The sequence below is a fragment of the Salvia splendens genome, chromosome 2 (assembly GCF_004379255.2).
Source record: "Salvia splendens isolate huo1 chromosome 2, SspV2, whole genome shotgun sequence".
Lineage (NCBI taxonomy): Eukaryota > Viridiplantae > Streptophyta > Magnoliopsida > Lamiales > Lamiaceae > Salvia > Salvia splendens.
This window is the reverse complement of record NC_056033.1, coordinates 23959202-24031290: the sequence shown is the minus strand read 5'-3', so window position 1 is coordinate 24031290 and position 72089 is coordinate 23959202. Positions and strand designations below refer to the sequence as shown.

The 72089-nt window shown below is 40.7% G+C and overlaps 3 protein-coding genes and 1 pseudogene across 6 annotated transcripts; all 4 read left to right on the top strand.

The window, feature by feature from the left end:
• Window positions 1-21372: 21372 nt before the first annotated feature.
• On the top strand, window positions 21373-23419 carry LOC121776793. Its single transcript, XM_042173959.1, has 2 exons — window positions 21373-21855; window positions 23408-23419. Exons 1-2 carry the CDS (start codon window positions 21373-21375, stop codon window positions 23417-23419), a joined length of 495 nt encoding a protein of 164 aa, XP_042029893.1.
• Window positions 23420-37429: 14010 nt separating this feature from the next.
• Window positions 37430-39153, top strand: LOC121780609. Its single transcript, XM_042178222.1, has 2 exons — window positions 37430-37723; window positions 38916-39153. The coding sequence occupies exons 1-2, from the start codon at window positions 37522-37524 to the stop codon at window positions 39107-39109; spliced, it is 396 nt and encodes a 131-aa protein (XP_042034156.1). The 5' UTR covers window positions 37430-37521; the 3' UTR covers window positions 39110-39153.
• A 7416-nt stretch (window positions 39154-46569) lies between these two features.
• LOC121791966 (pentatricopeptide repeat-containing protein At4g20740-like) lies at window positions 46570-51817 on the top strand. 4 transcript variants are annotated; one of them, XR_006048789.1, is made up of 3 exons: window positions 46570-47462; window positions 48515-50640; window positions 51034-51817. XR_006048789.1 is itself a non-coding variant. In XM_042189776.1 (3 exons), exons 2-3 carry the CDS (start codon window positions 47036-47038, stop codon window positions 50251-50253), a joined length of 2166 nt encoding a protein of 721 aa, XP_042045710.1. In that variant the 5' UTR covers window positions 46570-46884; window positions 47021-47035; the 3' UTR covers window positions 50254-50840. The 4 variants fall into 4 exon arrangements, 3 of the variants coding, with proteins under 3 accessions (XP_042045710.1, XP_042045704.1, XP_042045699.1); XM_042189776.1 differs by lacking the exon at window positions 51034-51817 and having other exon boundaries at window positions 46570-46884; window positions 47021-47462; window positions 48515-50840; XM_042189770.1 differs by lacking the exon at window positions 51034-51817 and having other exon boundaries at window positions 46570-46884; window positions 47018-47462; window positions 48515-50840.
• An 860-nt stretch (window positions 51818-52677) lies between these two features.
• On the top strand, window positions 52678-53324 carry LOC121776781 (annotated as a pseudogene).
• The last annotated feature ends 18765 nt before the right edge of the window (window positions 53325-72089 follow it).

Sequence of the window (72089 nt, the reverse complement as noted above, 5' to 3'; positions counted from 1 at the left end):
CTTCTTTCTTCTCTCTCTCTTTTTTTTCGTTCTCCATCTGCCCATGCCAACTTCATCTCTGTGTAAATTTTCAATAGCCCTCTACTCCCTCCGATCAGCCACCGTGACAGCTCCGATCACTCCATCGTGTAACATGTAACACACTTCATCAATTCAAGCTATCAATTCCCCCTTTTTCCTCTCAATTTTAGAGCTTAGGTTGCAAACCCACATCCACTTATCTTTGGAAAATAGTTGAAATTAGAGGTTAGATTCCTCCATAACCTCTTCAATCATGTTTCTAAGTATAGTAGTGATGTTAATTTGATGTGATTCTTTTTGGCTGGTCGAAAATTAGGGTTCATAGAATTGAGGATTTTGTTGTTTTGATGCTTTGGTGTAATTTGGCTATTGAATTATGCAATTGGAAGTATGATATGTGAAACGAGGATTTTTTTAACACGTGTGCACAGAAATAGATCACTGCAAGCGCTTGGTCAAGACACCACGCTCCTTAAATCCACTAGAGCACAAGGTCTAGGAACTTAAGAGAACATAAAGTGCTTGGTCGTTGGACACACATCGACTCCCCTTCAAAAAAATATAAATCCCTCAACCCGAATACTATGAATTAGTATAGGGAAGTGGGGTCGATCCCACAGAGATGGACTCGCAAAGTAGTGCTCAGAGACTTTGGATAGACAAATGGCTGCTGCCACGCAACAAAAGGGTTGAGAATTTTAAACTAACTCTAGACCTAGGCAGAAAATGTAAATGCTAGACCTAGGACATGTTAAACTTGTAAATTCAGACTTCGACAACAAGAAACATAACCACTTCCTAGACAGTGTAAACAACTACCTAATCTAGCTAAACAGAATATGACTGAAAGTGGGGACCATAATTCCAAAAATGGCAAGTACGGAAAGAACTGCAGATTAACAAACTCTGACGCTAGCTCGCAGCAAAATGCATCCTCTCAACCGAATTAAACTTGCAGATGAACAAAACAGAGCAAAAAGCGAGATTCGACAGAATATAGAGATTTGGTCGTCGTTATCTTGCTGCAACTCGGAAAAACATCAGATCTGCGTACACTAGACGGAATGAAAGTAAAACACGTAAACTAAGCATGAAAATCAGATCGAAACTACTCAGATTCACGTCAGAATACTTGATCCACTCCGGATCCAAGACATCCGAACCCAACAACCAACAAATCCAGCAAATCCAACCAAAATTCTTCCACAATCCAACTCCAATCTCCCGGATCTGACCATTAACCTACAATAACTCAGTAAACAGCTGCGAAACGCATCCAACTCAGACAATTTAAAACTCCAAAATCTCAATAAGCGAAACGATCAAACCAGAAATCAACACAATCGCCATAACGGAAAATCAAACTTGCATTTAAACCAGAAACTATTCGGTGAAAACAGCGAACCGAGCTTCGAACAACGAAGCTCGGCAGAGTAAGTAAAATGCGGAAAGCGGAAAATAAATTGTTTCTTCGCTCCTAACAAGAGCGGTGTTACACCATATCGGAAGCTAAGATGAAACCCGAACGTGCGAACTGAGATCTCCTCAAAACTAGTATCAAGTGTGTGTGTGGGAAAGTGAACTAAGCAACAGGCTGTGGTGAGGTCTCCCCCGAGAAGATCCCTCCAGCTTGCATGCTTCTGCCTTTTATAGATGCGGACATAGCCCTTGAGTCTTCGTAGAAATCCCTATTCTACCCTTCAACTCTGGAGCTTCCTCCGTCGAGCAATTCTCTTCATAATCGTTCACTAAATCGCCAGTTCCTCGACCTTGTGATTTTTTGGTCTTCTTTCCTGGACCTGGCGAATTCCTTCACACACCTGGCTTAAAACGTGCGTTAGTCCTAGTAAAATCACGAATTAAATCCCTAGACCCATGCATGAAATTAGCCTTATCAAACTGCTCACACTTAAACCATGCTTGTCCTCAAGTATGAAAGACAAGAAAAAGAAATAAGGCGAATTTCAATGCACGGCCCCCCCAAGTACTATTCTACAAACAAAACAGACTCCTAGACCTAGACAACTACAACACGAAACACATAAAAATCACAAAAGAAAAGAAAACACATAAGCGCATAAACTGGTATTTTCCTAGCAGCCATCCCCACAAGTTTAAGGTCAATCCAAGCGTTTACAGCCTCAGATTCCTCCCCCTCCCTTCTTCTGTCTAGTCAAGTTGTCAGTTCGTCAAGATAGCCTTCTGACTTCCCAATTGTTAGATTCACTCGATCACTCATTCCTCACCAGGGATGTTAGGATCGGATCGCTCTTAAGTTAAAGTTACTCCACTGATGCATCGGGTTATGAGAGTTTCTCCTTCCTACCGTCTCCTTTTTATTCCTGGGTCTGGTTACTACTGCTTCCTGCCCTTAAATTTTTTTTTTTTTTTTTCCTGGACTTCGTCCAGCTTATACCTCCGGTTTTATTATTTTAACTCCTCCCCTGGACTTCGTCCAGCTTATACCTCCGGTTCCTGGACTTCGTCCAGCTTATACCTCCTTTTCCTGGACTTCGTCCAGCTTATACCTCCTTTTCCTGGACTTCGTCCAGCTTATACCTCCTTTATTCTCTACTCCCTAAGCATCAAGTGGTAGCCCATTCTTTTTACAAGTTAGCTCAAAGTGTATAGGCTTATAACTCGCTCTTATAGTAGGGCTGCACAACTGGGTTATCTAAGGCATCCTCTATCGTTCTTACTTCATCCAACTGACTTTGATTTATTAAGAGAAAAGGATTCACAATTTAGCATGTATTTTCTCTTCAATTACTCTCCCTAAGGGGCTTTTTGCTATTTATTTTACCAGTTATGCAAACACGAAACCTAAAAAAAACTTCTACAAACTCCTAGACCTAACAGAATATGTACAAGACACTAACTGCACTAACTGCGTCCCCCCTCCCACTTCATTTATGCTTGTCCCCAAGCAATCCGTATGAAGTGGAAAGCAGGCCAGTTAGTGGCGACATGAAACGAACTCAACAAAACACAAACTTCTCACACTTAGACCAAGCATTGGGCTAAGTGGGAGAAGGAACAACATACAACACAAAACATGTTATGACATATAACCCCTTCTCACACTTAGACCAATGCTTGGTCTAAGTGGAAGGGTTCAACACATATATACAGAACCTAGCATGCTGGCAGGTAAAACAGAAATAAAACGAAAGAACTGTTAAATAAAAGAAAGAAAAAGTTACTTGGGTTTGAGGGGAAATTCAATTCGGTGTCTGGCCCCCGTGGGAGCCAAACTTTGGTGGCACCGTCGGCTGGGTCACCTTTGCTTTCTTCTTGGCCGGCATCTTCGGCTTCTCTGGTCTGTCATCAGTAGGTCGGGGTATGGCTGTCCTCAGGATCACGGGTCTAGCGGAAGAGGGGGTGATGTGAGGCCTCGGGCCTTGTGATGGCTTCTGCGCGGATACACTTCCTGGACTTAGCGTTGTAATGTTGCCGCTAGACCCAGGAATAGTTTCTGATGCATCCGGGAACTTTTTGTGCAGCCATTTCAGCATGGTCGTCATCAAAGCAACACCCTCCGCCATCCTGTTGGTTTGCTCACTTGACGAAGCCACCCAATCGGTGATACGTCCCCTCAGGACTGCGGCCTCTTCCCTGCTTTTTCCGAATTCCCTTCGGATCTCAGTCATTTCCTTGCGTACCCCGTCGATTCCTTTCCTTACCTCCTCAACTTCTTTCTGAACTCCCTGAACCATCAGCCTGACTTCGTCCTCAGTGGCTTGATCCTTTACCTCCACACCATCGGGTTCCTGCTTGACTTGTGCCTCTGACTTACCGACCTCATAAAAACACACCTCCTTCCCTCGGGCGATCAGCAACCCCTTGTTGAAAAAAAAGTCGAAATTGAAGACTTCCGGGGCTGAGCACATCTTTACTACACGGCAGGCCTTGCTGATTTTAATTACAATGTTGCGCTGCAAATAGGCCCCGAGAAGATGGCACGTGTACAGATGCCTGGACGGGTTGGAGGTGACTTGATGGCAGGCTTGGGCTAACCAATAACCCAAATGAACTCGTACTCCTGTGGCCATGCACCACGTAAAGTATAGGTCGGCGGTCGTCAGGGCGTTGTTGGCAGTGCCCATCAAGTTGTAGCTAACAAAAGTTTGGGCGAATCGCAGGACCCGATTTTCTATATGGTGTGCCTTCGAAAAACTTGTTTTAAATTGACCCACTCTTAAGTGAGTCAAGAACTCCCACGCACCTTGTGCCTGAAATCCTGGCGTCAACTTCGGCGGACCAACCATTCTGTCGTTCCACAGGCCCTCATCATCTTCTGTTCTCGTTAGCAAGCCCATCCGCAGCGTCCACTCCCGGATACTCATCCTATGTTCTTCATTAAAAAGCCTGAAAGCTATGGAATCCGTATCCAAATCGGCGGTGGATTTGAACCGGAAGGTGGAAAAGAATTCACGGGCCGCGTCGACTGGAACTTCGAAAGTGCTGTGCTTTAGTAACCAATCAAAACCGATTGCATCTATATACCCCCTGAACTCATCGTTAGAGCTAATATGTTTGAGTTCCGCCGGGTGGTACATTTTTCCGGACTTCGCCACCTTTCCCTCAGCACTCTTTTCCTTGTATATGGCCACACGTTTTGGATCGTCAAATCTTCTCATATCGTCTAGCAGCTCTTTTGTAATCCAAATCTCCGTCGGCTCAAAGTTCAGTACATCCTCGTCTTGCTCCTCCTCTGAATCACTGGACCTGGCAGGATTCTCGGGCTCTGTGGCGTATGGTACCTTGGCGGGTGGAGGAAGTGGGGATTCAGTAGATTTCCCCCTCTCCTTCTCGGTCGAGGAGGAAGCAATTTGTTTCCCTTTCCTCTTCTTAGCCCTCGCGCGGCGCCCCTCTTCGTCACTCTCCCTTCCACTCGGCCTGGGGGAGTCTTCCTGCGCAGACACGGCTGTCGCTAGGTCCAGCGTATCCTTTTCCTTTTGTTGGGCAGATACGTCAATGTCATCAAGAATACTCCGACGTGTCCGTCTCCTTGTTTCCCTTAGATTAAGCTGCGAATCGGCCTCCTCAGAGACCTCAGTTAAATCCACTATCATGTTGAGTCCTGCATCGACAGTTTCTTGAGCACCCTCAGAATCGAGTGCTCCACTTTCCTCTGCTAACAATGGGGTTGCCCCCGTGATATAAACAGGGGTTTCTAACCCCGTAAGATTTCCTTCAGGTTGGGCTTCAGTGCCCATAGATTTGTCGGGAGTCCTTCCCGCATCAACATCTTCCTCAGTAAATTGGGCTTCATCGCCCCCAACTACGTCTAGGGTTTCCTTTTCTACATCCTTCTCAGAATTTAGGGCTTCTCCGCCCACTTGAACATCATCATCATCAACAACGGCATCCCTCTCAACAGACGCCTCCAGAACAGGGGTTTCCCCCTCAACCCTACTAACAGTAATAGCGGTGTCCTCAACTACCGCAACAAGAGCATCTACCCCCCCAACAACACTCTCCACCAAATTCACAGCAGAAATATCAAGGTTTACTCCCTCTGAAACACCATCACCTCCAAACTTTAAAACAGGGGTTTCCTTCTGAGAATCAGAACCTAACCTGGGTTCACTTACGGCCAATAACGTCAGTCCCGCGGCCAGATCTGTCTCTACTTCGCGAATCTCCGCAATGGGTGATCCTGGAACGGCGGGCACTGCATCGTCCTCCGGCCTGGTGGCGGTTTCTGGGACTGTGTCCTGGGCAGAGGTGGTTTCTTCTAGAATAATGGTAGCAGCCTCTGGTGCGGTTTCTTGTACAGCAGTGGGTGGTGTCTCGACAACCTCCGGTTGTGTCACGGTGGTTGTTGGAACGGCTGGCATGGGTTGTCCCATAGCAAACATCGCGAACGCTTGCATCGCTTTATCGGCCCCTCCGAACTTCTGAAATAGTTCATTCATGAACTCCGCCGCACTCTTCTCGGCGGATCCAGAAGCGCTGCTGGTTCCTTGTTGGTTATCCATGGTATTCTGCAGAAAATTTTGAAAAGAACTTGGGCGAAATTTTCAGATTAGGGTTAGAGAGAGATTGAAATTTGGGGTTTTTGATTTGGGAGAGAGAATATTTGGAGAGAGAATGAGTAATGAGAAAATAAGAAGGCCAAAACCGATCATAGTGTAGGCATTGGAGAGGACAGTTTCCTTTTGCAGGCGGGTGCAGGTGGTGACGCTAGCGACCGTACGCCTCCCCATAAAGTGCTCTTTGAAATCCGGACCGGTGCCAACTCCCTCTAAAACTCTTTTACCCCACAATTCCTTGCTCAAGTAAATTTCTTCTGCCAAAACACACTAAAAGAAAACATCAAACTAAAAAAACAAATATGAAACGCCAAACTCCCCGGGTCTAGGATATGACAGCATCAAAAACATTCCCGATGGGTCTGGTGTTTCGAAAATATTTTTGGAAGAATAAAATTTTTTATTTGTTTGGATTTTTCTTGATTTAAAGAAAGCAATTAAATATTTACAAAATTGTTGTCAAGTGTTCTCAAAATTTCCTGGATCAGGGTATGGTCAAACTTTTAATTACTAGACCCAGGAGATATTTTAAAAACACTTCCTTCCTAGACTGGTTAGGTGATATCAAAGAGTGCGCGTAGTGGCACTTCGTCCACTACACACAACTCTGAGCTATCCCTAAAGACCTTTATCCTATGTCCATTGACAAGAAAAGGTATGGAATTTGGTGCACTTCCCTGGATTTCAACTGCTCCGTTTGCTCGAAGTCCCATGATGATGTAAGGCCCAATCCATTTAGACTTTAACTTTCCAGGCATCAACTTGAGCTTGGATTGAAACAAAAGGACTTTCTGTCCTACCCTGAGTTCCTTGACCCGGAGATTTTTATCATGCCAAAGCTTAGTTTTTTCCTTATACCACATGGCAGATTCATAAGACTCAAGCCGTAACTCTTCCAGTTCCTGGAGCTGCATCTTCCTCTCTTCTTCACAAGCCTGCGGATTCATGTTGATCTCTTTGACCGCCCAGTATGCTCTGTGTTCGATTCCCACGGGTAAGTGGCACATTTTTCCGAATACCAACCTATATGGTGACATACCAATAGGTGTCTTATAAGCTGTCCTATAAGCCCATAATGCATCATCCAGTCTCTTACTCCAATCCTTCCTAGACGGGTTCACCGTTTTTTCGAGAATGGCCTTTATCTCCCTATTTGATATTTCTGCCTGGCCATTGGACTGAGGATGATAAGGTGTAGACAACCTATGGTGGACTCCGTATTTCTTCATGAGAGCCTCTATTGTACGGTTCTTAAAATGGGTTCCTTGGTCTGAGATGACAGCCCTAGGGATCCCGTACCTGTTGAAAATGTTAGACCGCAGAAATTTGGCTACTTCCACAGCTTCGCAGGAGGTCGTAGCTTTTGCCTCTATCCATTTCGAAACGTAGTCCACCGCCACAAGTATGTATGTATTCCCATATGAAGATGGAAATGGACCCATAAAGTCCATACCCCAAACATCGAAAATCTCACAAACAATCACCGGAACTTGTGGCATTTCTTCCCTTCTAGAAATTCCTCCAATCTGCTGACACCTTTCGCAATTCTGGCAGAATTCGAATGCATCCTTATGTAATGTAGGCCAGTAGAAACCACTGTCTAGAACCTTCCTTGCAGTCTTCCTAGGTCCAAAGTGACCCCCACAAGCTAAAGCATGGCAATGATTCAGCACATCCCTTTGCTCCCACTCCGGAATGCATCTCCTAATTACCTGGTCAGCTCCCATTTTCCACAAATACGGATCGTCCCAAAAGTAGTATTTGGCTTCACTTTTTAATTTCATCTTCTGGGCCCGGGAAATTTCGTCGGAACTGGGCACTTCTCTAGTGACCAAGTAATTTGCTAGATCAGCAAACCATGGCTCTGCATTCGCCTGGCATTTCCTTTTTTCAGCATCTCCTGGACCTGTTGCTGCCATTACTTCTTCCCAATTGATAGGTCTAGGAGAATCGTTAAAATAATAAAGATGTTCTTCCGGGAACGCATCAGGTATTGCTTCATCCGTCTCACCTTGGTAAATGCGACTCAGGTGATCAGCCACCTTGTTCTCCGTCCCCTTCTTGTCTCTGACTTCCCAGTTAAACTCCTGTAACAGTAACACCCATCGGATCAACCTTGGCTTAGACTCCTTCTTTGCCAGTAAGTACTTTATCGCAGCGTGATCTGTGAAGACTATCACCCTCGACCCGAGCAGATATGGTCGGAATTTTTCAAAAGAGTACACGACTGCCAACATTTCCTTCTCCGTGGTGTCGTAATTTTTCTGGGCTTGATTTAGCGTTTTTGACGCATAGAAAATCACGTAACTTTTTCCGTCAACTCTTTGACCTAGCACCGCCCCTACTGCATAGTCACTCGCATCGCACATGATTTCAAACGGCAAACCCCAATCAGGTGCTCTGATGATGGGGGCAGATACTAATCTGTCCTTCAGCAGCTGAAAAGCCTTAATGCACCCCTCATTAAAAACAAACTCAACATCGTTATGCAACAGATGAGTGAGTGGCTGAGCAATTTTGGCAAAATCCTTTATAAATCTCCTGTAGAATCCTGCGTGACCTAGGAATCCCCTCACTTCCTTTTGATTTGTCGGGTGGGGCAGTTTTGATATCACGTCCACTTTTGCTTGGTCCACCTGTATGCCCCTTTCCGATACTACATGCCCCAGGACAATTCCTTCAGGGACCATGAAGTGGCATTTCTCGAAATTCAAAACCAAGTGCTTCTCTTGACATCTTCTCAGCACTACATCCAAGCTCGCCAGACATGAATCAAATGAATCCCCGTATACAGTGAAGTCGTCCATAAAGATCTCGATGCAATCTTCCAGCAGGTCTGAGAAAATACTCATCATACATCGTTGAAAAGTGCCTGGTGCATTGCAAAGGCCAAACGGCATTCTCCGATATGCATACGTTCCGAACGGACACGTGAAAGTTGTCTTCTCCTGGTCCTCGGGGTCCACGTAAATTTGGAAATACCCACTATATCCGTCCAAGAAACAGAAATATTGCTTGCCTGCTAATCTCTCCAGCATCTGGTCAATGAACGGAAGGGGAAAATGGTCTTTCTTGGTTGCCTCATTCAATTTTCTGTAGTCAATGCACATCCTCCAACCGGTGACTAGCCTGGTCGGTACCAACTCATTCTTGTCGTTCTTGACAACCTGGATTCCCGACTTTTTGGGTACCATGTGTACTGGGCTAACCCATTCACTGTCTGGTATGAAATAAATGATTCCTAGGGATAACAACTTCAATACCTCCTTCAATACCTCTTCCCTCATATTGGGATTCAATTTGCGTTGAGGGTCTCTGCAGGGTTTCGCTCCTTCATTTAATCGAATGTGATGCATGCACAGATCAGGGCTAATCCCTACCAAGTCAGAAAGTGTCCAACCAATAGCGTTCTTGTTCCTTCGGATGACTTTCAGCAGCTCCTCTTCCTGTTCCTTGATCAAGTTGCTGTTGATAATCACCGGAAAAGTCTCATTCGCCTCAAGGTAAGCATACTTTAGGCCTGGCGGAAGTGTTTTCAACTCCTTCTTGGGAACATCTTTTTCCTGGGGCAGGGGGTTCTTTTCTGCTGCTCCAGTCGTCATCCCCTTAGTCGATCCAGGAAGATCTTCCTTGCTTGCCCCATAAAGTGTCTCCCTCGATCTGGCTAGCTCGGGCTTGGTGCAAAATTCCAGAATTGCTTCTGCTAGCTCTTCATCTGACAACTTGCTCGTATTCATTGCTTGGCACCAACTGGCCACCTCCCTATCAACAGCATGACTCATCTCTGAGTTCTCAATCTGTCCCTGCATTAATTCAGTCTCGAGGTATTCCTGGACCAAGGGGTTAATGATATCTACAGAATGCAAATTTTCAACATCAAGTGGCTTCTTCATTGCCTCATCTATGCTGAATGTATATTTATCCCCATTGTAATCGAGACAGATAGTACCATCAAAGACATCAATGATAGTCTTAGCAGTTCGCAGGAAAGGTCTCCCCAATAATACTCCGCCAGACTCTACAGACTCATTATCGCTCATCTTAATCACATGGAAGTCAGCCGGGTACAGGAAGTCGTGTACCTTGACTATTACGTTCTCGAGCACTCCTTCAGGGCAGATGCATGACCTGTCCGCCAATTGGATCACAACCTTCGTATCCACCATACCTACTCCCACTAACCTCTTGTATATGGACAGGGGTAACACATTTATGGATGCTCCCAAGTCACACATAGCATGCTCAATTTTTACATCGCCGATGGAAATAGGCAAGGTGAACATACCTGGGTCATTGCATTTCGAAGGCATCCTCCGCTTCTGAATTACCGCGGACACATTCTCGCCTATCAAGATTTTTCCACTAGGTCTAGCCTTCCCAGCTATAAACTCTTTGATGAACTTGCTGAAAACTGGCATTTTCAAAGCCTGTAAGAAGGGTAGATTTATCTCCAGTTTCCTGAAAATATCCATAAGATCCACTGGCTCATCCTTCTTTTTCTTTGCCTCTCCTCGGTTTGGGAAAGGTTTTGGTCGTTTCCCGGTTCCGGAACATTCACCTGCTGAAGATTCATCGACTCCTTTTTTCTCTACCAATTCCGGTTCTGGATCTAAGAAAAATGGTTCGATTGTCCTGGGCAGCCGTTTCTCTAAATCTCCTGCCTGAAGTTCATCTCTAACTGCAGGGTTGCTTTCAACCGAGTTTCTTGATTCAGTGGTTTTTTCCTCTGTTTCCTTATCCTTAATGGGGGTCGTGACCTCTCTGTACCTCATGACCGGCCCTTCGTACTCCTTCCCAGATCTCAGCGTGATCTGGCTAATATTGGCTTTGTCAGGTGGTCTTACCGATGCAGGAATCTTGCCCTCGTTTCCCCGCATATCACTCAAGGAAGTAGCTATTTGAGACAACTGTTTGGCCAACATATCCATTGCCGCCTTCTGTTCTTGCTGCGCATCCTGAAGCTTGTGGACCACATCATTGTTCGACTGTAAATTGTTCTGAATGTGCTGCTGGGAACTAACGAGGTCGTGAACCATCTCATCAAGGTTCCTTGGTCTAGAGCTTGGCTGACTAGGGCCTGGCCCTATATTTTGGTTTGTTCCACTTCCTTGGCCTGGGCGAATGTGCCCTTGACCTCCTGGATTGTTGTTGAAATTACTTCCTTGAGCTGGGTAAGGTGCTTGGAAATTCCTTTGATGTGGTGGTACATAAGAATTCCCTTGATAATTTTGATTCTTGTTTCCCCAGGTCGAGTGATCTCCTTGATTACGGTTGTTCCAATTTCCTTGCCCCTCATGATTTCTCCAGTTACCCTGCCTCTCGGGCTGCGGTGCGGACTGTATACTCAGTTGGGGTGCTGGCTGGCTTTGCTCGTTTTCAGACCATCTAAAGTTCGGGTGATTCCTCCAGGGTGCATCTCTTTGTCTTCCTTGGTTCCAACTTCCATCAGGATTCCAACTTCCCATCGCGTTCGCCTGGGCCTGGTAATCACCTTCCTGAGGTCCGTAATATTGCTGGAGTTGATTATCTACTGGACCTAACAACTTAGCCGTTTCCTTTGGTGCGGCTGTATTAGTTTTTTCGATAGCATTCAGCAAGGCTTTCTCCAGCCTATCAATCCTTGCTTCAACTTTGTCATCCTCCTGCTCCCTCAATGCATTCACAGAGCCTCTTCTCACAGCATTCCTCGTACTGTCATACGCCTTCTTGGCGTCGATTAATCTTCCCAAAATCTCTCTTGCCTCACTTCCTCTCTTTCTTGTAAAATTCCCCCCGCTCGAGGAGTTCATCAAATCCTTAGACTCGGGAGTTGCCCCTTCATAAAACAGAGAGTAGGTCTCTGCCTCTATCATCCGATGATTCGGGCATGCGTCCAGCAATCCCTTGAACCTTGACCAGTATTGGCTCAATGACTCATCGTAATCCTGCTTGCATTCCACTATCTCCTTCTTCAGAGCGTTCGTCTTGTTGGATGGAAAGAAGTAATCTAGGAACTCCAATTTAAAGTCCCTCCAGGTGCGGATAGAATCCGGGGGTAATCTCAACAACCATGTATTTGCCTCCCCCTTTAGAGTGAAAGGAATCGCGCGCAAGCGATAGTCCTCCTCTGTCGCATCATTAGGCCTCTTTTGAATGCCACATAACTTGCTAAACTCGTTCAAAAACTCGTACGGGCATTCACTCCTTCGCCCAGAAAATGTTGGCAAGACACCTAACACATTCGTTTTGATCTCAATAGATCTCTGACGTGGGTTCATCACTATTGCGTATGCTGGCTCTCCATCGAGATAAGCCGTTAGTGACCCTATTTCTGGATCTGGGTCCGCTACGTGTGCCATCTCAACTTCCTCTTCCTCCCCTGTTTCTGACTCTGTTTCCGATTCTGGTGGGGACTCCGGATCTGTTCGTCCTGAAGATTCCCAGGATTCGTCACTCAAAAACTCAGTCGGGAACGGATCTCCCGTCGTGAACCCTGATCTGGTAGTCACGGTGGAGGCTGTATCCTTGATCTTCCAAACGAACTGACCGTATTTCCAACCAGACGAGTTACTCCGGTGGAAGCTCCTGCTCATGTACTACAAAGAAAACGGAAAGAAAAAGTAAATTAAAATTATTCACACCAAAAACTCTAGGCACTAACACAAAGTACGCCATCCATCCCCGGCAACGGCGCCATTTGAAACGAGGTTTTTTTTTAACACGTGTGCACAGAAATAGATCACTGCAAGCGCTTGGTCAAGACACCACGCTCCTTAAATCCACTAGAGCACAAGGTCTAGGAACTTAAGAGAACATAAAGTGCTTGGTCGTTGGACACACATCGACTCCCCTTCAAAAAAATATAAATCCCTCAACCCGAATACTATGAATTAGTATAGGGAAGTGGGGTCGATCCCACAGAGATGGACTCGCAAAGTAGTGCTCAGAGACTTTGGACAGACAAATGGCTGCTGCCACGCAACAAAAGGGTTGAGAATTTTAAACTAACTCTAGACCTAGGCAGAAAATGTAAATGCTAGACCTAGGACATGTTAAACTTGTAAATTCAGACTTCGACAACAAGAAACATAACCACTTCCTAGACAGTGTAAACAACTACCTAATCTAGCTAAACAGAATATGACTGAAAGTGGGGACCATAATTCCAAAAATGGCAAGTACGGAAAGAACTGCAGATTAACAAACTCTGACGCTAGCTCGCAGCAAAATGCATCCTCTCAACCGAATTAAACTTGCAGATGAACAAAACAGAGCAAAAAGCGAGATTCGACAGAATATAGAGATTTGGTCGTCGTTATCTTGCTGCAACTCGGAAAAACATCAGATCTGCGTACACTAGACGGAATGAAAGTAAAACACGTAAACTAAGCATGAAAATCAGATCGAAACTACTCAGATTCACGTCAGAATACTTGATCCACTCCGGATCCAAGACATCCGAACCCAACAACCAACAAATCCAGCAAATCCAACCAAAATTCTTCCACAATCCAACTCCAATCTCCCGGATCTGACCATTAACCTACAATAACTCAGTAAACAGCTGCGAAACGCATCCAACTCAGACAATTTAAAACTCCAAAATCTCAATAAGCGAAACGATCAAACCAGAAATCAACACAATCGCCATAACGGAAAATCAAACTTGCATTTAAACCAGAAACTATTCGGTGAAAACAGCGAACCGAGCTTCGAACAACGAAGCTCGGCAGAGTAAGTAAAATGCGGAAAGCGGAAAATAATTTGTTTCTTCGCTCCTAACAAGAGCGGTGTTACACCATATCGGAAGCTAAGATGAAACCCGAACGTGCGAACTGAGATCTCCTCAAAACTAGTATCAAGTGTGTGTGTGGGAAAGTGAACTAAGCAACAGGCTGTGGTGAGGTCTCCCCCGAGAAGATCCCTCCAGCTTGCATGCTTCTGCCTTTTATAGATGCGGACATAGCCCTTGAGTCTTCGTAAAAATCCCTATTCTACCCTTCAACTCTGGAGCTTCCTCCGTCGAGCAATTCTCTTCATAATCGTTCACTAAATCGCCAGTTCCTCGACCTTGTGATTTTTTGGTCTTCTTTCCTGGACCTGGCGAATTCCTTCACACACCTGGCTTAAAACGTGCGTTAGTCCTAGTAAAATCACGAATTAAATCCCTAGACCCATGCATGAAATTAGCCTTATCAATATGATAGTTAAGCATGAAAGTGATAGGAAAAATCTGAGTTGTTTTGGGATTTCTTTTGTTGGAGAGATAGCTTGTTTGTAGGCTGTTCTAATGCTGATTTACTGATCCGTTTCGGCCACTTTAACATGCTATAATTTATGTTCTAAAAATTTTAATGCATACTATCAGGTGTTGGGAAGATGTCTGCAAAATGTCAGAGCATTTCATCAACGTTTGCCATTTTTAAAAATTCATGTTAAACAGTCGCCAGAATCTGTCACAAACTGGCAGGCTGTAGTAAAACGTCCATAACTCCCTAATCCCTTGGAATTTTGAGAAAAACCTTTTTTGTAATTAAAATAGACATCTAGAGGTTTATTTTGGCATAGGGCTCGACCCCTAGTTGTCTCCGAGCTAAGTCAGTTTATTATATGAAGATGATGTAATGCAGTCAATGATTTTAAAGCTTTAAAAGTTGATAATAGAGGTTTTTATGCTAAAAGGGAGATAGATATGTGATATTTTGGCTTCTATATTTGTGCTTTAAGTGTTTATTTATGAAGTGTATATGTGGCTATTTTAAACTTAGGTGAACACGGTGCAAGCACAAGCAATAAGGGAAAGGAGCACCTCCATGGTTGACTAAGCCAGTAATAGCGTTTTTTTTACGTGTACAGGTAGTGTACGCGTGTTCTAGAATTTAATTCCTTTAACTTCGATAAATATTACTATTTGTTTGTGTGATTCGTATACTTATGCCATAGAGCTTAAAATGATTGTGTGGATTTTGTATACTTCAAAGTGATGCAAATAGCTATATGTGTTGAATAATGTGAAAGTTGATGTGAAATAGTTGCGTTACGCCCCATTGCTTGAGTGAATCACAGGGTATAGTTGGCATGCCATAGGACAGCAGTACTGCACACATGTTGATTACTCGTCTTCTGGATAACCGAAGCGATGATCTATATGATATATCGATTGTTGAAAGGTACCCTATAGGGGTAATATATGACAGTTGCCTTGCATAGGCCATAAGGAAGATTACAGTGTCCGATACGGACTTACATGATAGACGCCCTCATAGGGCTACAGATAGTGTCCGTGTACCCGTGTCCATCACTAAGCATAACTTGGGGGCTGAATGTGACTTTCTATTTTTGAAATAATATGGTTGTGTTTTGAATTCTTTAAACAGTTATGTTTTCCTCAGGTAAAAGTATGTTGTATTGTGTTATATAGTTCTGATTGATATGTGATAGATGGCTATTATTGAAAGTATTACATGATTAAAATGAATATGTGTTGTACGACATTCCAGGTAATAAAGTGTTTACTTGTGATAGTGATATGGATTGAAGTTGTAGAGGTTTTATTCTGGAATGCGATTACACTACGAGCTTTTAGAAGCTCACCCCCTTTTCTTCTCCCTCTTGCAGAGTATAGAAGCGAGTGAACTCGCTAGTTGGCAGCAGCACGTGTCAAGTCACCACCTCCTTTTTTTGCTGGTACAGTCGGAGTTTACACGTGGCATGCTTAGGTTATCTTTTGTTGTAAATAGTTGGATTACAAACGTAAGGTTATAACCTTCTTTTTGGTAGTGGAGTTGTATATATCTATCTAAACAGGTTAATGTTATTTTGTTATGTATAGTTGTAATCAGTTGTGTTATCAGGTTTAATTACTTATATGATAGTGTTGTTATGATGAGTGTTTGCAAAATGATTAAAAAAAAAATAGGCAGGTTTTATTTATCGATAGTACCGAAAGGTAACATCACTTATTTGGTTAAAACTTACCGAGTAAGGGGTGTTACAGTTAGTGTTTGGATTTAGGGTTTAAGAACTAATTATATGTTGATGTGTATTTGCAACTTTCTTATTATATATCTAAATGATTTTAATCATTATAATGACTAAATATTTTTTAACATGACACGAACATGCAACGCTAATGGATTGTGACCTAATAAGAACACGATTATTTCGGGTAGGATAAGGGTTTTTTTTTCTTTTTTTCTTTTAGGTTAGGGTTTGGATTTATTAAGACGCCCCACTTTTCGAACCCTAATTTTCAAACCCTAAGCCGATTACATTTACTTTCTTTTATGGTCGAATTAATTGATGAATTGCTACGTGTTTGAATTGGTGACCTAATTTGATTTGACTGAGTCAAAATCCGTTGATTTTATGACGCGTCTTAAATTAATTGATGTGGAATGAAATATATATTGAGGTGAATTATATTTTAAGGGGGGTGAGATTTAATTAGAATCATAAATAATCACCTTGCCCTTTTATGGAGGAAATTTTCGACCACTATTGATTATTGGAGAGGAATTTTATTTCTTGGATTTAATTATTTGTTTTGGGATAATTATCCAAATTAAATCCTAAAGCCTAATTACCTTATGTCCTATGGAAAAATCGACTCCCACTATTTTCCTAAGGGAGATTTCGAAATCTTCTAATTTTTGGGAGGAGAGAATTATTCATTATTTATTTTGATCCCTTAATTATTTCTTTTCATGTTTTAATTGGAATGTCCTAGCAAATCTTTCCCTACTTTATTTCATTAAAGATTTGGAAATTATTCCGTGTGGGAGGAATATTCCACACGCCTACTACCATATTATTTGGGAGGATTTTCATTAATTTTCTGCTCCGTATTACTTTATTCTGCTCCATGAAAACACCAAATTAAATCAGAGGCTAATTAAATAGCCATGATTTTCAAAAATCCTCCTTATTTCTCCCTCAATATTCACGCCATTTCCTTCCATCAAATCTCCTCAAATCTCTCAAATCTTTATTTCAATTATTCCCCCAAATCTTGAATTAATTGGGAAATATTCTATTCCCTAAACTCTATAAATAAAAGACTCCTAACCCTAGCCACCACACTCACACACCTCCTCCCTCTCCCTCACGCCATTCTCTCTTTTTCATCTCCTCACTCACTTGTTCTTCCACTCTACTCAAGATCCTTTCGAATTTCCAAGAGATTGTTGAAGAATCGAGACTTTTATTCGTTCCTACCGATTGTTTCGTCCAAGAAAGGTAAAAATCAGACCCTATTCTTCATTCCTCTCCATCTAAACATTCTTTGACTCCCTCATGCATGTAGAGAGCGTAGGGAATTCAATCCAAGGGTTAATCGGTGGGAATTTGCTTTTGTATGTGTGATTGCGTTTTGAATGAAATTGTTTGATGATTTAATGAATCTATGGTGAATGATATGTGATGTTATGAAAGCATGAGTATAAGGACTCTTTTGAGCATGTTTGTGTGTTAAAACCATGAAAAGGTTGATTTTGAATAAATAGGGATAAACCCTAATTCGAATCTTTTTAAAGGCCTGAAAAACTGTGAGTTCGGACAGTATATTCCGACATATATTTGACCGACTAAATGAACTCCGATTTGATCGATTCTTTTTCCTGAGTGAACTTCTTGATGTTGTATGTGTTGTGTGTGAATTTCAACTCTTTTGGTTAAAATATGAAGTTTTGGTGAATTATTAAAGTTGACTGCGCAATTCTGCCATAAAATGCTTTCTCGACCAGTAGGTTACGTTGTTGATTTGACCGACCAAAAAGGGGTATTTTGACATGAAATTTAAACTGGAAGTTATTTGGTGAGTCTACTGTATCGTGGTAAAGTTTTAGCCCCAACAGAAGTCGGGTGAAGTTATAAAGATTTTTATAAAATGGTTGCGCAGTGCTGCCAGATTTCTACCTTTACAAAAACAACTATATTATTATGTTATGAATGACATACATGAATTATATATGTGATGGAGTGATGTGATATGCAAAGAGGTATGCTATGATGTGAATTCCATATGTTGATGGGGAAAAGGGAAGTTAGGGACATGCATAAATTTTAAGTCCATGTTGGTGACTGATTGGGAATACCTTATCTAAAGGTGAAAATTCGTGCGCTAAGCGTGATATCAAAGGGAAAGCAGTACTTGAGATTCTAAACGGTCGAGGTGGGCTCTCTTTTAAATAAGGGCTATGTCCTAATGTTTAATCAATGGAAATAACTATGATTATCATGCCTTGGTTTGTTTTTACGTGCCTATCTGATGTGGCTTTTGCTACTATTATATAAATCGAATTCGGGTCCTCGTAAGGCTGCAAACCCTACTTGGATTAGTGTACACCTATGGTAGACTGTGTGCTAGCGTACGGGCTGGCCGGTCTAGTGACCTGATTTGCGGCCACATTCCTTGTCATGTATTGGCAGATATGGTTGACGTCTATGGGAAAATGATTGCGCAATCGCTATTTTGAACAATGGAAAATATTTTGGGTGCCTCGGGCCTTTCTAAAGTAAAACCCCGATGGTTACTTACGTATGACATGATAACATATACTTTTATTTAAAATGTTTTCGGCATGAGCCACTGAGTATTATTTTTATAGTACTCAGCCCTGCATATGTTTTCACTATGTGCAGGTTGAGCGGCGACGAGCGGTTGGTGGTGTTGAGCAGGAATTAATAATAAACTATGGTCGTTTTGAAACTCCGAGTGTCGTTGTGTCTTCACACATGACGTCACTCTTCTCTTGGATGCTTCCGCTGTGATGTTTTCTTACATATACTTTTTATTAAATTCTAAAACTGTTTTATTTGGGATATTTGCAAACTCGTTACTCTTTTTGAATAAATGTTAAACCCTTAGTCATTTACTTGCTGAACATAAATACTTTTATCGTTTTATTTATTAAACTTAAATTTTTGGTCAAACTCTTGTTGAAAACCCTAGTCTTTTATGTCTGTCATTTAAGTCCTTTTAATCACGATCGCCCATATTTATTAACCCTAGAGGGCGGTCGTGACAGTTTGGTATCAGAGCCTCAGTTTCTTTCCGCTCTGGACCCAAGAGTCTTGTTTGAGTCAAAATCTATGCATGTGTAATTTGGTTAAATGATAAACAACGGAAGCTCAACACCACAACTCGTCCCCGCCCAACCACGAAGAATGAGGTAACAAGTATGTTGATGGATTTTTATATGAACTTGTGAAATATTGGAAATATCGATGGGAATATTACTCTGGCATGAAAGTACTTCTATGGGGATTTGAGATTTTATGTAGCATGTTGAAATTTTTTTTTGCTTAAAATACGAATTGATGAAAAGGCATGGATATGAAATTGATATTTGCGCTTATGCCGAGGTGGATGTTGTTATGAAAATGAACTCGTATGATTTACTCGAGTATGTGTTAACCCGATGGGTTGGATGAAATTATATGATGATGATTTATGCGATTACATTATACAACCATATCTATGATAGTAATCTTGAGCATGCTTCTGTACGTAGTTGTAAATTGTTCGATGAATGCAAGACTTTGCGATAATAATGAACGTAGAGATGCGAAATGCTTAGTGCAAGGCAAGTAGCCTATGGGGAAGTCGGCATACTACGACTCGACGAAATGTGAAAACGCGCGAACCAATAACCTTGAAATATTCAAAACTTTGACATGATGCGATCACATGCTTAAACCTTTCGATATATATATAGCCATCTTCATAGGCATCATGTTCTCAGCATCTCTTTTTGAACCTTAAACCCCATTGCTTCCTTCTATCCTTGGACTGATGCTGAGTTTTCTTTGTTTTTCCCTTTAGATGGTCCATCAGTATTATGCCCCGATGCGAAATCTTTACTCGAGCAATAAGGACCATCCAGTTGAGCGCTACCGAGACTACGAGTGGGATGGGAAGCTTTTCCTTATGTCCTATGTCACCGGGTTTTATGATAAGTGGATGAACGCTTACGCGTATGGGGGAGCCACCCATCACGAGGGAATCCAAAAGCTCATCCACACTTTACCACCGCCTTGGGACGAGTGGACCGCTCAGGCATCTCGGTCTTTCATATGGTATAGCCCGCCCGAATACACTGCACGGGGTGATTTGGTTGCCTTATAGAGGTGCTACTTCCGGCTATGACAACTACTTTTGACGGACCGACACGTGCTCCACCTCCACATATCTATCCGCCGATACAAGCCCGCATGCGGAGGAATCGCTGCGATAGGGAGCCACATGTCTCCCGTATTCCTAAGAGAATGAGACTCGAGATGCGTGTTTCAGCCCCTCTAAGAATTGACAGAGAGGTCGATGGGATGCTCGGGATGACCCCTCCACCCGTGGGTGCCGAGGAGGAAAGTGAGGAGGAGGATCTCGAGGAGGAGGAGGACCCAAATGAGGAAGGTATTGGAGAAACCGAAGAGAAACAGGATGAGGGTAGACAGGATTAGACACAATGGTTATAGAACTTTTATTTCGATTTCCCACGTTTTTGATACTTTACCTTTTTTCTTGACTCTAGCTTTTCCCTTTCCACGTTGTTTTACCCTTTTGTTTTCGTGATGATGGAACTAAGACCTCTTGGAGGCAACGTTTGATAATTCTATGGAAATTTTTGTCTTTTGCTATTCTATTGTGCAATAACTCGATACCAATTCTTATTATTCAACTATGCAATTACCTTTTGCTATACTACATTGTAATCGTCCTTTTCCTAATTGCACAATTATCTTTGACACACTACCTTTGCTACTCGATTGTACAATTGTTTCTTGCCATAATTTGAAACCATCCTAACCATCTCATTATACAACTGTCTTTTGTTGTCCTATTGCACAATCATATCCTACTATCGTTGTCTTTTACCATTCTCTTGAATACCTATGATTTCCACTCTATTGTACAAATTGTCTCCTATCTTTTACTATCTTGTTGAGCAATCACTCTTTTGCGACCTTGTGATGCAATTGCCTCTTGCTATACCGTTCCATGATTGCTCCCTTACTATCATTTGTGAAGTTGTATTTCGATACCTTGTCTTGCAAAAGCTCCTTGTTATTCTATGATGTAATTGTCCCTTGATTCCATTCCACCAAAACCACACAACTATTCTTGGGATTTCGAATAAATGCATAATAGTAATTCTTGTGATAAATTAGAATGTCGCCAAGACGCAACGTAAGACGTGAGAACCCGGAACCTATCCCTTAGACGGTAGAAGGAAGTGTGACACAACCCATTCCTCCACCACCACCTTCTCCACCTCCGGTTGACTGTGAGATCGTAAAGTTGTTCTTAAGTCAGAAACCTCCCGTCTTTGATGGAATGGGGGAGCCAGCCATGGCCGAATCTTGGATACGCTCATTAGAGCGCATTTTCGCAATCTTGGGGTGCAACGATAGAGAACGAATGACTTGTGTGACCTACCAGCTAACCGAGGTTGCCGACTTTTGGTGGGACACACGGATGAAGACAATGCCCCGAGAGCAAGCAGCGGGAATGACTTGGGAGGGTTTCAAGACAGAGATATACGATAAGTATGTACCCAAAAGCTATCGGAAGGCGAAGACGTCTGAATTCTACAACCTGACCCAAGGGCGCATGACTGTGACCGAGTATGATCGTGCGCTCAGCAGCATGACTCGATATGCACCTGATCAAGCCGATACCGATGAAAAGCTGGCCGAAAAGTTCCGTGGAGGACTAAGGCCTGAGATAAGAATGTCGTTGGCTAGTCGTGGGAAACTACCCTACGCGGAAGCTTTGGCCCTTGCACTAGACATTGAGGCAGCTATGCCCCAGGAGAGGGTGAAGGATAACACCGCTTTGGCACCACCTCCACCACACCACTCCCGAGAGAAGAGGAAGTGGGAGGGAAACAGAATCCCATATGACAACAAGAGGTATCAGCACACCTCGAACCAACCGCAGTATGGGAGAGGTCAAAACTCATCTAACCAGAGAGGCGACTTCTGACCCAAGCCACCCCAATGCAACGTGTGCTCCAAGTATCACTTTGGAGAGTGTAGAATCCAGAGCACTGCTAAGTGCTTTAACTGTGGGGGAAGCGGCCACTTCTCTAGAGAGTGTCCTAGTAAGAGGGTGGCAACGGAGTCGAGGCAGAACACTCAAGGACCCCGCATACAGCCAAGGGCGCCGCAAATAGAACCAAGGGGAAACCGCGACCAACCTCCGCGATAGCAGCAGCCCTACCGCCAAAGACTTCCCTCTCAGGCTAGAGCACATGCCTTGAGTCGGAACCAACCCAAGATCGAACAAGGGAATCAAGAAAATAGAAACCTGGCAGGTATGGGCAAAATTCTCGACACTCCTATCGTTGTGTTGTTTGATACGGGCGCATCGCATTCATTCATATCTGATTTGTGTGTGGATACTTTGAGCTTGCATGTTAGCAAATCTGAACATAAGATGGTAGTGTCTTCACCAGTGGGTGGGATAATAGAAATCTCACGAACATGCCCGAACGTAGAAATTGTTATGGGAGGCCTTCAGATAGTCGCTCATGATCTGCAAGTTATGGCGATCGGGGACATCGACGTAATTTTAGGAATGGATTGGTTAACCTCGAACTTTGCGACGATTCATTGTAAAGAGAGACAGATATCTCTACAAACCCTGGGAAAGGAACCCATCGTGTACTATGGAATCTCGATGAACCGGTGAATCTCTATCATCTCCGCGCTTCAAGCTAGTACGATGGTGAGGAAAGGACATCTTGCTTATCTCGTTTATCTACAAGGAGAGGAGAAAGGAGAAAGGAAAATGGAAGACGTAGCTATTGTACGTGAATTTCCGGACGTTTTTCCCGAAGCATTGCCTGGACCACCGCCAGATCGACAATTGGAGTTCACAATCGACCTAGCACCAGGGTCGGCACCTGTGTCCAAGGCACCATACAGAATGGCGCCTAAAGAGTTAGAAGAACTCAAGATACAGCTCCAAGAGCTTATGGACCTAGGTTTCATTAGACCCAGTGTTTCACCGTGGGGCGCGCCCGTGCTTTTTGTAAAGAAGAAGGACTGATCGATGAGAATGTGTATCGATTATCGGGAGCTGAACAAGATGACTCTCAAGAACAAATATCCACTGCCAAGGATAGATGACCTATTCGATCAACTTCGAGGAGCCGGTGTATTCTCGAAGATGGACTTAAGGTCCGGATATCATCAGTTGAGAGTCCGACGAGAAGATATACCAAAGACGGCCTTTCGAACGAGATATGGTCACTATGAATTTATCGTGATGCCGTTTGGATTGACGAATGCACCTGTGGTATTCATGGACTTGATGAATCGAGTGTATCATCAGTACTTGGATAAGTTCGTTTTGGTGTTCATAGATGACGTACTAGTTTACTCGAAGAATGAGAAGGAGCACGAGGAACATCTGCGAATCACCTTGGAGACTTTGAGGAGCAAGAAGTTGTACGCAAAATTCAGTAAGTGTGAGTTTTGGCTTAAGGAAGTAAATTTCCTTGGTCACATCGTGTCGACAGAAGGAATTTGAGTAGATCCCGCTAAGGTTGAGGCGGTGCAACAGTGGAAAGCACCTTCAACACCAAACGAGATTCGGAGTTTCCTAGGTTTGGCGAGATACTATCGAAGGTTTATAGAAGGGTTCTCCAAGATAGCGAGACCCATGACACAACAACTCAAGAAGGGGGTGAAAGTTAATTGGACTCCCGAGTGCGAGGCAAGTTTTTAACTCTTGAAGAAAAAGCTAACTAGTGCACCGATCTTAGCTGTGCCAGAACCTGGAGTGAACTACGTGGTATACACGGACGCTTCGAAGGTGGGACTTGAATGTGTGTTGATGCAAAACAACAAGGTGATTGCTTACGCATCCCGGCAATTGAGGCCGCACGAGTTGAACTATCCAAACCACGATTTGGAGTTAGCAGCAGTGGTACACACCTTAAAGATTTGGAGATATCATCTCTACGGAGTTCGATGTGAGATCTTTACGGACCACAAAAGCCTGAAATATTTCTTCGAGCAAAAGGAACTAAACATGCGACAACGAAGATGGCTCGAATTGGTGAAAGACTACGATTGTGGCATCAATTACCACCCCAGCAAGGCAAATGTAGTGGCAGATGCCTTGAGCCGGAAGAGCCATCCCCAACTGGCCACTTTTCTCACCAACGAAGAAAGCCTGGTCCGCGAGTTTAGTAAGATGCGTTTGGAGGTAGTGAGAGCACCTGAAACGGTGGAAGCGCGAATTGCCACTTTAGTTGTTGAACCTAACCTAAGGTCGAGAATTATAGAAGCTCAACGGATGGATGCGAAACTAGAGGAAATACGTGTAGAGGTGCGAACCGGCGAATCTGGAAACTTTAGTGAAGAAGATGACAACGCTCTTACCTTCAAAAGAAGACTATGCATGCCGGACAACGAGGAGCTCAAAAACGAAGTGATGAGCGAAGCACATGAGACTCCTTACACCGCCCACCCAGGAAGTACGAAAATGTACCAAGACTTGAAGAAGTCCTTTTGGTGGAACGGTATGAAGAGGGATATAGCGGCCTTCGTGGAGCGCTGCTTAGCCTGCCAACAGGTGAAGGCTCTCCCTCAACGACCGTACGGAAAGTTGCAACCACTAGAAATCCCCGAGTGGAAATGGGAACACATCGCCATGGACTTTGTGACAGCACTGCCAAAAACGCAAAGAGTGAATACTGCCATATGGGTAATTATAGATCGACTCACCAAGAGTGCACACTTCATACCGATACCCATAACCTATGGATCAAACAAGCTAGCTCAAGTGTATATAAAGGAAATAGTGTGACTGCATGGAGTCCCAGTGACGATCACGTCTGACCGTGACCCAAAGTTCACATCATGATTTTGGATCAGCCTACAACGTGAGCTAGGAACTCATTTGAATTTTAGCACCGCTTTTCACCCGCAGACAGATGGGCAGTCCGAAAGAACGATCCAAACCCTCGAGGACATGTTGAGAGCCGTGGTGTTGGACCGCGGAGGAAGTTGGGAGTCCGCACTACCACTGATCGAATTCGCCTACAACAACAGCTTCCAGGCAACGATAAACATGGCGCCATACGAAGCCTTGTACGGGAGGAAGTGTAGATCCCCGCTCTACTGGGACGAAGTTGGCGAGAGAAGAGTACTTGGCCCCGATGCAGTTGAAGAGTACTCGACACTCCTATCGTTGTGTTGTTTGATACGGGCGCATCGCATTCATTCATATCTGATTTGTGTGTGGATACTTTGAGCTTGCCTGTTAGCAAATCTGAACATAAGATGGTAGTGTCTTCACCAGTGGGTGGGACAATAGAAATCTCACGAACATGCCCGAACGTAGAAATTGTTATGGGAGGCCTTAAGATAGTCGCTCATGATCTGCAAGTTATGGCGATCGGGGACATCGACGTAATTTTAGGAATGGATTGGTTAACCTCGAACTTTGCGACGATTCATTGTAAGGAGACACAGATATCTCTACAAACCCCGGGAAAGGAACCCATCGTGTACTATGGAATCTCGATGAACCGGTGAATCTCTATCATCTCCGCGCTTCAAGCTAGTACGATGGTGAGGAAAGGACATCTTGCTTATCTCGTCTATCTACAAGGAGAGGAGAAAGGAGAAAGGAAAATGGAAGACGTAGCCATTGTACGTGAATTTCCGGACGTTTTTCCCGAAGCATTGCCTGGACCACCGCCAGATCGACAATTGGAGTTCACAATCGACCTAGCACCAGGGTCGGCACCTGTGTCCAAGGCACCATACAGAATGGCGCCTAAAGAGTTAGAAGAACTCAAGATACAGCTCCAAGATCTTATGGACCTAGGTTTCATTAGACCCAGTGTTTCACCGTGGGGCGCGCCCGTGCTTTTTGTAAAAAAAAAAGACTGATCGATGAGAATGTGTATCGATTATCGGGAGCTGAACAAGATGACTCTCAAGAACAAATATCCACTGCCAAGGATAGATGACCTATTCGATCAACTTCGAGGAGCCGGTGTATTCTCGAAGATGGACTTAAGGTCCGGATATCATCAGTTGAGAGTCCGACGAGAAGATATACCAAAGACGGCCTTTCGAACGAGATATGGTCACTATGAATTTATCGTGATGCCATTTGGATTGACGAATGCACCTGTGGTATTCATGGACTTGATGAATCGAGTGAATCATCAGTACTTGGATAAGTTCGTTTTGATGTTCATAGATGACGTACTAGTTTACTCGAAGAATGAGAAGGAGCACGAGGAACATCTGCGAATCACCTTGGAGACTTTGAGGAGCAAGAAGTTGTACGCCAAATTCAGTAAGTGTGAGTTTTGGCTTAAGGAAGTAAATTTCCTTGGTCACATCGTGTCGACAGAAGGAATTTGAGTAGATCCCGCTAAGGTTGAGGCGATGCAACAGTGGAAAGCACCTTCAACACCAAACGAGATTCGGAGTTTCCTAGGTTTGGCGAGATACTATCGAAGGTTTATAGAAGGGTTCTCCAAGATAGCGAGACCCATGACACAACAACTCAAGAAGGGGGTGAAAGTTAATTGGACTCCCGAGTGCGAGGCAAGTTTTCAACTCTTGAAGAAAAAGCTAACTAGTGCACCGATCTTAGCAGTGCCAGAACCTGGAGTGAACTACGTGGTATACACGGACGCTTCGAAGGTGGGACTTGAATGTGTGTTGATGCAAAACAACAAGGTGATTGCTTACGCATCCCGGCAATTGAGGCCGCACGAGTTGAACTATCCAACCCACGATTTGGAGTTAGCAGCAGTGGTACACGCCTTAAAGATTTGGAGATATCATCTCTACGGAGTTCGATGTGAGATCTTTACGAACCACAAAAGCCTGAAATATTTCTTCGAGCAAAAGGATCTAAACATGCGACAATGAAGATGGCTCGAATTGGTGAAAGACTACGATTGTGGCATCAATTACCACCCCGGCAAGGCAAATGTAGTGGCAGATGCCTTGAGCCGGAAGAGCCATCCCCAACTGGCCACTTTTCTCACCAACGAAGAAAGCCTGGTCCGCGAGTTTAGTAAGATGCGTTTGGAGGTAGTGAGAGCACCTGAAACGGTGGAAGCGCGAATTGCCACTTTAGTTGTTGAACCTAACCTAAGGTCGAGAATTATAGAAGCTCAACGGATGGATGCGAAACTAGAGGAAATACGTGTAGAGGTGCGAACCGGTGAATCTGGAAACTTTAGTGAAGAAGGTGACAACGCTCTTACCTTCAAAAGAAGACTATGCATGTCGGACAACGAGGAGCTCAAAAACGAAGTGATGAGCGAAGCACATGAGACTCCTTACACCGCCCACCCAGGAAGTACGAAAATGTACCAAGACTTGAAGAAGTCCTTTTGGTGGAACGGTATGAAGAGGGATATAGCGGCCTTCGTGGAGCGCTGCTTAGCCTGCCAACAGGTGAAGGCTCTCCCTCAACGACCGTACGGAAAGTTGCAACCACTAGAAATCCCCGAGTGGAAATGGGAACACATCGCCATGGACTTTGTGACAGCACTGCCAAAAACGCAAAGAGGGAATACTGCCATATGGGTAATTATAGATCGACTCACCAAGAGTGCACACTTTATACCGATACCCATAACCTATGGATCAAACAAGCTAGCTCAAGTGTATATAAAGGAAATAGTGCGACTGCATGGAGTCCCAGTGACGATCACGTCTGACCGTGACCCGAAGTTCACATCAAGATTTTGGATCAGCCTACAACGTGAGCTAGGAACTTGTTTCAATTTTAGCACCGCTTTTCACCCGCAGACAGATGGGCAGTCCGAAAGAACGATCCAAACCCTCGAGGACATGTTGAGAGCCGTGGTGTTGGACCGCGGAGGAAGTTGGGAGTCCGCACTACCACTGATCGAATTCGCCTACAACATCAGCTTCCAAGCAACGATAAACATGGCGCCATACGAAGCCTTGTACGGGGGGAAGTGTAGATCCCCGCTCTACTGGGACGAAGTTGGCGAGAGAAGAGTACTTGGCCCCGATGCAGTTGAAGAGATGGTTAGAATCGTCCGACAAATTCGCGAGAAGATAAAGGAAGCTCAAGACAGACAGAAGTCATACACGGATGTACGACGAACCGACTTACAATTTCAAGTTGACGATAAGGTTTTTCTCAAAGTATCCCCGTCGAAGGGAATAACAGGGAAAGTTGAAGCCGCGATTTATTGGGCCTTATGAAATCCTCGAAGGAGTGGGCCCTGTTGCATACTGTTTGGCGCTACCCCCAAGCCTTGACAACGTGCACAACGTCTTTCATGTGTCGCAATTGCGGAAATATGTGTTTGACCCGAAGCACGTGATTCACTACAAGGAAGTCGCGTTGAACCCGGACTTGAGCTACGAAGAGAGACCCCAAACGATATTAGATCGAAAGGTCCAAAATGTGAGAAATAAACTAGTTGCTTACGTGAAAGTACATTGGAGAAACCACGGGCATGAAGAAGCCACGTGGGAGCTCGAGGACAAGATGATGGAGTTATACCCAGAACTCTTCCCATGAGAGTACCAAATTTCGGGACGAAATTTCTTTTAAGGGTGGTAGGATGTGACGCCCCACTTTTCGAACCCTAAGACGATTACATTTACTTTCTTTTATGGTCGAATTAATTGATGAATTGCTACGTGTTTGAATTGGTGACCTAATTTGATTTGACCGAGTCAAAATCCGTTGATTTTATGACGTGTCTTAAATTAATTGATGTGGAATGAAATATATATTGCGGTGAATTATATTTTAAGGGGGGTGAGATTTAATTAGAATCATAAATAATTACCTTGCCCTTTTATGGAGGAAATTTTCGACCACTATTGATTATTAGAGAGGAATTTTATTTCTTGGATTTAATTATTTGTTTTGGGATAATTATCCAAATTAAATCCTAAAGCCTAATTACCTTATGTCCTATGGAAAAATCGACTCCCACTATTTTCCTAAGGGAGATTTCGAAATCTCCTAATTTTTGGGAGGAGAGAATTATTCATTATTTATTTTGATCCCTTAATTATTTCTTTCCATGTTTTAATTGGAATGTCCTAGCAAATCTTTCCCTACTTTATTTCATTAAAGATTTGGAAATTATTCCGTGTGGGAGGAATATTCCACACGCCTACTACCATATTATTTGGGAGGATTTTCATTAATTTTTTGCTCCGTATTACTTTATTCTGCTCCATGAAAACACCAAATTAAATCAGAGGCTAATTAAATAGCCATGATTTTCAAAAATCCTCCTTATTTCTCCCTCAATATTCACGCCATTTCCTTCCATCAAATCTCCTCAAATCTCTCAAATCTTTATTTCAATTATTCCCCCAAATCTTGAATTAATTGGGAAATATTCTATTCCCTAAACTCTATAAATAAAAGACTCCTAACCCTAGCCACCACACTCACACGCCTCCTCCCTCTCCCTCACGCCATTCTCTCTTTTTCATCTCCTCACTCACTTGTTCTTCCACTCTACTCAAGATCCTTTCGAATTTCCAAGAGATTGTTGAAGAATCGAGACTTTTATTCGTTCCTACCGATTGTTTCGTCCAAGAAAGGTAAAAATCAGACCCTATTCTTCATTCCTCTCCATCTAAACATTCTTTGACTCCCTCATGCATGTAGAGAGCGTAGGGAATTCAATCCAAGGGTTAATCGGTGGGAATTTGCTTTTGTATGTGTGATTGCGTTTTGAATGAAATTGTTTGATGATTTAATGAATCTATGGTGAATGATATGTGATGTTATGAAAGCATGAGTATAAGGACTCTTTTGAGCATGTTTGTGTGTTAAAACCATGAAAAGGTTGATTTTGAATAAATAGGGATAAACCCTAATTCGAATCTTTTTAAAGGCCTGAAAAACTGTGAGTTCGGATAGTATATTCCGACATATATTTGACCGACTAAATGAACTCCGATTTGATCGATTCTTTTTCCTGAGTGAACTTCTTGATGTTGTATGTGTTGTGTGTGAATTTCAACTCTTTTGGTTAAAATATGAAGTTTTGGTGAATTATTAAAGTTGACTGCGCAATTCTGCCATAAAATGCTTTCTCGACCAGTAGGTTACGTTGTTGATTTGACCGACCAAAAAGGGGTATTTTGACATGAAATTTAAACTGGAAGTTATTTGGTGAGTCTACTGTATCGTGGTAAAGTTTTAGCCCCAACAGAAGTCGGGTGAAGTTATAAAGATTTTTATAAAATGGTTGCGCAGTGCTGCCAGATTTCTACCTTTACAAAAACAACTATATTATTATGTTATGAATGACATACATGAATTATATATGTGATGGAGTGATGTGATATGCAAAGAGGTATGCTATGATGTGAATTCCATATGTTGATGGGGAAAAGGGAAGTTAGGGACATGCATAAATTTTAAGTCCATGTTGGTGACTGATTGGGAATACCTTATCTAAAGGTGAAAATTCGTGCGCTAAGCGTGATATCAAAGGGAAAGCAGTACTTGAGATTCTAAACGGTCGAGGTGGGCTCTCTTTTAAATAAGGGCTATGTCCTAATGTTTAATCAATGGAAATAACTATGATTATCATGCCTTGGTTTGTTTTTACGTGCCTATCTGATGTGGCTTTTGCTACTATTATATAAATCGAATTCGGGTCCTCGTAAGGCTGCAAACCCTACTTGGATTAGTGTACACCTATGGTAGACTGTGTGCTAGCGTACGGGCTGGCCGGTCTAGTGACCTGATTTGCGGCCACATTCCTTGTCATGTATTGGCAGATATGGTTGACGTCTATGGGAAAATGATTGCGCAATCGCTATTTTGAACAATGGAAAATATTTTGGGTGCCTCGGGCCTTTCTAAAGTAAAACCCCGATGGTTACTTACGTATGACATGATAACATATACTTTTATTTAAAATGTTTTCGGCATGAGCCACTGAGTATTATTTTTATAGTACTCAGCCCTGCATATGTTTTCACTATGTGCAGGTTGAGCGGCGACGAGCGGTTGGTGGTGTTGAGCAGGAATTAATAATAAACTATGGTCGTTTTGAAACTCCGAGTGTCGTTGTGTCTTCACACATGACGTCACTCTTCTCTTGGATGCTTCCGCTGTGATGTTTTCTTACATATACTTTTTATTAAATTCTAAAACTGTTTTATTTGGGATATTTGCAAACTCGTTACTCTTTTTGAATAAATGTTAAACCCTTAGTCATTTACTTGCTGAACATAAATACTTTTATCGTTTTATTTATTAAACTTAAATTTTTGGTCAAACTCTTGTTGAAAACCCTAGTCTTCTATGTCTGTCATTTAAGTCCTTTTAATCACGATCGCCCATATTTATTAACCCTAGAGGGCGGTCGTGACATTTATGTTTAGGGTTTAGAATGAATTATATCTTGATGTGTGTTTGCAGTTTTTGTATTATATATTTAAATGATTTTTATTACTCCCCCGTCCCCAAAGAATATGTACTTTGAGTCTGACACGAGTTTTTATGCAAAATTGATAAGTATGAGAGATGTAGAGAGAAAAAGTAATTAAAGTATTGTTAGTGGATAATGAGTCTCACCTCAATAGAGAGAAAATAGTTTTCAAAATTAGAAAGTGCATATTCTTGTGGGACGGACTAAAAAGGAAAGAGTGCATATTCTTGTGGGACGGAGGGAGTAATATATATGAATTAATTATAAAAATGATTTTTCATTTGATATAATTATAATAATTTGATATTAGATTAAATTTGTTGCAAATAATTTACTTGAATCAAATCAGTACGTTATACTCTCTCCGTTCCATAGTAGTGGAGACATTTCTTTCTAGCACGAAGATTAAGAAAAAAATGTATTATATTAAATTAAAAGATAATAAAGTATGATAAGAAAAAGTAAAGAGAAGAAAGTAAGAGAGAGGAAAAAGTAAATAAGAATAAATGTGTTTGACTTTTACTAAAAAATAAAATGACTACACGCCAAGTTACTTGGCGAGTTACACTTGTAGAAAGAAGGGAGTTTTGTCTTTAGCGATAATTAATTAGTACTCCTACATCAACTATTTCTCCCACAAAGAGTGCATGGTTTTATAGTAAAAATAGAATCCCACCATTCAAGATTCCTTTGGCTAGTTCCCATACCAATCTAGTTTGTATGAATTAGGGTTTAAGAATGAATTATATCTTGATGACTGCTAGTTCCCATACAAATCTAGTTTGTATGAATTAGGGTTTAAGAATTAATTAGGGTTTAAGAATGCTAGTTCCCATACAAATCTAGTTTGTCTAAAAAATTCTGGGGTGAAGCTTTGATGACTGCTACTTATCTGATAAATAGATCTCCCTCTGTGCCTCTGTTAGGGCAGTGCCCTGAATATGTGTTTACTGGAAAATCCTTTAACCTTTCTCATCTGAGGGTGTTTGGTTGTTCTGCTTTTGTGCATACTAAAACTGACAAACTTGAACCTAGATCTAGAAAGGGTGTGTTTTTGGGATATCTTGAGGGTGTGAAAGGGTATAGAATCTGGTTAAGAGATGAGACTGGGTTTAGAGTCATCATTAGCAGGGATGTGTTTAATGAAACTGAATTCCTCTACTTGAGGTTGGCTGATAACCCTGCTCCAGAGAATGTGGACAGTGACCCTCTTATTGAGGTGGAGTCCACAGAAAAGCCCACTGATGTGGTGGAGCATCCAGTGGATGTTCCAAGTGAGGTGTAACAGCCATTTTGGAACTCTACACCAGTCTATACACCTAATGAAACACCCCATGAGATGAATCTGCAAGATAATGATATTATTAATGTGCCTTTGCCTGATAATGTTGATAATGCTACTGATATGCCTAATAGTCCTATGAGAATTCCTCATGTTGTGTCTGCCCAGAATGTGTTAAATAGTCCCTCGGGGATTCAAAATGCTATTGATGCTCCCAACTTGAATAATTATGTGTTATCTAGGGATAGGCCTAGAAGACTTAATGTTCAGAAACCTGCTAGATATGATGGTTATGTGGGGTTGGTTGCTTTGATCAATTTGGCTTTTAATGTGTATGAATCTGATGGGGGATGAGCCTCAGTCATATAAGCAGACTGTTAAATCTAAATTCTGGAATGAATGGCATAAAGCCATGTTGGAGGAAATGAATTCTCTGAAAATAAACCTTACTTGGATTCTTGTACCCCTGCCTCTTGGTGCTTCTGTGGTAGATTGTAGGTGGCTCTATAAGCTAAAAAGTGAGGTGGAGGGTTTGAGATACAAGGCCATATTAGTGGCCAAGGGCTTTGCTCAACAAGAGTGGGTAGATTATACTGAAATCTTTGCTCCTGTTGTTAAAATTACTACTGTGAGATTAATGCTTACTTTGTGTGCTCATTTTGATTGGGAATTGAAACAAATGGATGTCAAAACTGCTTTCTTGCATGGTGATTTGGATAAACCAATTTATATGAAACAACCTGAAGGCTTTGTTGATCCTAAGTTTCCTAATCATGTGTGTTTGCTTAAAAAGGCTCTGTATGGTTTGAAACAGTCCCCTAGACAGTGGAATATCAAATTTAATACCTACATGCATAAACTTGGCTTTGTTAGAAGTACTTTTGATACATGCTTGTATGTGAAGAACCTTGATTATGTGCCTGTCTTCCTTCTGTTATATGTGGATGACATGTTGATTATGGGTCCCTATTTAAAAACTATAACTGCTGTGCAAACTGCCTTGATGGAGAATTTTGATATGAAAGACTTAGGGGATGCTCAGAAAATATTAGGAATTAATATTTTTAGAAATAGAAAAGAGTGTGTACTTGTTTTGCATCAAGAACCCTATGTGCACAAAATTCTAAAAAAGTTTAACATGTATGATGCTAAGCCTGCTTCTGTGCCCTTAGCTGCTCATTTTATGTTGAGTAAAGACTTGTGCCCTCAATCTGAACAGGATATCAATGCTATGAAGAAAGTTCCTTATGCTAATGCAATTGGATCTGTGATGTACTTAATGGTTAGCACAAGGCCTGATATTGCCTATGATGTGTCTTGCTTGAGTAGATACATGTCTAATCCTGGTCCTGTTCATTGGGAAGCTTTAAAATGGTTGCTCATATATCTTAAAAATACTGCTATATGGTTTGTGCTATTCTAAATGTGATGAAGGTGTGAAATTAACTGGTTATGTTGACTCTAATTATGCTAATGACAGAGATAAGAGGAAGTCCACCACTTCCTATATCTTTACTGTGTGCAGATCATGCATAAGTTGGAAGTCACAGTTGCAGCACGTAGTGGCTCTATCCACTACTGAAGCAGAGTATATTGTCATTACTGAGGCAATGAAAGAGGCTGTGTGGTTGTAGGGAGTGCTTTCTGAACACAATTTTGTGAAAACTCCTATTATGTTCTCTAAATCTCAATCTGCAATTCAGTGGTGTAAAAATCCTATTTTTCATGATAGAACTAAGCACATTGATGTTAGGTTTCATTACATCAGAGATATTGTAGAAAAGAATGAAGTTTCTCTTTTAAAAGTGCACACAGATAAAAACCCAGCTGACATGGGAACTAAATGCTTACCACTTGAAAAACTTCTTTTCTGCATCAAATATCTGCATTTTGACCTAGGATAGTTGCATGTTCCGGGGGTAAAAAGTCCTCAGTCACCTTATCTACTTTGGTAAGGGTGTTTGGTGGCTGGAGGCATTAAGTCCTATAGACTAATGAGTGTCAGCCCCTCTGGAGTCTAGTAGGCAAACCCGGTGGTTTCCCTAAGCTAGTGAACTTTGTTCTTTGGTGCTGTGGGGGCTGCCTTGTAGGCTGTGATGATTTAAACCTTAGCTAATAGTGCAATTGGTTTCCCAGAATAATGTCCAAGGTGGAGTATGTTGGTTATATTGGGCTGTTATGTGGTGGACTATTATTTGGGCCTGGGAATTAATTGGCCCGAGTGATGTGTATTGGGCATGTGCTTGCCCTAGCCCAATTGGCTGTTGATATACCCCCACTCCTCTCACCCTCGCCGCATTCATTCGACATTCTCTCATTTCTCTCTCTGCTCTCTCAAGTCTGTTGTGATTCCCTTGATTCTTTCTTCTTCTCCGATGAATCTCTGGTTGTTTACAATGATCTATCATGGTTATTATAGTGATTGATGTTGTGTGAGTGTGGGAGAAAGCAAGTAGTTCGGTTGCTTGTGTTCTGGAGAAACTAGGGTTTCTGTTTTCAGAGGTTTTCTTGAGTTTGTGTTCGGTGAGGGTTTAGATCCGGTGTTGAGGAGTGTTTTGGGGTTGGTATCCGGTGTGTGAGGTTAATCACTTGAGGAACCGGTTGTGCTCCCTTGGATCTTGGTTTCTGATGAATAGATCTGTACTATTAGCGGGTGGCTGAGCCATAGGTTCTCGGAGGCTTGTGGATGCATTCGGTTGATGATTGCATGGTCCGAGATCATTAGCTAGTTACCATTGTAATAGCTAGTATTTGTATTTGTGTAAATCAGTCGCGTGGGTGATAGTTTGACTGAGCTATCTTGTACTAGACCAAAGAGGTCTCGGTAATTAGTGAATCCGGATAGTCTGATCCTCCTACAGTATGTCACCCATTATTTCTGAAATATGAAAAAAAAATCTTGAGTTTTGTCGTTTAGATTGATTCTGTGTCATTTATATTTTGATTATATAGAATAATTTTGTATTTTATTATAAACCTTATACTATTAATATCGATAAACCTTATACTATTTCTAATTTGGACCTTAATTGTAATATAACGATGATAATAGTTAAGATTGTATTATCTTTAATATTTCTAATATGGAATTGATAGTTATAACAAAATTGGTAGCAATTAGCATTCATCTCTTCTGATATTGTTCATTGAATGATCCCTTTGGCATTCTTCTCTAAAATATAACCGCCTTATTGACCGTAATTTTGCAGCTATTGATATGTCATTTGAATTTCTCCATTAAATGTAGTAATTTTGAGGCTAAAATATCATTCATCTTCTAGAAAATAATAACTCTTTAGGCTGTACTTCTATTTTGGAAACTGTCGCATTGAATCCATGCATTCAAAAATTGCTTTGACGTAAATAATAAGGAAATCAATTTCATCTATCGTTGAAATTTAAAACCCTAACTGCTTAATTTTATTTTGCAACTTTCCACCAAAAATAATTAATCTTTTTACGTAACGCCCCGAAATGTGAAAATTAAAATATTTTGAATATGAATTACAAATTTATTAGAAGTTGTGGTAAAAAATAGAATAGAAAGAATAAATCATTATTATTTTGGGTAGAAAGACACTAATGGGATATGTATATGGATAAATAATTAATCACATTTAAAATACATGAATAAGGGATGACAAATTGTTAAAATTATGAACATCAAAATACGTTGATTTTTTTCATGAGCTTTAAGTGTTGCACATTAAAAGTCACGAACTTTATCGGACTGTGTAAATTTTTCATACTACCCCACGTGATAAATTTCCGTCACAAACTTATCTTACGTGGTGCGCCGGAAGTGTGACTTGGAAAATGACAAATTTAGGGTTCAATTCGAATTGTTGAACCTATGCTACTTGTATGCTGAATTCGATTTGTGGAGTTCGATTTGTATGTTTTCATTTGTGCAACTTATATATTTGTGATAAGTCCATGGCTAGAGATTGCAGAGATTGAAGAGAAACAATCAGAATTAGTGGAGTTTTGCCACACGCCTCCGGGACGCCACCGTCAATCCTTACACTTACCTCTTCATCCCATCCTTGATACCCTATCTATTCGACGTTCTTTCGAGAATAACTAAAACAAAAAGATAGGAAAATTAGGGTCCTTACAACTCCAAATTGCATGTTCATTCAAGTTCATTTTTTATGGAATTGAGTTAATTGAAATTGTCTGAAAATATTTTGAGTCGAAGATCGAGTAGTGTAGTTTAATTTTGCCACTCTTTGAAGTGAACCGAATGCATTGTAATCAGGGGCGGAGGGAGGGTGGGGCCAGGGGGCCCATGGTCCCCCCACTAATTCTTAAAAAACTTAGGGGTATTTTAGTAATTTCACAATAATTATAATTTATAATAAATATAATATTAGAGATAGGTTTCAGCAAAATATATATGAATCGTGCCTCTTAATTTAGCGTATTCATTCTGCCGTTCCAATCCAAGTCTGAATTTAGCGTATTCATTCTGCCGTTCCAAGTCTGAAATTTGGTAAACTAGAACTAGGTATATTCAAAACTCAAATATAATTCAATTAATTTTTCTACATAGGTTGTTTTTTTGTTTGGCTGCAATAATAATTCAAAGGGGGAGAAAGAAGATAGCTTATGTAATTCAATGGCTACGGACTACGGTGGTTCTGTAATTGGAATTTTATAACTCCAATTCTTTATTTGATGTGTGTGTTAATAGTTTTGCATACAGAAAATATCAAATATTTTGAACTTAATCAGTGTTGACTATTTTTGTAGGTATATGGATCGTTATTTCAAGAAACTTTCTTCCGTTGATTCTTCATCAGTTGAACCTTCACTTCTTCAACCTCAAGAATTATCGAATGAAGATAAAAGTAAGGTTGATTTAGAGAATCTTCCAAGTGATCCAGGAGAACGACCTGATATAATGAGTTATCCACCAAATTTAATAGAACAAGTTCGCAGAGCTTACTTACTTAAAGGTCCGTGTCAACCACGTAATCATGATTTTCGTCCTACAGTAGATGAAAATCGAAAACGTAAATTTGTCTCACATTGGTTTGATGAATTTAAGGATTGGTTGGAATATAGTGTTACAAAGGAAGCAGCTTTTTGTTTATATTGCTATCTTTTTTCAAGACTCCACAGAAATGGACAAGATGCTTTTGTATCAGGGGGATTTACGGTCTGGCGCAAGAAAGAAAGATTAAGAGATCATGTTGGAAACCATAAAAGTGCTCATAACAGGTGCAGATTAGCATGTGATGATTTGATGAATCAAGCCCAACACATTGAGGTCTCTTTGGCAAAACAGTCAACACAGTCCAAGCTTGACTACCGCCTGCGATTAAATGCAACGATTATTTCTCTTCGTTATCTTATAATGCAAGGATTGCCTTTCCGCGGTCATGATGAGTCAGAAGAATCATTAAATCAAGGTAATTTTCTTGAGTTCTTGAAAGTTATTTCTTCTTGCAATGAAGAGATAGCTAGTGTTGTGCTAAAAAATGCTCCAGACAATCTCAAACTTACATCACCAGTTATTCAGAGAGATATTATAAATGCATTTGCTATTGAGACAACGAAAGCTATTGTACATGATATGAGAAGTGAATTTTTCTCCATATTAGTTGATGAGTGTCGAGATGTATCTGTCAAAGAGCAAACGGGTGTTGTGGTGCGATATGTGGACAAGAATGGATGTGTTATACAACTGCAAATATGAACTGGATGTGCTTGACATGGAAGATGAGTTTGTAGCTCGAAAAAAAGGAAGACGTAGAGCTGAGAAAATGAAGAATCTCCACTATTATCGAGTTGAGCTCTTTTGTTCTGTTATTGACTTGCAAGCTCAAGAGTTGAATCAACGTTTTGATGAAGTCAACACAGACTTAGTTTTATGCATGTCATGTTTTGATCCTAGGGATTTATTTTCTGCATTTGATTTGGAGAAGCTGCTTCGTCTTGCACGGTATTATCCTTCTGAATTTTCTGAAGTTGCTTTGTCCGAGCTTAAAATTCAACTTGAGAACTTTATTTTCGATGTGCGCATAGATGAAAAGTTTTCACAAATATCAGGAATCAGTGGTCTTGCTCAAAAGATGGTTTCTACAAGGAAACATGAAGTTTTTCCAATGGTTTATTCATTAATTAAGTTGTCATTGATCTTACCAGTTGCCACTGCATCAGTAGAAAGAGCCTTTTCAGCAATGAAGATCATCAAGACTTCTCTACGTAATAGCATGGGAGACCAACTATTGAATGATTGCTTAGTTCCTTACATCGAAAAGGATGTGTTTGTTAAAGTTACCAATGAAACTATTATGCAGCGGTTTCAGAAGATGAAGAATAGAAGACAAATGTTATGATGTGATTGCATTTGACTTTTACATTTTGAACCTTATAATTTAATTTATGTAATTTTTTTTGAAGTTTAATTTTGGACCCCCCATTATGAAATCTCTGGCTCCGCCACTGATTGTAATTGTCGGTAAATAATTCCAATATGAATATTTTGATTTTTTTTATTAGGAGAACATATAAGATTGGGCTTTCAAAATGGGAGCTTTTTTCATTTCCGGATTTTTGGCAGTCTGCACTTCCAGAACTCAACTTTAGAGTCGAGTTTGAACAATGTCTTTTCTTTTGAATGCAACATTGTGGGTAATCCAACATTGTTCAAACTCAACGTTAAAACGAGTTTCAGAAATGCGAAACTACCAAATCCGGTAATTAAAAAAGGCTCTCATTTTAGAAGCCTAAATCATATTATCTTTTTCTAAAAGAAGGAAAAACCCAGTAATTTGTTAGTCTTAATATTTCATGGCAACCTTTAGGCTAGCCCGAATAGCTCGTTAAATTTCGAGGGTTAAAGTTCAAATTTATAGCCAGGTAAAATTACAACTCAATTAGCTTGCAACTCGAATAGGGATGACATAGGTCTTGATGGACATAAGTGCAAGTATTGTCTAATGTTATTTTGTCTTTTAGATAATTTTTATAATATATAGTATAAATTAATAAGTAAATAATCTTCAATTTTGTATTAAATACACATATATTTTAGATTTTATTAATATAATAATAGACAAGTAAATTTGAAAATTCTGATTTCTAAAACAGATTTGAAAATTTGTATAAATATATTTATGTTTATTCTATTTATTCAATCTTAAATTAATATTTAATGTTTAAGGATATTTCACAAAGTTATTATATAAATAATTTACATCGTGAATAATTTTGATTATGTAACTGAATTGATCACATGTTAATTTTATCAGTAGTAATGTAGTATCCTGATTATTCTGCTGGGTTAGCCCAAAGTTCGAATATTTAAGTTAGGGTTAAATATTCATAACCTGATACAAACCACAATCCGATTAATCCTCACCCGATTAGCACGTAACTAAATTGGCTTCCTACACCTATACCTAGCCAGGGGAGAGACCAGTCAGGGGGAGAAGATCAACCTGAGCCAAGTCCTGTCACAGACGTCGGTCCAACAGAGGACAGTAGTGGTACCGCCGGGCAGTTGAATCCCGTAGAACAAGAAGTGGAGTTAGGTGACATTCCTCCGACTTCAACCCCGTCTTCGAATCCTGAGGTAAACAATTCAGTTATTGATAATGTACGGCTGGAGAATACTAATGTGAACAGGAACAATGAAGATGGAGACACATGGCAACCATATGAATTACCCCTCAGAAGTACAAGAGGAATCCCTCCACGGAGGTACTCTCCTGACTGGAAAGGGAGGAAAGCCAGATATGCAGTGGCGAACATTGCTCAAGGCCAGCTTACTGAAATGGCCCGTGCATTCGAAGCCGCCCTATATGAAGAAGAGGAAATACCACAGTCATTTGAGGAGGCTTCAAAACACAAGCATTGGAGGGAAGCCATGAAGAAGGAGATAGATGCTCTCATAAAAAACGAGACATGGGAGAAGTGTACACTGCCGATAGGAAAAAAACCGGTTGGATGCCGATGGATATTCACTATAAAACGGCGTGCTGATGGTTCAATCGAGAGATATAAGGCAAGACTTGTGGCCAAGGGATATACACAGGTGTATGGAGTAGATTATGAGGAAACCTTCTCCCCAGTTGCCAAATTAGACACTGTTCGAGCCCTACTTTCCGTGGCAGCTTGCAAAGATTGGCCTCTACACCAATTTGATGTAACCAATGCATTCCTACATGGTGAATTAGAGAAGGACAAGGAAGTGTACATGGAAGTCCCCCCAGGATACTCAGGAGAGTTTGGAGCAGGACAAGTGTGTCGCCTCAGGAAGACACTGTATGGATTAAAACAATCCCCAAGAATCTGGTTTGGGAGATTCTGTCAAGCAATGTTCAAACACGGTTTTAAGCAAAGCCATTCAGATCATACACTCTTCACCAAGAGAAGGGATGGAAAAGTGACATGTCTAATCATCTATGTGGATGACATGATCATCACTGGAGACGATACTGAAGAAATCCAAAACTTGAGGGAAAATCTGGCCAAAGAATTTGAGATGAAAGATCTAGGAGCACTAAAGTACTTCCTTGGAATTGAAGTGTTGAGATCCAGACACGGAATATTTATAAGACAGAAAAAGTATGTACTAGATCTTCTTGCAGAAACTGGGTTGCTAGACTGCAAGCCTGCAGAAACTCCAATGATCCCCAATCATGGATTGAAGATGGAAGAGGGAGCTGAGCTTGCAGACCGAGAGAGATACCAACGACTAGTGGGGAGACTCATCTACCTCTCACACACTAGACCCCGACATAACCTATGCGGTCGGCATTATTAGCCAGTTTATGCACCGACCTCAAGTCGATCATATGGAGGCTGCATTGAGGATCGTGAGATACCTAAAAGGAACTATTGGCTATGGAATGTTCCTAACTAAAAGAGATGATCTGGAAATCGATGGATATACTGATGCCGACTGGGCTAGCAATCCAATTGATAGAAAATCCACCGGGGGATACTTCACATTCATAGGAGGGAACTTAGTCACTTGGAGAAGCAAGAAACAGAAGGTGGTTGCTCTATCAAGTGCAGAGGCAGAATTTCGAGGAATCAAAAGTGGGCTAATGGAAATCATGTGGCTAAGGAGATTGTTGACAGAAATTGGCTTTCCACCCACATGGAAGAGTAAATTGTTCTGTGACAACAAAGCCGCAATCAGCATTTCGGAAAATCCAGTACAACACGACCGAACCAAACATGTGGAAGTTGATCGCCACTTCATCAAAGAGAAACTCGAAGGAGGAATCATAGAGTTCCCATTCGTTCGGTCAGAAGAGCAACTTGCAGACATCCTCACCAAAGCAGTGCATCCAAAAGTCTTCAAGGAAATTCTGGACAAGTTGAGTATCGGAGATACCGTTGCTCAACTTGAGGGGGAGTGTCAAAGTATGACAAGGAATCAATCAACGGAATCAATGGGAGGAGAAGATTGTGGGAATAATTGATTGATATCAAAGAATATTATTTCCTAGAATAGGTTGATACAATTTCCATAGATAAGTGACAAATTATTCCTATATAATTGAGGATGGAAATCATTGTAATGCATCAGGAAATATACGAACCTTTCTACTCCCTATTCTCTGTGTTCCCAATGTCGATCAATACGAGTTCAGCCTCTCTCGATTACCATCTCTAAGAGGCATCTCAATGGGTTGAACAACTGACCTAAGGATTTAAAGCTGTTACAACCCAAAGGCAGAGATCGATCCCCTAACTATTTGGTTAAGGATGGACGAGCCACATACCACTCGACTATATGTGTTCGATGTGTTTACAGTGTATTTAATTAGTAGGTTAGTGCATTAGATAGTAATGGAGTCGCGTTAAATAGTGGAGTAATGAGTTTATTTTGTTTTAGTCGGGGTCCATATATTAATTGTAATTCTCTCATAAAAAAACGAGAAATATTATCTATCAGTTCCTTTCATATTCAGCTCTCGATTTTCTTTAATCCTTGGAGATTGAAGTTGCTCAAAATACTTGCATCCTTATAAAATTGCCAAGAAATTAAGTGGTGTAAGAATATATTTATTGGAGAACATGACTTTATAAAACAAGAAATTATTCTCACGTGATTCAAAAAGTTTTCAGTGGAAAAAAAGTTTAATATAGTGAACTTTTTCTTTTGCGTCAAATTGCCAAGAAATTAAGTGGTGTAGAATATATTTAGTGAAGAACATGACTTTATAAAACAAGAAATTATTCTCACGTAATTCAAAAAGTTTTCAGTGGACAAAAAGTTTCATATAGTGAATTAAACTTGTTGACGCAAAACCTTTTTCGGTTTATCATTTTACTTGATTTATTGTCTTTTTCGTCAATAACTTTAATATGTAGTGCACATCTTTACACTAATATATTATTCTCTTAAATAATCGTGTCAAAACGAAATTAGCCAAAATTGCACGGTATGGTATGTAGTGATTAATATGTTAGTGTGTTTTTTTATTCTGCATTAGTTAATGGTATTAAATTGATAAAAATAATGTCACACTAAATGTGCACAGATAGATAAAAAAGTTAAAAAATATGTATGACGGTGGCCGGCAATATATCCATAGCCCTTTTTATGGTTGGTCAATTCCAAATAAATTTTCATATGCCATCTCCTCAGAGGGATTTCACGTGCCATCTTATTTTCTCTTTTCAGGGAAATTGTGAGTTGGAACTTGAAACCCTTACATTGGACAATTTTTGTACAAAGGAGTAAAGTACTCCCGTCGTTTCATAAAAATATGAATAATGGATATAACACGAGAATTAAGATAAAATAGGTAATGGTAAACCCAAATCGAAATCATTTAAAAGGCCCAAATCTCAAATCATATTACTATTAATCATTAAAATTATGGGCACTCACTTCATATACCTGCCGTGGATGCTCTGCAGTGGAATAGAAGTCTTGGGCTGGAAAGTAATTGTTATTGGGCCTTGCTCTTAATTAAATGATATGTGGGCTAAAATTATACTGTTTATAACGCTAGAAATATAATTAATAATAAGCTTTTTACTTATTAAATAATTTGGATCAAAACTTAAATCTTATAAAATTTTAAATTAAGCTCTATTTCATAATCCTTCTTCACTCATAGTTCAACTTTAACATTTTGGGATAGTTAAAAAATACATTATCCATATACATCATTTTACTTACCACTCATATCATTACACTACACTACTAACAATGTGATTGCCTACTCTCCATCAATATTACTTATATTACCATTTATTTATATTTTATTTTATTAATTATACATTAAAATACGTGCCAAATCAATGTTCATAATTTTGACCGGTGAGAGTATATCTATTGCTCCATAAAAACTGTTCCATTGAGAAGAGCGATTATTAGAGTGTCCACAGTGGCCGCGGCAGCCCACTACTAGACGCTGATGCACTTTTTATTAGCACTAAAAATATCTGCAAGTATACATGGTATAAATAATATAGCTAAAGGTCAGTACCGGATATCGAACACAGGGAAAACAATCACAAAATGTCTACCTTCTACTAAGCTTCTTTTACTATTTGGAAAACCGAAAGATTTTGGAATTTTGAAAATAAAAACAAAGTAAACAACTAATTGTAAATAAAACACGGAGATAAATATATGAGATAATGGAATTCCAGGGATGTGCTTTCACAATTATGGTTATACAAATTTCAACTACAACATCCTAGCACAGTTCTTACTTCAGTAGAACGAGTCTCCTAAGTTTTGCCCATGCGGTACAAATGTAGATTACTAACACTAGGGGTGTCAATCCTAGATCCGTAACTCCTTAAAGCTCCTAAGACCCTTGAAAAGTCCTCACTCTCAATTAACAATGTTGTTTTAAGGGAAGCTAATTGTAGTGTCTACTAAGCCGATCTAACTCGCCAACCTCCTCTCACGATTATGTAGCAAGTTATATTAAATCATCACAGAATGTATCACTCAAAGTAAGATAGAGAATAGTGTAGAGAAGAGTATTATCTACCCTATTCTCTATCTTACTTTACTATTTCTCTACTTTAACCATTTATTATCATTTTTCCAAAATGAGTGCTCAAAATGAAATGCTTCTATTACTGTGGAACGGAGGGAGTACAAAATATGGACGTGTAATGCAACTTTGACACCAAAACGGACCAAATAATGGCATTAAAACAGTGCAAAATCCGAGCGTATCAGACGCGTATTGCCGCGGTGGGGGGGATGGCGGAAGCGGCTCAACCGCATTTGCGGCGTGGAAGGGGCGCATCCGGCGGAGATCGCGCGATCGCCGCGACGGTCCACTGCAGACCACGGCGGCGTCGGCGCTGTAATTTTGTTATTTTTTCTAAATTTATTTATATAAAATATCTATTCACAATTCATTTTTTTCAATTTATTCCATTCTATTTATTTTTTTCCAATTAATTTTGTTTTAGTACAATTAAAATATACCAATAATTGATAAAACAATGTGATTTATGGCGGTGACATGACTATCCATTGTGCTAGATAAATTTTTGTAGCTGTGAAAGTGTTTTTGTGGTTGTGGAAGAGTTTTTGAGGCTATGGCATGGGTCCATCATGGTGGACACTCTTACATTAATGAAAATAAAGAAAAGAAGTGAAAAAAAATAAGAGTGAACTGCACCAAAAGACCCCAACTTTTCGCTGTGTAACAGCAGAGGCCCCTAACTTTTAAAAATCTCACCAGATGGATCTAACAAAATATGTAATCACAAAACGTGTATATTTTGCCATTTTTTGGACGAAAATGCCCAAATGGGCTGAAGGGCCGTTTAGACCTTTTACGTACTACACCTGCTCCTTATGCCTGCACATAGTCTGCATGTGCAGGGGATGTCTATTTTATTTAGTAATATTAAGTATGATCTTCTTCATTCTCACGATAATTTTGAAGATAATAAGTTAAATATAGTAGAAATATATAATATAATATTGTAAAGTTCGCGTATATAAATAAATAGTAGTAGTACTCATTTTGGGGAGTTCTACGTCATTATTGAAATTAATGCGTGACAATGTGATTTGTGAATATATGGTTACATTAGATTTTAATGAAAATGTAACCTTAAACGAATTAGGAAAAGTAAATTAACTTTAAATTGAGTGGCGTTCCTATCCGTTTTAAATAGAGTGGATAAAAATATTTATTAGTTGTATTGTGGAATGTGAATGTCTCCCATTTTCCACTTCCAATTATGCCACTTGACCTTATACCTGCCTCACTCTGCTTCATTGTCATGTTTATTTGATTACATTGCATAAAACAATGCAAGAAAGTTTCTAATTTAAAAAACTTTTTAGTATTTTGAAAAATCAAGATAAATACTCCTATAAGCTTATTATGAACTTTATTGTAAAAAAACTATTTCCTAATAATCTTTATACAAACTCAATTAACCTATTTAACTGATACATAGGAGTAATATTTTGCTAGTCTATACATAAGAAAAAGAAATTAACTAACAATCTTTTAGTATTAGCAAGTAAAAGGTTCTGCCTAAGAATAGGGGGACAAGAACCATGATTTGCTGTCACATCAATTACTTTCACAGGTCCCATCAACAGTGCATGCAGCAGTGGCGGCCATACAAAAGGGCGGTTTTGCCTTTCTAAGCCCTGAGGGTGTTATGGTCCGAAAAAATACGATTTGTGATTACATATTTTGTTAGATCCCTCTGGTGGGATTTTTAAAAGTTAGAGGCATCTGTTGTTACACAGCGAAAAATTAGGGCTTTTTGGTGCAATTCACTCAAAAAATAAATAAAAAACCCTAATTTTCATTGTTCAGCGAGACACCGCTGCTTCTCCAAAGCTGAGCAGTGAGCGCACTTCAAAAATCCACCCATTTCCTTTCACTATTTAGAGCTTCCCTTCCAAGAATCTCCTCTAACTTTGACACCAGAATTCCAGCTCGAACAACACCCACACATCTTAATTCGCATTGAAATAAGGTTCACGGATACGTTATTGCTGTCTGTTGAGACGGAGGACGATTGTTGGGAAATTTCAGCTCTTCTGATTACATTTTGAATCCGAAACTGGAGGAAATTATTAATTTTTACAGAGGGGCAAACCGCGGATTCTACGCAATCGTTCTCCAAAAACAAGTTTGATAAGGTGATACATTAGCATTATTCAATTGTTAATTTGGGTGTATGTAGCTGTGTACAAGAATTATTTTTTATAATTACATAGGTAGATAGCTATATATTGGTTGCAATAATTTTGCTAATGTATAGATTACCCTTAGAAGAAGCTATACCTTTGGATGAAGCCACCTGCTCCGCCGCCGCCGGTATCTAAACCCTACTTTTTCTACGGCCACCGCAAACCCTCCCAGAACCGCCCCACCGTCCGCGGCGGTTTATTCTCCAACCGCCAAACTCTGAACCCGAAGAAACTCGGCCGCCCCACCGAGGAGCCGTTCGACCTCCAGAAATGGGACCCGGACCATAAGGCAAACCAAATACCCCTCCATGTGAAAGACCCTTCTGAGAGATTCTTCATTTTAGCCAAGAACTTGTCCCCTATCGCTAGATACATTGTAGATGCCTTCAGAAACCATAAGTACTGGACCCCGGAGCTCGTGGCCGACCTTAATCGTCTGCGGCGTGTGACACCGAAGCTGGTCTCCGAGGTTCTCAAGTTTCCTGACGTTGATCCGAGGCTCTCATCCAAGTTCTTTAACTGGGCTGGTATATAACCTTTTCAGTTAAATTAGTTACCCTTTTTATGGCAATAAGGAAAATGTTTTGTGGCATTTTAATTCGATTTAGTATTGAATGTAATGATTGTGTGAAATTAATATAAGGTGATACACAAAATTGAAATTTCTCAAGTGATGAGTCTTTGTCTCTCCCACTTGGCTGAATGTGTTTATTGTTGAATGCATATAGTTTTGTCACTAGGCTTAGATGTGTTTTGCATCTGACTATACCATTTAACAAATTATTGCCAAGACATGATGTGTAAAATGCAGTATGTGAGATATTTACGGATTATTATCACACTATAAATGGATGACTGTTTGATATTCCACTATTATGACTCATTATAGTCAAAGTAGTTCATGAAGAGAATTTATGTTCACTTGAAATTCCTGTTTGCTGCTGTTTTGTTTCTAACCTCAGTGACAATTTCTGAAGCATATCATTGACATCTACGTAGATGTAAACTAAGTACAAAAATTATTCTCTCCCATGCGTTGGTGCATGTCTGTGTTCCCAGACTAACTTTTTGTGCTTTATTCTCGTCCTGTTCTCAGATTTTATTATCCGTAAATGAATCAAAGTTTATTCTTTACTTATTTGTTTTGTTTGGAGGAGGTAGGTAATTTTTTTTCTCTTGTTTTTTTATTAGTTTGGATGTTTACTCACTGAATAATATAAGTGAAAATGAGTATGAAATGACCAGTTATGTCATGATTCGTTGTGCATGACTGTAGAGGGAGGAGATATTGATTGATAATTGTCTAATTGCTGTGTTAAGGAGACTGAACATATCAACTTCTTTTATTTTGTTTCATCTTGCAAAATTGTGGTTTTTGGCCCATGGTAGTGTTTCTTTTTAGAATTTAATGTAATAACTGGACAGTAGTTTGCAAAAATTTAAATTTACTTTATTGGATATTTGAATGCATTTTGCCTTTCTTGAAGGGGGGTTTTCCGCAATTGAAAGTACGTCATGTTTTCTTTTCCTACATTTTATATTGTTCTGATATGCATTTGCTGATTCTTTGATGGATCAGGCAAGCAGAAAGGCTATCGGCATGATTTTGCCTGTTACAATGCTTTTGCTTACTTTCTGAATCGGGCAAATCACTTTCGGGCCGCTGATCAGGTGCCTGAATTGATGCATATGCAAGGGAAGCCACCTACTGAGAAACAATTTGAAATCTTGATTAGGATGCACGCTGATGCTAAAAGAGGTCTGCGGGTACACTATGTCTATGAGAAAATGAAGAAGTTTGGGGTAAAACCACGAGTATTTTTGTATAACAGAATTATGGATGCATTAGTTAAGACTAACCATGTAGATTTAGCCATGTCAGTTTATAATGACTTCAAGGCGGATGGTTTGGTGGAAGAAAATATGACTTATATGATTTTGTGTAAGGGCTTATGTAAAGCTGGGCAGATGGATGAAGTGTTTAGCCTTCTGGATAAGATGAGGAAGAATCTGTCCAAGCCAGATGTTTTTGCGTACACGGCTATGATAAAGGTGTTGATCTCAGAAGATAATTTGGATGGTTGTTTAATGGTGTGGGAAGAGATGCTAAAGGATCGTGTTGATCCTGATGTCATGGCTTATACTACTTTGGTCATGGCGCTTTGTAAAGGTAACCATGTTGATAAGGGTTACAAATTGTTTAAGGAGATGAAAGAGAGAAATTATTTGATAGACAGGGCAGTTTATGGAACTCTGATTGAAGCATATGTTGTAGATGAGAGGGTGGGTTTAGCTTGTGGATTGCTCAAAGATTTACTGGAATCGGGGTACAGGGCAGATTTGGCAATATATAACTCCCTTATAAAAGGGTTGTGTACAGCAAAGAAGGTTGACAGAGCTTATAAGCTTTTCCATATGACAGTTCGAGAAGATCTTCAACCAGATTTTGATACTGTTAATCCCATCTTAGTGTCTTATGCAGAGTCAAAAAGATTAAAAGTATTTTACGAGTTTCTTGAGCAAATGCAGAAACTGGGGCTTTTTTCCACTGAATATCTTGTCAAATTCTTTTCTGGCCTGGTAGAGAGGGTGGATGGTGTCGTGGTGGCTCTGGAAGTGTTTGAGTACTTGAAAATGCAAAAGTATATTACTTTTCCAGTTTACAATATACTTATGGAGGCCCTTTACAAGAGTGGTGAGGAAAAGAAGGCATTGGCACTCTTCAATGAACTTAATGAACTTGGCATGGTACTCGACTCATTGACTTACAGTATTGCAATTTTATGTTTTGTTGAAGTTGGAGACGTAAAAGAGGCTTGCGTTTGGTACAACAGGATGGTAGAAATATCATCTCTTCCTTCACTTGCTGCTTATTCGTCTCTTGTTAAAGGCCTTTCTAAAATGGGAGAGTTAGATGCTGCTATGTTGCTGATTCGTGACTGCTTGGCCAATGTGGAAAGTGGTCCATTGGAATTTAAGTACACTCTCACAATTATCCACGTTTGCAAGTCGAATGATGCCACAAAGGTAATTCAAGTTGTAAATGAAATGGTTGAACAAAGTTGTCCTCCAAATGCTATTACCTGTGCTGCTATTATTTATGGCATGTGCAAGCACGGAACAATGGAAGAGGCGAGGAAAGTCTTCTCAATCATGAAAGACTCCAAATATCTCAGTGAAGCTGATGTAATAGTCTATGATGAGATGCTTGGAGACCACATGAAGAAGACGACTGCAGGTTTACTGTTGTCCGGGATAAGATTCTTCGGCCTGGAGTCAAATTTGAAGGCAAAGGGCTGTTCGGTTCTCTCCAGTTGAACACATGAGCCAAACAATGATGATCCCTCTGAGCCAGGATTTTTCTCGGTGGATGATACAAAGACAAGAAGGTGGCTATGCTCGGCTTAAACGTTGTATATTGATTGGTGACCATCACCAGCTGTCAGGTGCCTCCTGTTGTGAGCTTTTCAGAAGTACAGCCATATGGATCAAAGTCGTTTCACAAGATTCTTTTCCATTTGGGAATTCCCTATAATGAGCTCAACGCCCAGGGAAGAGCTAGACCTAGTTTAGCTCGACTTTACAATTGGAGGTATAAAGCTCTTGGAGATCTTCCATGTGAGAGAGAATAAAATCTTTTGCCAGGAAAATGAGTGGTCAGCCGTAGATGTGTTCCATACGATTTTATTGGCCCACACCCACAAGGTTACCTATGTTCTTTCATACTATGCTTACAATTGCCAATATAGTTATGTACTGCAATCTGTTAGACACTAGAAAGTAAGATGTAAAGGCTCTTCATGTGCTGCTCTGTTTGCACACTCATGCCGTTTTTTATGAGTGGTAGGTAGTGTAGTAAATTATAGCTTACAAAATAACATAATTCAGAAAACTAGTTGTTTTATTTACACGCTTCAATATGGATGCTACATGTTCAAGTTTTACTACTAAATTTGACAGTACATCTTTTTTTTTGTTTCTGTCTATTGCACCTCCCACTAATACAGTGTTTTAGTCTTAATAGTGATGTACTCCTATTTTCTAATGAGATCCTGGTAAAAAGTGTTCTTATGTGCATTATTGTTCTCATCACTTCAGGTCTGGGTGTGCTGGCTGGGCCAGCTCATCTTGGTTACAGTTTCAGGCATAGACTTTGAGAAGAAACTGTCAAATTCTTGGAGCTCGCGTGCCTCTAACCTTATAAAACGCAGTAAAACAATAGGATTGGAGCATTTCATTTTTATGTAGGAACAGACGCTTGGTGATTATAGCATGCTAGTTTTAAAGAGGCTTACTGCAAGACAATTTCTCAGTAAAAGTTTAGTATTTCAAGGGATAGTGAACTGCATCCATGATACAAGCAAGATTGGAGCTGGGAAGATGCAGCTTGAGGAGCAAATGTATTGACGTGGAGCAGCTTCTGGAAGACGTGGTTGATCTGTGTCATCCCGCAGGCATGAGGAATGGCGTAGACGTGGTCCTGGATAGCTCCATCTCAAGATGTTTGGGCTAGAGGTGTGACAGAAGCAAGTTGAAGCAATGCTGACTCGTTATCAGCTTTAGTACTGCACTGTTTTTGTTACCTATACCTGTTCTTAATTCCATTTCATGTAATGTTATCTGGTAATTACATTTTGCGTGCGTCTTGGTCTCGTGACGGAAGATAGAACTCGTGAATTCGGAGAGTTGGAGATGAGTGACATTTCAGTGAGCATGAAGCTTGGTGAGACGTTGCTGTAGCCGAAGCACGATCCTCAAATCAGCATCCTCCAAAGCGTCACGATAGATTGTCAAAGTCTATTTAGCTTGTGAAATTAAGTTTACTTCTACAAGGAATATGTTTCGCTTACAGAAAATACAATACAGATACGTTTAATTTTTACCACATGAATGCTCGAAAAACACAACATAAATGAATAAGCTAAACACAATGTGACAAAAATATCTATTCTCATAATAAGAAATACTCCCTTCATTCCATGGTAGTTGAGTGATTTTGCCATTTTGGTACATTCAATAGTAGTTGAGTTATTTTTCTTTAAAAGAAACACTTCCACTATGGTGGAACAGAGGGAATATATAATAGCATCTCGAAACATGTTTTATAGTATATCGATTCTAACACCCGATTCCATCAAATCGCCTATTTTGAACCCTACTCAGCCATTAGAATTGTGGTTGAGCTCGTAGCTCCATTCTAATAATTTCATAAATTAATGTCAAAGTTGCGATGCTATGACACATGCCATTCATGTCACTCTCATTATCTTATAGTTAGTCTATTAAGTTGTTGAAATTGAAAACTAAAATATGGAAGACCACAAATGCACAAACTCAAAAACTTCCTCTAGTATTACTTTTGCAATGCATTTATATATAATCAATATGACATACGAGAGTGATGGCGAATGCTTCTTTGTCGTATCTCAATTGTTAAAGCTATTTTAGTGTACTCAATTAGTTAATTCACTACAATGGTACTTGTAAAAGCCCAATTTGGTCCTTAATATATTACAATTTATTGATTTTGTTCCAAAATATTATCTTTTGAATTATTCGGTCCCTCACAAATAAAAACGGATCACATTTGGTCCGAATTTGACGGAACCGTTAAAAGTTAACGGTCAACGAATCTTAATTCGATTTTGACCGCATCTCCGCCGTCTGGCTCGCCGGCACCGAATTCTAGGCCTCCTCCCAATTCTACGAATTCGGACGGTTGGACTTCCGCCCAATTCTACAATGGAGGAACCACATTGCCGGAAAATCAACTACCATCAAACCGGCGAACCATTCTTCCAATGCGCCCCCATCATCATTCCTTACCTCAATCCCACCGAGCTAGTCTCCATCTCCTCAACCTGCAAAACCTTGCACCACCTCTCCACCAACGTAACTTCCCGCAGAACCTCCGACGCTTCCAGAGGTTTTGAGAAGCTTCCCATCCCTTTCCATAACCCCATCCCCGGCGACCCCCACACCTACTCCTACTTTCTCTACACTCCATCTCAGACCCTCCGCACTACCACCCACTTCCGCCAGCCATGGGGCTCCGACCACGATGCCCCACCCGATCCCCCCTCTCCTTTTCTATTCCGCGTCGACGGCGCCACCGGTTGCGACTGCACAAAAGGATGCGGCGGCGATGATTTTTGCCCTTGCTTGAATCTAGAATGCGGACCGAGTTGCAAGTGTGACTCTTTGTGCGGCAGCAGGGCGACTCAGTGCGGGGTGAATTTGAGGTTGAAGATTGTAAAACACAAGAAAAGGGCTGGGGCCTCTATGTTGCGGAGCTGATCACCGCCGGAAGATTTATCTGTGAATACGCCGGTAAACAATCATTTCCCCCAAATCTTTCTGTTCACCAATCACCAATTAGGGTTTATTGAAAATTTATTGACTCCACCATTTTAGTTATGAATTGTTGGTTTTATGCAATAGCTATAGAATGATCTGGAATTGATTGTTGTGAAGGTGAGGAGGGAGGAGGAGCGGGTAATGTCTTTGCGGAAGGTCCAGGAGTGTCACGACCGCCCTCACTAAGGATAGTAAAGACGGGGAAATCGTGACTAGGGAAGGGACGAAGGAGCAGGGAAGAAAAATGGGAAAGCAATGAAAGACAACATCTTAAACAAAGCTTCAAAAGAAGAATTTTAATCGATTAAACAATTAAGGAGCAGGTTAATATCTCGAGGTAAATAATGTTAAAAAGTAGTGTGGGGCAAAACGAAAGACTTTAACAAGAACGATTCGAAACACGGCAGCGAAAAAACAAGTATCAGAGGAGAGTCATAGGATGACGCCCATGTTTGAAGACACGACGCATCCGGGAATTCCTAAAGCTCACTCAACATCCGCCGCAACATCACCCCTCAACCTGCACATAAATAAAAAGGATATGCAGGGCTGAGTACTTGTTGTACTCAATGGGCTCATGCCGAAAACATTTTTATAACAATTATGTCATCCATGCCGGTGAACTCGAGTTTTTACGCTTACTTAAGAAATATCACGAGTATCACAAAAACACTTTTCACAGACCGGCCGGTCAAAACAATCTCCCCACTTTCTCATCAATCAATCAATCACATCCTCTTACCATAGTGCGACGAAAGTGTGGCCACACTATTCGCCCACGAGACCGGCCGACCAGCAAGGACGGCTCACGATCCCCTCTGTGTACACAGCCTGATAGGGTTTGCGGCCCTACTCAGACCCGAATTCGTTTATCATAGCCCTATAGCCTAATGGAGTGAACTCACAAACTAGGCATCAAGCACAATCTCAACATAGCCCTATAGCCTAACGGAGCAAGCTCAAACGAACTAGGCATCAGGCAAAAATCTCAACATCAAAACAATCACGGCATGACATAACACTTTAAACCACCCTTATAACACCACATCATATTTTCGGAAAAATAAAGAGGTTTGAAAAGAAAGCCCACCTCGTCCGCTTAACAATTCACAATCCAACTTATGGCAACTCTCGTTCCTCGAGTTCACGAATACACAATCACCCTTGTCAACGACAACACAAGTCAGCCTTCCACAAAAACATATTACCATGCATGTCCTATCGTTTCTTTCACCGTTCTCTCAAAATTACCCAACCCAACGTTCGTCACAAAGATGGAAAAACACACCATAATATATTTCAACGTATCTCACGTGATCAAATCATTAAACACGTTCCTTGGACATACATGCATCATATAATACTTTTAAACTTGAAAATAAGTGTCATTTTATCAAGGCATAAAACTGGCAGAACTGCGCGACCGTGTTGTAAAAATCACTAAAAGTTCACCCGACCTCATATGAAGCTAAATTTTGGTCACAACACAGAATACACATTCAAGTTCATCCTGAAAAATTTCACACTAAAATCACGTCGTTTAGTCAGTCAAATCAAATATTAAACTCTCTGGTCGGAACATAAAATTTCTAACAGCACTGCGCAGTTCATTTGAAAACTTTACCATAAATTCATCCAATGCCTAAAAAGGCTGAAAATTTTACACGACTTAGAAGTCACTTCAAATTTTCATATAGTTCAAGAATCACATCAATCGGAGGTCATTTGGTCAGTCAAAAAGAAAACGAAACATTCTTGGCGAGAACACAGGTTTCTGGCAGATTTGCGTAGTCAACTTCAAAAAATTATTAAAAATTCCTTTTTTCGATAAAAAGGGCTGAAATTCACACGAGACACGGAAAACACCTTGAAGTTTACGCAGTAAAAATTTCATATCAAAATTCGTTCGTTTGATGAGTCAATTACAGATCAGAAGCTGCTGGTCGTGCACCACAGATTTCAGGTTCATAGTTTCGAAAATAGGGTTTTCATCTTCCATCAAACAAACCCCAACTTTTCATGCTGGAAAACACATAATCATGCTTAAAAGGTTCTCATAATCATGTTTGCCCATAAACTCACATCATTCACCAAAGATTCAAATCAAACTTCACAAAATTGCATTCAAAACGCATACATAAATGCAAACACAAATTCCCCACCGATTAAATCCTTAGATTTGAAATCCCTACACTCACTAGATGCATGAGGGAGTCGAAAGAATGTTTGGATGGAGAGGAATGAAGAATAGAGGTTTGATTGTACCTTTCTTGAACGAAACAATCGGTAGAAACGAATATAACTCTTGATTCTTCAACAAACTCTTGGCGAATCGAAAGGATCTTGAGTAGAGTAGAAAAACAAGTGTGGGAGAAGATGGAGCAAGGGGAGGGGCGTGTGATTTGAGAGGGAGGCGTGTGAGATGGGTTTAGGGTTAGGTTTTTGATTTTATTTATAGAGTTAGGAAATAATATATCCCACAATTAATTGAAAATTTGGGAGAATAAATCAAATAAAGATTTGAGAGATTTGGGGGGGGGGGGGGGGAGAGGGAGGCGTGAATTATGGGGAGAAATAAGGGGAGGATTTTTGAAAATCATAGCTATTTAATTAGCTTATGATTTAATTTGGTATTTCACGGAGTAGAATAAAATAATACGGAGTAGAGAAATTTGTAAAATCCTCCAAAAATAATGAGAAGTAGGCGTGTGGTTTAAGGTTCCTCCCACCAGAAAAATTTCCAAATCTTTAATAGAATAAAGTAAGGAAAGATTGGCTAGAATATTCCAATTCATTCATGGAAAGAAATAAGTAAGAAATCAGTTATAGAATACTTAATTTCTCCTCTCCCAAAAATAGGAGATTTCGAAAATCATGGAAAAATAAATAAGAATATTTTGGTTTTGGATTTAATTTGGATAAATATCCCAAAATAATTAAATAAATCCAAGAAAGAAGATATTACTTCCAATAAATAGAAATGTCGAAAAGAATTTGAATAAGGTACCTGGCACAAATATGCATGATCCTATTTAATTAAATCCCGTCCATTGGAAAATATATCATATTATTCCACATAACTCTCAACCATTAATTTCACATCGTTAACACAACCTCATAGAAATCAATTTCCAAAAATGCATTTCCAAATCAACATCCACATTAATAAAATGAAAATAAGCCATCAAATAAAAAATGTCAAAAATTTTCCGGGGTGCTACATCCTTCCCCTCTTAACAGAAATTTCGTCCCGAAATTTTAGTCGTCTTCCATAAACTATTCGGGGTACTTCTCTTTCATCCCATCAGTCCTTGTCGGTTTGCTGTTCCTGCCCTTCATTTCCTTTCAGCGCGTACGCTCTCGCTTGCTGTGGGTCCACCTGTCGAATGGGTTGTGGTTGTTGCTGTTGTTCCCCATGTCCCTGCCTATTCCACATTCCTCCTTTGTTGTTATTCGGGCACTCTCGAGACATATGTCCATTTCCACCACAAGTGAAGCATCGGATGCCTCCAGCTCTACACTCGCCACAGTGGTACTTGGAGCACCGGTTGCAGTGGGGTGCCTTCTGTTGATTCCCTCTCGGCTGTGGCATGGCTTGCCGGTCATAGTCTTGCGTCTGGCGGAAAGTAGAACGATGTCGCTTGTTGTCATAAGGAGCTCGGTTGTCTTCCCACTTCCTCTTGTCTCGATAGTTCGGTTGAGGTGTTGGTGGTGTAGGATTCGCCGTCGTCTGGTCCTTTGGTAGTGCTTCTTCCACATCTAAAGCGCAACTCAAAATTTCAGAGTACGAGATTCCTCTGCGGCTGGCCACGGCTACCCTTATCTCGTGTCTAAGGCCAGAACGGAATTTTGCGGCCATCTTCTCATCGGTGTCCACTAACTCTGGCGCATATCGGGTCATTTCACAAAGAGCACCGTCGTACTCCGTCACCGTCATGTTTCTCTGTTTCAGGGTGTGGAACTCCACTATCTTCGCCCGTCTATAGCTCATGGGAATGTACTTGTCGTACACCTCTTCCTTGAATTCTTCCCATGTGAGCGCCTCGTGGCGGGCAGGGTTCATAGTTCGTCATTTAGTTTCCCACCAAAAATCGGCAGGTCCAGTCAGTTGATACGTCACTCAAGCTAGACGTTCCCTATCGGTGCATCCCATGAAGTCAAATATACGCTCGAGGTCGCGTATCCAAGCCTCTGCCTTCGGGGGCTCTCCCAGTCCGTCAAACTTTGGAGGGTTTTCCTTTCGGAAGGCCTTAATGTATTCTCTCTCTTGAGGTTGAGGTGGGGGTGGTGGTGGAGGAGGGGGTTGATTCCCGACACTTCCATTTGATTGTTCCTCCATGTCGTTCTCCACTTGTTGGCCACGTCTGCGTCTTGGTGGCATTCTGGTCCAAAAGACAAGTTAGCATCGTTGTTAGTATTCGTTGTTTATCAAAATCGTAACTTCCTTGCATTCGTCGCACTCTGACGTTATATTGGGCGCCCTTATACGCGGGTTGTTTTATCCGTGCCATTTACGCGAAGATGAAGGTTTTCCAACATATATTCTATCTCGTTATTTGTGATAAATCTAGGGTTCGTCACGCATCACCAAATTTGAGGCCGCCCTAAGGCTTCCTATGTTCACATGCTTACGTCGTAGTACTTTCACACATAACACATACTTAAGTCATCGTACCAATCTTGCTCATGTCTCACATAATCATACCATAACAATATTATATTCGCACGCACAACACGTGCTTAGATCATCTTGCCAATCATGTTCATATTCCACATAATCACACTATCACAATATCATTTTCACACATATAACACGGGTTTAGATTATCATGCCAATCATGCTCATGTCCCCCATAATCATATCACTACATTATCATCTTCACACATAACGTTTATTCACATGCGTACACTTGCCAAAACATCATAACATCATCAATTTCATACATCAATCTCACATTCTTTCAACAACTTAAACATACCTCACTTTCTTTGGTTGAGCGTGATGCTTTGGATGTTGAGCCTTCGTGACACTTCTAGTCTAGGGGTACTGATCTAGACTTAGACTGAAAGAAGACTCTTTGACCAGAGCGAAAGAACGAAGCTCTGATACCACTCTGTCACGACCGCCCTCACTAAGGATAGTAAAGACGGGGAAATCGTGACTAGGGAAGGGACGAAGGAGCAGGGAAGAAAAAGGGGAAAGCAATGAAAGACAACATCTTAAACAAAGCTTCAAAAGAAGAGTTTTAATCGATTAAACAATTAAGGAGCGGGTTAATATATCAAGGTAAATAATGTTAAAAAGTAGTGTGGGGCAAAACGAAAGACTTTAACAAGAACGATTCGAAACACGGCAGCGGAAAAACAAGTATCAGAGGAGAGTCATAGGATGACGCCCATGTTTGAAGACACGACGCATCCGGGAATTCCTAAAGCTCACTCAACATCCGCCGCAACATCACCCCTCAACCTGCACATAAATAAAAAGGATATGCAGGGCTGAGTACTTGTTGTACTCAATGGGCTCATGCCGAAAACATTTTTATAACAATTATGTCATCCATGCCGGTGAACTCGAGTTTTTACGCTTATTTAAGAAATATCACGAGTATCACAAAAACACTTTTCACAGACCGGCCGGTCAAAACAATCTCCCCACTTTCTCATCAATCAATCAATCACATCCTCTTACCATAGTGCGACGAAAGTGTGGCCACACTATTCGCCCACGAGACCGGCCGACCAGCAAGGACGGCTCACGATCCCCTCTGTGTACACAGCCTGATAGGGTTTGCGGCCCTACTCAGACCCGAATTCGTTTATCATAGCCCTATAGCCTAATGGAGCGAACTCACAAACTAGGCCTCAAGCACAATCTCAACATAGCCCTATAGCCTAACGGAGCAAGCTCAAACGAACTAGGCATCAGGCAAAAATCTCAACATCAAAACAATCACGGCATGACATAACACTTTAAACCACCCTTATAACACCACATCATATTTTCGGAAAAATAAAGAGGTTTGAAAAGAAAGCCCACCTCGTCCGCTTAACAATTCACAATCCAACTTATGGTAACTCTCGTTCCTCGAGTTCACGAATACACAATCACCCTTGTCAACGACAACACAAGTCAGCCTTCCACAAAAACATATTACCATGCATGTCCTATCGTTTCTTTCACCGTTCTCTCAAAATTACCCAACCCAACGTTCGTCACAAAGATGGAAAAACACACCATAATATATTTCAACGTATCTCACGTGATCAAATCATTAAACACGTTCCTTGGACATACATGCATCATATAATACTTTTAAACTTGAAAATAAGTGTCATTTTATCAAGGCATAAAACTGGCAGAACTGCGCGACCGTGTTGTAAAAATCACTAAAAATTCACCCGACCTCATATGAAGCTAAATTTTGGTCACAACACAGAATACACATTCAAGTTCATCCTGACAAATTTCTCACTGAAATCACGTCGTTTAGTCAGTCAAATCAATAATTAAACTCTCTGGTCGGAACATAAAATTTCTAACAGCACTGCGCAGTTCATTTGAAAACTTTACCATAAATTCATCCAATGCCTAAAAAGGCTGAAAATTTTACAAGACTTAGAAGACACTTCAAATTTTCATATAGTTCAAGAATCACATCAATCGGAGGTCATTTGGTCAGTCAAAAAGAAAACGAAACATTCTTGGCGAGAACACAGGTTTCTGGCAAATTTGCGCAGTCAACTTCAAAAAATTATTAAAAATTCCTTTTTTCGATAAAAAGGGCTGAAATTCACACGAGACATGGAAAACACCTTGAAGTTTACGCAGTAAAAATTTCATATCAAAATTCGTTCGTTTGATGAGTCAATTACAGATCAGAAGCTGCTGGTCATGCACCACAGATTTCAGGTTCATAGTTTCGAAAATAGGGTTTTCATCTTCCATCAAACAAACCCCAACTTTTCATGCTGGAAAACACAAAATCATGCTTAAAAGGTTCTCATAATCATGTTTGCCCATAAACTCACATCATGCACCAAAGATTCAAATCAAACTTCACAAAATTGCATTCAAAACGCATACATAAATGCAAACACAAATTTCCCACCGATTAAATCCTTAGATTTGAAATCCCTACACTCACTAGATGCATGAGGGAGTCGAAAGAATGTTTGGATGGAGAGGAATGAAGAATAGAGGTTTGATTGTACCTTTCTTGAACGAAACAATCGGTAGAAACGAATATAACTCTTGATTCTTCAACAAACTCTTGGCGAATCGAAAGGATCTTGAGTAGAGTAGAAAAACAAGTGTGGGAGAAGATGGAGCAAGGGGAGGGGCGTGTGATTTGAGAGGGAGGCGTGTGAGATGGGTTTAGGGTTAGGTTTTTGGTTTTATTTATAGAGTTAGGAAATAATATATCCCACAATTAATTGAAAATTTGGGAGAATAAATCAAATAAAGATTTGAGAGATTTGCGGGGGGGGGGGAGAGGGAGGCGTGAATTATGGGGAGAAATAAGGGGAGGATTTTTGAAAATCATAGCTATTTAATTAGCTTATGATTTAATTTGGTATTTTACGGAGTAGAATAAAATAATACGGAGTAGAGAAATTTGTAAAATCCTCCAAAAATAATGAGAAGTAGGCGTGTGGTTTAAGGTTCCTCCCACCAGAAAAATTTCCAAATCTTTAATAGAATAAAGTAAGGAAAGATTGGCTAGAATATTCCAATTCATTCATGGAAAGAAATAAGTAAGAAATCAGTTATAGAATACTTAATTTCTCCTCTCCCAAAAATAGGAGATTTCGAAAATCATGGAAAAATAAATAAGAATATTTTGGTTTTGGATTTAATTTGGATAAATATCCCAAAATAATTAAATAAATCCAAGAAAGAAGATATTACTTCCAATAAATAGAAATGCCGAAAAGAATTTGAATAAGGTAACTGGCACAAATATGCATGATCCTATTTAATTAAATCCCGTCCATTGGAAAATATATCATATTATTCCACATAACTCTCAACCATTAATTTCACATCGTTAACACAACCTCATAGAAATCAATTTCCAAAAATGCATTTCCAAATCAACATCCACATTAATAAAATGAAAATAAGCCATCAAATAAAAAAAGTCAAAAATTTTCCGGGGTGCTACAAGGAGATTCCGTGAGGGGTGGACTCGGGGGTGCTGGTGCGGAGGAGCTCGGTGTCGGTGAGCCAGACGGCGGAGATGCAGTCAAAATCGAATTAAGATTCGTTGACCGTTAACTTTTAACGGTTCCGTCAAATTCGGACCAAATGTGACCCGTTTTTATTTGTGAGGGACCGAATAATTCAAAAGATAATGTTTTGGACCAAAATCAATAAATCGCAATATGTTAAGGACCAAATTGAGCCTTTACTCTACTTTATAATTCATTAATATAGTTAGAGATACAAATCGTTACTGGTCATCATTTAACATCAATCAAAACTGAAAAGATTGTTTCTTGTAGGTGATCCTTACCGCTTATCTATATCCCATCTTATTTTCTGAACGATTTATTTCCACTTCCAACTGTTTGACTACGAATATACTCACTCCCACTCCGTCTATTATTAGGGGTCTCATTTTTTGAAGGCATGAGTTTTAAGAAATATTAAGAAAAGTGAATAGAAAAAAGTTAGTGGAATATGAGTCTCACTTGCATATACTTCCTCCGTCTCATAAAATATGTGCACTTTCTATTTTTGTCAGTCCCACAAAAATATGTGCATTCCATTTTTTGAGAGTTATCTCAATTTTTACCCATATATATCAACTTATTTACAACTTATATCACCATTATAACACTATTAATAATGTGGGTCCCACAATTCACTAACACTACTTCAACTACCCTTTTTTTTTCAAACACCATCATGGTGGGGGGTTAAGGCAGACCCTCAACCGGTCTATATCAAAAATCACGAAAGAAACATACATCAACCAAGTCCAAAAGTGACTCGGTCCGCACAGGAGATACATATCACGAGAGCTAACAAAGCTACAATGGTATCCCTACAGACCGGGTACTAACCATCTAACAAACGAGAAAACTAACATAATAAGCAAATAAATACAAGGATGATGACCAAGGGTTGGCCAACTCCAAAGGAAAAAATAAAAACCATAAATCAAAACACGAGCCAAGTGTAGTAGTCATCCATCTCGATATCTGAATCTGAAGTTCGAATAGCCCAGCTGGTCCATCCTCACGAGCGACTTCAAATATCGAGGCGCTGAATCCGCATAAAAGAAAGTGATGGCAGGGGTCTGTACCCTCCTACCTTCCAGAAAATCAGCTGGTCGGTTGCCCTCTCTAAAGATGTGAGAGAACATAACCTGCAACTGTGAGAGCAAAGTGCGAATGCGAGCCATGTGATGTCTCACATCCGCTGCTCCTCCGCGTCCTGAAGTGAACACCGCGACCACTGCTGCTGCATCCATCTCGACCCAAACCTGCGAAGAGAACTGCATAGCCAATGTCAACCCGTGAAGAAGAGCTAAGAGCTCCGCCTCGAAGGCCGACCCAGCTACGAGTGGCGTGCAAAAGGCCCCCAGGAGAGAACCGTCTAAACCACGAACCACTCCCCCACCGCCAGCTTGTCCTGTCGAGGTGAAAAAGGCCCCATCGGTGTTCAACTTCACCCAAGGATCTTCGGGTGGATGCCAAAGCACACTCAGGGACCTTAGAACTCGCCGGCGAGGAGGAACCGAATGCATGAAGTCGACAGTCGGAGTGCAACCGCGCCAGTGAAGGGGTAGGAGCACACCCGCCGCCACCAAGATCCGCAGATGCCAAATAACCTGCCAAATAACATGGGAAGAACGAAAAGAAATGCCGCGGTGCTTGCAGCAATTCCTCTCCGTCCAATTGAACCAACATACAAGGCAAGGGATAATGAAACTGATGTGCAAGGTGGGAGCCCTGTGGGAGGACCTCCACCAAAATCCTAGTCTAAGTGCAATGTCAGTGCACGTGTGAATGTGTGTGCTAATGTATGGGAACCAGCCATCGAAGAAATCCCAAACCGATCTCGCCAGAGGACTCGACACAAACAAATGCTGGAAAGACTCGACTGAAAAAGAAGAGACACAACACAAACACTAGGATGCGAGAGAGATACCACGGGTCTGAACATAACACTCAACGGGGACCCTCTGGAGGAGGAGGAGCCAGATGAATACAGAGATAGTTGGGGTCAGCCCAGCATTCCAAACCATGCGAAGTCTAAAATGTCTAGGGGACCGTGTCCGGATGAGCTCCCAAGCTGAGGCCGTCGAGAACTCGCCATCGCCAGTCAGGCTCCATCGCATCACATCCCGCCTGCCCACCTCAATCGGAACAGCCCTGATAAGATCCAACAGATACAAAGGCACACCATACAAAGCCAAATAATCATGCAGTTTTTCAAAATGCCAAGTATGATCATGCCAGAACGTAGAGACCTCAGCGGCAGGAAGATCAGTCCCGAGCGGACAATTGGTCCTAAGGGGGCGATCCCCGACCCACACGTCATCCCAGAAACTAATCCGCCCTTCGCCTAGGGACCATCTAATGAAACCATGCACCTCACCCCTAATACGAGTAAGGCGACGCCATATAGAACTATCATGCGGGGAATAACGAGAAATAAAAGCACGACCAGCATGGAAACAGTACTTGCGCATAGTGAACTGCGCCCACAAAGAATCCTGTGCGAGAAATCTCCACCAGAGCTTGATGCTGAAAGCTTTGACGAGCTCACGAAAATGACGGATGCCGATGACTCCCTCATCCAACGGCAAGCAAATCTTCTTCTTCCAGTGAATCTTCCTCTGCTCCCCAACCGTGCCCCAAAAAAACCTGGCCAAAATCTGCTCCAAATCCTTCATCCAATACTCATACGGCTTCAGGACCTGGAAGATGTGAAGAGGGATAGTGACAAGGGTGCTCTTGATCAGAGCAAGACGACCTCCAAGAGAAAGATGTCTATGTGACCAACTGTGAATCCGGTCCACCATCTTCTGACGGATATCTAACAGGTACTCGGCCTTCAGCCTCCCCTTATAGATAGGCACTCCAAGGTAGGTAAAAGGGAGAAATCCCTGCTGGAAACCACTCACCCGTGTCACCTCAGCCGCCCAAGAGTCAGACTTCTCAAAGAGATAGAAGTGACTCTTTCCCTTGTTCACCATCTGACCCGAGACGACGGAATAGTGCTCCAGACACTGCACCAGCCTCTCCAAAGACTGTCTGTGCGCCCTGACGAAAATGACAATGTCATCGGCATAAGACAGATGGGATATGACCAGAGCGCGCCTAGCACATCTATAGGCCATGTCAGGATGTGTGTCCACTAGCCTGTCCAAGCTCCTCGAAAGGTAGTCCGCTGCCAGCACGAACAACGAGGGCGATAACGGATCTCCCTGGCGAAGTCCCCTCGTGGAATGGAAGAAACCTGCCGTAGCTCCGTTCACAAGCACAGAAAACCAACAAGAGGAGATGCATCGGCTGACCATACTCACCTACCCCGGCGGGAATCCCATCCTCTCAAGCACCACGAGGAGGAAAGGCCACTGCACTCGATCATAGGCCTTTGTCATATCTCGCTTGAGGGCTAGATTAAGCGAGTTTGCCTTCTGAATGAGCGACTTGCTGATATCGTGAATCAATTCCTGGGCCAGGAGCACATTATCACTAAGCAAGCGACCTTGACAAAACCGCTCGGGTTCGGCACCAGTACCAGGGGTAGCAGTGGCGCCAAACGCGATGTCAAGATCTTGGTGATGATCTTGTTGGTCACATTGCAAAGGCTAATCGGCCTGTACTCGGCCTAGGTCGTCGGGCTTGCCTTCTTCGGCAAGAGTATGATGGTCATGGCTGTGATGCTGCGGGGCATAGGAGCTCATAAGAAGAAGTCCTCCACTGCTGCCACCACCTCTGCTCCAATGATGTCCCAGCAGTGCTAGAAGAACAGGGACGAGAAGCCATCCTGTAACGACCCGCTAAGCCGATATTATTATAAACTATATTATTAGCTTGATTATCTATATAAGGAACTTTTATGCATTTAACTCCGAGCTACGATAGATTTTTGTTGTTGTTTGATTTGACGTTAGGCAAGTAAATAAAACACGCAAATATATAATACACCTATATGAATATAATAAATTTAAATGAATAAATAAATAAGATCCTAAAATTCAAAATTTTGATGTTCGATACATCCAAAAAAAGTCAAACAAAATTTAATACATCCTACGTTCTAAGAAAGCGGGTACTTTAATGCGAACGGCCACGAACTTGAACCCATTATACCTACACCAAATTAAATAAACCAGTAAATAAATAAATAATCAATTAATTACTTAAAAAATCAAATTTATCTAACTTGGTCACCAAGTCAATAAATCAATTTAATTAAAAATTCTTCGATATTTTCCTCCTTTCACGTCCAAACCGCCCACTCTCCTCACCCCTAAATCTCTCTCATATCTGTAACTACTCTCCATCAATATTAAATCTTCAATCCATTTCTTTCTTCTGATCGGTTTCCGCAGCAAGAAAATTCAAGAAACCGAGAGCTCAATCAATTGAATTACAGGTAATCCGTATTCCTTCGTTCATAGCACAATTTCACACTTCTTTTGGAAATCAAACGTTGTGCAAAATTTTGACAGAAACTGAATCTGCAAAATCCAGTGGGCTAATCCTTTCTGTCCTACAATTTCACAACCAATATCGAGTTATCGAGGTAAAATCCCTTCCCAATTTCAAGCTTCAATCATCAATTCATGCATAAGCATACCATCATCCGAACTAATCGCATTACTCAAGCATTTAACACAATTAAACACTCCCACGCTGAACTCGGAATTAAATGAACAATCGGGAATCAATCTTTAATCGTTTTAATCAAAGCGAACTGAGTTCAAGAACCGGACTTTAACTCATGAAACCAAGTAGAAACTTACATCGGGACTCTTCGGGGTTGTTCGAAGCTGTTCGGGGTGGAATCGGAGTTAATCGGGGGCTGTCCAGAACCTTTCGGGTGGTTCGGGTTGGTTTCGGGCAGTGCGGTGTCGTTTCGGAGCTGTTCGGGGACCATCGAGCAGCCACCAGACAGCAACAACGGGCAGCGACAGCAGACACCGGACTCAGCGCTGCTATACGTCAGCGGTGACCCCACACGGCGTGCGACGGAGGGGCGAGCAGTAGCTGACCGACGATCGGCGTGGGGGTCGACGCGATGTTGGAGGGTCTGGAAGCGCGGCAGTAGCGTCTCCCGGCGCCGAGCAACCGCGACTGCACAACAGCGACCATCGGCGAGCAGCGGCGACGTCAACGCAATGGATCCCTCGGCGGAATTGGGCCGTCGATTCTGTGGTGAGATTTAAGACGACGACAGAGAATCTGGAAATTCTCGATTTGGTCGAGAGAGAGAGAGAGATAGAGAAATAAGGATGAGAGAGAGAAGCGTGGAGAATGAGGGGATTTAAAATTGGGCCTTTTGTATTCTATAAAAAAAAAGAATTGGGCCATTGCTTTATTTAAGGAAATTGGGCTTAATAAATTAATTGGATGATCTATTTAAGTTGGGCTCCACTTAAATTGTTTTGGGGCTTTAGAATATTAATTTGAGAGATAAGGTGGAGAATTTGGGTTTTGTAAATAAATCATTGGGTTGATAATTGAATTAATTGTGGGGAATTGTTTAATTAATTTTGAAATAATTTTGAAGTATGAATAATTTATCCCAAATCCGGAAAACATATAATTTTTCTTTAACAAAGGAAAATAGTTGCGATAATTCAATTGTGCACTTCTATAATTGTTCGATATTATGATGGAAAATACGAGGAGCCAACGGAGGAATTATGAGCTTAAGCGGCCGACCGGCATCGCCCCGCGATGCCTCGGGCGGCCGCTAAGGAAATGGAAAGAAAGAGGGAGACGACGTTCTTAAGTCACAGAAAAAATTAAGTTTAATAAAGAAGTGATATTGATTAAATTTCCCAATTTAATTAATAAGCAAGTTTCTAAAATTTTCTAACAGTGAACAAATGATAAAAGAAATAAAGTAGGGGCATGCATTCCTATAAGTATGTGAATTTCTCGAGTCTTATTAGTACGTTGTTTGTTTTCAAAAGGCTATCTCCGTGAGTTAAGGGTGGAGTCAGGAAAATTCAAGTTAAAGAAACTAAACGAACAAGGTGAGCTTTCTTATACTAAAAAAACAAATCGTATTATATGAAAACACGAACACATGTTCGTAATATTTTACAGATGTTGTCTTGCCATAAACGTGTTTGTATGATGTCTATCTCTTTGGCTAAGACCAAGTGAATTATGAATGATGATATAAGTCGAATTCGGGTCCCAGTGAGGGTGGTGTCCCCGCTCGGACTAGTGTACACGGGATACCTCTGACATGTTGGGCAGAGAAGGTGACCGTAGAAGGTGGCCACCTTCCCGGCACAAGAATACCTCTGACATGATGGGCAGAGAAGGTGACCGTGTGAGAACACCATCTCGACGGCACAATATGATCAGATATGGCTAAGTACCGGAAAAAGGGGTTGCAACCCAATGTGATATTTTTAGTAAGCTCGGGACTTTTCAACAACGCCCCGAGTGTTACTGTGACGATGGCTTGACAATATTTTCAAATATATATGTGTAATTTTCGGCAATGTGTTCACTGAGTACTTTTTGTACTCAGCCCTGCATATATTTCTAAATGTGCAGGTTGAGCAGCGAAGTGGTGGAGGAAGTGCTATTGAGACAAGACATTTAATTCAGTCAGATTTTGACTCTTGGAGGTTCATGTCTTCATACATGGAACCGCGTTCATTTGCTTCCATTGTTCATCTTAAAAGACTCAAGTCTATTTTGTTCAAAACTCTGATTTTATTTCGAGCTTTTCCCATTTGTTTGGTGCTATGGTCGAGTTGTGTTGATTTTCCCCTTTCTTCCCCGCTTCTTTAGTCCTCCCCTAGTCGCGATCAACCGTGTTTTCTATCCTTAGAAAATGCGGTCGTGACAGAGTGGTATCAGAGCATTCTTTCTCGCTCTGAACCCGAGAGTCTTCTTTGAAAATCTTTGGTCTAGCCTTGTTCCACTAGACTGTATAATTGATGAAAATGCTCTTAGCACTCCCACCAATCGCACTCAACAAGGAAAAAGGTAACTTGTTCTTTTTCAAAAGAAAGTCAAGATGTTTAAAAGTTTGAAATGGAGGAATAACTCATGCAGTTAATTTGAGTGAACAGATGAAAATACCAAGTTTAAAGAAAGAGTTAATGTTTCTTGATTTGGTAGCGTGCTTAAAGAAAGAGTTAGTATGTCTTTTCTTGGCTAAAGACTGTGAATGTATAAATAAAAGAAGTGACTTTCCTGAATGGAAAAAGGTACTGAATTATGAAAGTATAAAGTATACGAGCCTGGTACCAATTGGTGAAATGATATTTCTTTTTGAGTAGTCATTGAATCATGTTGCTAGTATGGGGAAATCGAAATTTTCAAGAACTTAGAATACTTAGTTATGCATTCCTTCTAGAACACAATATGAACTCGAACTTAGAAATACAGTATAAACATTTCTCGCTTTCCCAAGCGACGAAAAGAAAAGGACGCGATAAGAAAGAAACTTCGTCACGAGAAAAGCAATCCAACATAGAACAAAACGATGATTCTTGAAAGATGGTAGGGGTTATATGCCATTTTCTACGTCCCAATGACATGAATAATCTGGGTTAGCCATTGTCTTTCTTGACAATCCAATCACTCCAAAGGATCATACCTTTGATCCAACTAAGCGATGTACACATACATAGCAAGAGAATATGATTACAATGTAAACAAAGAACCTAGCTCTACAATATAAGTAAACAGAAACGACGTGTTACGAGGATGAGCGTTCTGACGAACCGAGAGTACCAGAGAGTCGTAATCGCCACATACGGCCATCTAACGTGATCGTAAGGTGAAAGTAGCTTGTGACCAAAGTTTCCCATAACTCATTTACCATCCTCTATAAAGAGTTAAACAACGGAGTATCACCATTGTAGTTAACCAAGAAGATTCATCAGCCACGCTTACTTGGATTCCCATGAATTCCATTTTCTCGCATCCCCCTTGATCAGAATACTTTTGTTGAATTAAGATATTAAATGACTTCTTTTGCAAGGTAATGTGCCATTATTTTCCCTCTTCTATGACAAGGTCGTGAATCACTTTCAGTTTTGAGCTTGCTCCCTCATGTTTTCTGATAACCTCCAGTGACTACGGTCCTTCTTTACTCGTTCTGTATAAAAGCAATACTTTGACTCTCTGAATTCTTTCCACCAAACTCCTATACTAGGAGCTGCTTTATTTATAGCCTTCAGAATGAACATGTTTCCCTAAACTATTGCATCTTCAATGATAATATTCTTCAAAGATCATTAGTAGACCTTTAGTGTTTTCAAATGTGTTTGTTGACACTCATTAATTTATAAAGAATATTCACCTCTTCTTAATCCCACTATAATTATTCCATCATGCTTTGAGCTCTTTAGCAACTCCAAGTCTAAAGTAATTTGCTCTCTTCCCGAACTAGTTTGCTCTGGTTGTCTTCTCTGCTAGTTAACTTCCGTGATTTGGTTATAAACTTTGTGAATTCATTAACGTGATATAGTATCACGATGTTGTTGACCCAAAAGGGTAGTTCCTTGTTATTCCTCTTCTCAAATCCACTTGAGACCAATCATTTTCAGTCTTACTATATTGGAGCAGCCATCTGGTGAGACCTTAAACTTTTTAATTTGACCCTTTGTGTTTTCAGACATACTTATTGACAAGTTCTTTGTTTTATATGAGTACTCTCATATTCGGAATTCAAATATGACTGTTGTCTCTTGATTTGAGCTTTTCTGCAAGCTCCATGTTAAAGCTGACACATTGCTTCTCCCTTGGCTAGTTTCCTCTTGTTGCCCTCTTTATTAGTTAATTTTCCTGAATTGCTTATAAACTCTAAAAATTTCGTTGATATGATCTTGTATCACAGTGTTGTCGAGCAAATTGCAATTGTTTGTTTTTCATATTCTTTTCAAATCCATTTGTAACCAACCATCTCAGGTCTTCCTGTTATCATCTGGGGATACTTGAAACTTTTCTACTTCACTGTTCATTTTGATTATATTATTGGCAACCTATTATTGACATCTACATTCTATTCATCATACCCTCACTTTCACAATTTATTCCATCTGACAAGCTCTTCCCACAATAAAATTTCCCAAGCTCTATGGGTATAGCTAAAACCCTTTGAAGTTGTATTTTTCTTTTCTGGGAGTAAGCATAATGAGCCCAATTGAGCCTAGTCTTTGCACTTCATGAAAACCTTTGTTGCAAGCTACTGGTGAGAGTTTGTGGTGAACCAAACACTCACGTAATTGAAATAATTATAATTGTTTTGTTTTCATGGTTACCTTGGAGCCTACACAAAGCAAGAACGATTCGAATATTTCTCTTGGGATCCCAAATTCAGTTTCTATCAAAGTTAAAACTGTTAGACCACCTCTAAATTTCCTCGCATGAGACCCTCAAGGAAGCGCAAGACCGGCAAAAATCCTACGCCGATGAGCTTCGAACGAAATTGAAATTTAACATCGGGGAGAAGGACTTCTTGAAAGTATCCACTTCCAAAGGAATAACCAGATTTGGACTCAAGGGAAAGCTGAAACCACGATTTATTTGGACCCTAGCATATCCCTTGGCATTACCACCCAACTTTGGGAACGTACACAACGTATTCCACGTCTCCCAACTTCGAAAGTACTAGTTCGACCCAAAACATGTGATTCGCCACGAAGAAACCTCTCTAGAGCATAACCCGAGTTACGAAGAAAAGCTGGTAGAAATACTAGATCGAAAGGTGCAGCAGCTTCGGAACAAGTCGATTACTACAGTGAAGGTTTTGTGGAAAAACCACGGACATGAAGAAGCAACATGGGAGCTAGAAGAGAAAATGAAGGAGAAATATCCCAAGCTTTTTGTCTAAATACATCCTAAATTTCAGGACGAAATTTCTTTTAAGAGGGGTAGAATGTAACGACCCGCTAAGCCGATATTATTATAAACTATATTATTAGCTTGATTATCTATATAAGTAACTTTTATGCGTTTAACTCCGAGCTACGATAGATTTTTGTTGTTGTTTGTTTTGACGTTAGGCAAGTAAATAAAACATGCAAATATATAATACACCTATATGAATATAATAAATTTAAATGAATAAATAAATAAGATCCTAAAATTCAAAATTTTGATGTTCGATACATCCAACAAAAGTCCAACAAAATTTAATACATCCTACGTTCTAAGAAAGCGGGTACTTTAATGCGAACGGCCACGAACTTGAACCCATTATACCTACACCAAATTAAATAAACCAGTAAATAAATAAATAATCAATTAATTACTTAAAAAAATCAAATTTATCTAACTTGGTCACCAAGTCAATAAATTAATTTAATTAAAAATTCTTAGATATTTTTCTCCTTTCACGTCCAAACCGCCCACTCTCCTCACCCTTAAATCTCTCTCATATCTTTAACTACTCTCCATCAATATTAAATCTTCAATCCATTTCTTTCTTCTGATCGGTTTCCGCAGCAAGAAAATTCAAGAAACCGAGAGCTCAATCAATTGAATTACAGGTAATCCGTATTCCTCCGTTCATAGCACAATTTCGCACTTCTTTTGGAAATCAAACGTTGTGCAAAATTTTGACAGAA

What these genes read in the sequence shown, in the direction of transcription:
- LOC121776793 (XM_042173959.1), top strand. Translation starts at nt 21,373, where the DNA reads ATGGGGGAGCCAGCCATGGCCGAATCTTGGATACGCTCATTAGAGCGC.
- LOC121780609 (XM_042178222.1), top strand. Translation starts at nt 37,522, where the DNA reads ATGGATCGTTATTTCAAGAAACTTTCTTCCGTTGATTCTTCATCAGTT. An exon ending in CAGAGCTTACTTACTTAAAG is followed by an intron (nt 37,724 to 38,915) that starts GTCCGTGTCAAC and finishes TGATCTTACCAG; the next exon opens with TTGCCACTGCATCAGTAGAA.
- LOC121791966 (XM_042189776.1), top strand. Translation starts at nt 47,036, where the DNA reads ATGAAGCCACCTGCTCCGCCGCCGCCGGTATCTAAACCCTACTTTTTC. An exon ending in CAAGTTCTTTAACTGGGCTG is followed by an intron (nt 47,463 to 48,514) that starts GTATATAACCTT and finishes TTGATGGATCAG; the next exon opens with GCAAGCAGAAAGGCTATCGG.